Raw genomic sequence first — 71,074 nt, 5'->3', positions numbered from 1 at the left:
GTCCCCAAGTACAACAGAACAATCACATCCCACACACCACATCTGCCATACATCATTGAGCAGTATGTACAGTCGTGGCCAAAGGTTTTGAGAATAACACAAATATACATTTTTACAAAGTCTGCTGCCTCAGTATGTATGATGGCAATTTGCATATACTCCAGAATGTTATGAAGAGTGATCAGATGAATTGCAATTGATTGCAAAGTCCCTATTTGCCATGCAAATGAACTGAATCCCTAAAAAACATTTCCACTGCATTTCAGCCCTGCCACAAAAGGACCAGCTGACATCATGTCAGTGATTCTCTCGTTAACACAGGTGTGAGTGTTGACGAGGACAAGGCTGGAGATCACTTTGTCATGCTGATTGAGTTTGAATAACAGACTGGAAGCTTCAACAGGAGGGTCATCAAGAACTTCAAGGAGAGCGGTTCAATTGTTGTGAAGAAGGCTTCAGGGCACCCAAGAAAGTCCAGAAAGCGCCAGGACCGTCTCCAAAAGTTGATTCAGCTGCAGGATCGGGGCCCACCAGAACAGAGCTTGCTCAGGAATGGCAGCAGGCAGGTGTGAGTGCATCTGCACACACAGTGAGGCAAATACTTTTGGAGGATGGCCTGGTCTCAAGAAGGGCAGCAAAGAAGCCACTTCTCTCCAGGAAAAACATCAGGGACAGACTGATATTCTACAAAAGGTACAGGGTTTGGACTGCTGCGGACTGGGGTAAAGTCATTTTCTCTGATGAATCCCCTTTCCGATTGTTTGGGGCATCCGGAAAAAAGCTTGTTCGGAGAAGACAAGGTGAGCGCTACCATCAGTCCTGTGTCATGCCAACATTAAAGCATCCTGAGACCATTCATGTGTGGGGTTGCTTCTCAGCCAAGGGAGTGGGCTCACTCACAATTTTGCTTAAGAACACAGCAATGAATAAAGAATGGTACCAACACATCCTCCGAGAGCAACCTCTCCCCCATCCAGGAACAGTTTGGTGACGAACAATGCCTTTTCCAGCATGATGGAGCACCTTGCCATAAGGCAAAAGTGATAACCAAGTGGGGAACAACATATTTTGGGATATTTATAGATATTATAGATATTTTGGGTCCATGGCCAGGAAACTCCCCAGACCTTAATCCCATTGAGAACGTGTGGTCAATCCTCAAGAGGCGGGTGTAAAAACAAAACCCCACATATTCTGACAAACTCCAAGCATCGATTATGCAAGAATGGGCTGCCATCAGTCAGGATGTGGCCCAGAAGTTAATTGACAGCATGCCAGGGCAGATTGCAGAGGTCTTGAAAAAGAAGGGTCAACACTGCAAATATTGACTATTTGCATCAACTTCATGTAATTGTCAATAAAAGCCTTTGACACTTATGAAATGCTTGTAATTATACTTCAGGATTCCATAGTAACATCTGACAAAAAATATCTAAAGACACTGAAGCAGCAAACGTTGTGAAAATTAATATTTGTGTCATTCTCAAATCTTTTGGCCACGACTGTATTGTTAACCTCTATTTTGGACCAGTATCGCTGGACACAATTCGTAACATATTGTATGTTTAGCAAATAGGCAACATTTAATACTAAATGTAATTCGGAACATAGCATACTAAATGGGTGATGGATATCCACAAATGAATACATACCATACGAAACATAACATATTATACTACTTGTAGTGCCTCGGCCTTATGTACAGAATAATACGAAATGCTTTGAGAGCAGGTTGCAGCCCTCCACATTCTCACCCCTACTCTTCCCCCATTTTATGCACGTGAAGGAGTGATAGCAACCGCACAGCGCGAATTCTCGGAGACTTTACTCGCGCATGGCATCTCAATCCGTATAAAAAGCGCAGACTAGACGAGTGATGCAACTCTTTCAGAAACAAGTCGGACTTGAACAAGCACATTCAAATGAAACGAAAAAACGGTGAATATTTACTAACAATGACTGTTTCCTAAAACACAAACTGTGTCTTCTTACAAAAACGGTGCGGTTGGAATTTGGATATGTTGAGTTTACTCTTAACTCGAAATCTTTGTACCATTACTTCACACTTTGGGTGATGTGAGACCCTGTTTTCATGCGGCGTGTTCTGCTGAATGATAGAGAAGAACCATGCATCAGAGTAACAGCAGTTTGCTCCACCTGGGTCTGAGTGGGCGTGTAGGGGGTCAGGAGGACGTGGAGAGCCCAGAGCAGGCTAACCTGTCCGGAGAATCGCTCCACAACCTCTCGCTGGACTGCTGGCTCCATCTCCTCTCCAGAGACTCTGCTCCGGAGCTGTATGGGGACAGCGCGAACATGACGGTGGGTGTGTGTTCTGAATACCTCCAAAAGTCCTAACCATTAGAGTGACAAACGCAAAACTAAGTTTAGATCAGGTGTAACTTCATCCTACTTCATAGTAGCCCTGCTAGCCCATAGAGGAGTGATGCTCAGGGATCTGCAACTCTGGACCTAGAGAGCTACTACTGGTTGTGCAGGCTTTTGTTCCAGACTAGCACTAACTAATCTTTTGCAAGAAGTCTGACCAAGACACATTATTTTACCTAATTGGCATGGGGAAATGGTGCCACTGGCCGCCCCACCGAACTGAGGAGTGTAGCTCAGCATGTTAGTTGTTTTCAGTGACTTATTTGTTGTTGTAATATCGCGAATGGACATGTCAGTTTCCCCATTAATGATGCACTCTGCATAAATTGCTCAATTTCCTGGTTGCTAAAATTCGAATAGTTCGCTTAAGTTTTGTTTGTGACAAATCAAGCAAGTATAGTGTAGAGAATCGTTGTACCAGCTAAACCTCTGAAATATATTTTTCATAACCACAAATATTGTATTTAGATTGAAGCTGGTGTACAAAACTGGAAATAAAAGATGCAAAAACGAAATTTAAGAACTGGAAGCATATAAATAGCACACCTACAACAGATCTACCGCTTCTTAGACTTGCTTTCTTTCAATGAGAATGACAGATTGAACTCACTTTCAATGAGAATGACAGACTGAACTCACTTTCAATGAGAATGACAGACTGAACTCACTTTCAATGAGAATGACAGACTGAACTCACTTTCAATGAGAATGACAGACTATAACTCACATATCTATTTTAATTTGGCGGGGTCACCCAAAAAGTTACATATTTTAAGTTTAAAGATCTCAGCTTTAAAGTCCTAAAGGTAGATTATCTTGATATAAAATATATTTTTGTTGTTGTGGGTTAGGATAAATCAATTTAAGATTAACTTTATTATTTTTCTTTTTGATTATTATTAATTCATGACCGTACCAAACCATTATGTATCAGGATTTGACTCTTGACTGTGTTTCCTTCTTCCAGATGCGAGTGGTCATTGCTCTGGTCTACCTGGTGGTGTGTGCTCTGGGGCTGGTGGGAAACCTCCTGGCGCTGTTCCTTCTCCACTCCCGGCACCAGTTGCACCACTCGTCTATTGACTTCTTTGTGAGGAGCCTGGCCGTAACAGACCTCCAGTTCGTCCTCACCCTGCCCTTCTGGGCTGTGGACACTGCCCTGGACTTCCGCTGGCCCTTCGGCAGGGTCATGTGTAAGATTGTCAGCTCTGTGACCACCATGAACATGTACGCTAGCGTCTTCTTCTTGACGGCCATGAGCGTGGCTCGCTACTGCTCCCTCGCCTCACTGAGGATAAGCAGCCCCAAAATGGCTGCGGCTCGTGCCAAGTGGGCCAGTTTTGCCATCTGGGTGGTGTCACTGGCGGTCACGATGCCCCACGCCATCTACTCCACCACAGTCCAGGTTTGTTTGACTGATTTTATTTGCCAATTTAAAAATGCATGTAAGGCTGTTTGTGTGTACATCGAAACAAAACGCATCAATTGATGTCAAACACTTAATTCCATTGTGGTGTTTTTGATGTTTCTAGGTGTCTGCGGATGATGAGCTGTGTCTCGTCCGGTTTTCTGGATCTGCCTCGGGTCACTGGGACTCTCAGGTTCTACTGGGCCTCTACCAGACACAGAAGGTACTGCTGGGATTTGTGGTTCCCTTGGTAGTGATCAGCGTGTGTTACCTCCTCCTGAGCCGGCGAGTCAGTGGCGTAGTTGGCAGCGTTGGGGTCATGGAGAGTTCAGAGAGGTCCCATCAACGGCGTCGCTCCAAAGTGACCCGCTCGGTGACCATCTTGGTGCTCTCCTTCTTCCTCTGCTGGCTGCCCAACCAGGCTCTGACACTGTGGGGAGTGCTGATAAAATTTGACCTGGTGCCCTTTAGTAAGGCCTTCTACAATGCCCAGGCCTATGCTTTCCCTCTGACTGTTTGCTTGGCTCACACCAACAGCTGCCTGAACCCCGTGCTGTACTGCCTGATGCGACAGGAGTACAGGGCCGGACTCAAGGAGCTGCTGCTCCGAGTCTCGCTGTCCATCAGGAACTTTCTCACCCTGGCTCTGAGGGGGAAGAGAGTGGAGGAGGCACCGCCTAGCATGGTGGTTACACACAGGGATGTCAACGTGTGACTGACTGGAGGGCCATAAGGATGTTAAGGATGCATTTCATTTACAAGTTTCTCATAGTGGAGGCTGCTGTACAGGTCAGGAACAGTCAAGTTGGAAAGTAGCCTACATGAGTAATTGATGAAATGTTTTCAGCTCGAGACCCAAATGAGAAATATACCGTCCTCCGGCGACTCAAATTAAGAAGAAACAGTGTGTGAATATAGATATATTCTCTTAACTAGCGACCCACATGCCCAGGGCCCACTTTGGGTCCTGACCGATAGTTTAAGAAACCCCAATCAATTAATATACTGACATATGCATTTTCTTGATTCATTGGACACACACATTAGTGAGGTATTGTTGGAATGGAGTGGAGATATCAGTGTGAGACTACTAAATGGGCAGTGCAGTTAAAATGTGATTTCCTTGTTTTTTGTGTAAGAGCTGTTTGAAAATAATCCTGAAATGTCATCCTGTTCAGGTGGGATGGGACTTTGGGCCCCACATCATGACTTCACAATAAGATCTGACTATAATAGACCAATAACTGTTCATCTGGGCAAGGGGGTGGGCTCAAGAACATCCTATCAGCTAATCAGGGCTGTGTATGTCAATATTTTCACATTTGTTTCCTAACGCCCACATGATCAGACTGAGCATTTTAAGGGCCAAAGAAGGCTCAGGTAAATGAATCTAAAAAATATTTATTTTGGAGTTATTTTCATTAAATGAACACATACAGTGATTTATTAGACATACAGTGATAACCAGTGGAAGCAAAATAACCCCATAACATCAAAGATCCACCAGTATATTTTACAGTATTTACAGTGCCTTGCAAAAGTATTCACCCCCTTGGCGTTTATCCTATTTTGTTGCATTACAACCTGTAATTTAAATGTATTTTTATTTAGAGTTCATGTAATGGATATGCACAAAATAGTCCAAATTGGACTATTGGACTAATTAAAAAAATCAAAAAGGGAAAAGTGGTGCGTGCATATGTATTCACCCTCTTTGCTATGAACCCCCAAATAAGATCTGGTGCAACCAATTACCTTCAGAAGTCACATAATTAGTTAAATAAAGTCCACTTGTGTGAAATCTAAGTGTCACATGATCTGTCACATGCTCTCAGTATATCTGTTCTGAAAGGCCCCAGAGTCTGCAACACCACTAAGCAAGGGGCACCACCAAGCAGCCAGCTCTATGAAGACCAGGGAACTCTCCAAACAGCTCAGGGACAAAGTTGTGGAAAAGTACAGACCGGGGTTAGGTTATAAAGAAATATCAGAAACTTTGAACATCCCATGGAGCACCATTAAATCCATTATTAAAAAATGAAAAGAATATGGCACCACAACAAACCTGCCAAGAGAGGGCCAGTAACCAAAACTCACTTACCAGGCAAGGAGGGCAGTAATCAGAGAGGCAACAAAGAGACCAAAGATAACCCTGAAGGAGCTGCAAAGCTCCACAGAGGAGATTGGAGTATCTCCATAAGACTACTTTAAACTGTACACTCCAAAGAGCTGAGCTTTACGAAAGTGTGGGCAGAAAAAATAAGCAAACATGTTTGGTGTTCACCAAAAGGCATGTGGGAGACTCCCCAAACCCTGAAGGAGCTGCAAAGCTCCACAGCAGAGATTGGTGTATCTCCATAGGACCACTTTAAGCTGTACACTCCACAGAGCTGAGTTTTACGAAAGAGTGGCAAGAAAAAATAAGCAAACATGTTTGGTGTTCACCAAAAGGCATGTGGGAGACTCCCCAAACATAAAAAACCTGGAAGAAGGTACTCTGGTCAGATGAGACTAAAATTGAGCTTTTTGGCCATCAAGGAAAACGCTATGTCTGGCACAAACCCAACACCTCTCATCCCCCCGAGAACAACATCCCCATGCTGTGGGGGATGTTTTTCATCGGCAGGGACTGGGAAACTGGTCAGAATTGAAGGAATGATGGATGGCGCTAAATACAGGGAAATTCTTGAAGGAAACCTGTTTGTCTTCCAGAGATTTGAGACTGGGACGGAGGTTCACCTTCCAGCAGGACCATGACCCTAAGCATGCTGCTAAAGCAACACTTGAGTGGTTTAAGGGGAAACCTGTAAATGTCTTGGAATGGCCTAGTCAAAGCCCAGACCTCAATCAAATTGAGAATCTGTGGTATGACTTAAAGATTGCTGTACATCAGTGGAACCCATCCAACTTGAAGGAGCTGGAGCAGTTTTGCCTTGAAGAATGGGCAAAAATCCCAGTGGCTAGACCTGCCAAGCTTATAGAGACATACCCTAAGAGACTTGTAGCTGTAATTGCTGCAAAAGGTGACTCTACAAAGTATTGACTTTGGGGGGGTGAATAGTTATGCACGCTCAAGTTCAGTTTTTTTTGTCTAATCTCTTGTTTGTTTCACAAGAAAAAACATTTTGCATCTTCAAAGTGGTAGGCATGTTGTGTAAATCAAATGATACAAACCTCCCAAAAATGCATTTTAATTCCAGGTTGTAAGGCAACAAAATAGGAAAAATGCCAAAGGAGGTGAATACAAGCCATTGTATGGGGTTATTTTCTGCGTGTGGCCAAAGAGCTTTTCATGTCCTCTGACCAAAGCACTGATTCCAAGATGAGTCTGCTAAAGGGCTTGGCACTTGGATTGGAACCAGTGCTTTGGTCACATGTCATGAAAATAAAACTCTTTGCCCACGCACACCAGTGGCGGGTTTGTCATCGAAATGAGAACGCAGAAAGGAACCACATACCTACTGTAAAATATGGTGGTGGATCTTTGATGTTATGGGGCTATTTTGCTTCCACTGGTCCTGGGGCCTGTGTTAAGGTCAACGGCATCATGAACTTTACCCAGTACCAGGACATTTTAGCCAAAAACCTGATTGCCTCTGCCAGGAGGTTGAAACTTGGCTGCAAGTGTATCTTCCAGCAAGACAATAACCCCAAGCACACACGAAAACCCACAATCAAATGGTTAATTCAACGGGTATCTCCGTCTCCGGACTTGAAACCCATTGAAAACCTGGGGTTTGAATTTCAAAGGGAAGTCCATAAGTGCAGATTAAGGATATCAAGGATTTGGAAGGATTCTGTGTGGAGGAATAGTCTAAGATCCCTCCCAATGTATTCTAAAACATTTTAGAAAAAGTCTCAGTGCCATTATTCTCCCAATGTCAGGTATTGAAAACAAGGGTGCCAATAATTTTGACCCCTACCTTTTTGAGAAAAGAATGCATTATATTATTTTATACTAATACAATAGCTCAGAGAAAAATATTTAGTTTAACAAATAATTTCAACAAAAAAAAGACATATTTTATACAGTAATTTTTGCTCGTATTTATCAAGGGTGTCAATCATTTCAGACCCCACTGTATATTCAGGATCAAAGTTTGTCATCTGCGGTAACTGAGCTGGCATAGTCTGTGATATTTTGAAGTGGGTCAGGGGAAGGGGGCAGAGATGAAAAGGTATGTGATGAGTGAGTTACCCCCATGCAATGTAAAGCGCTTTCAGTTTTAGAAAAACACTATAAATAATCATATAACCACAGATGGTTCATCATCAATACATCCTCATTGTGCTTGTTTGATTCAATCAATTCTCATCACATCATTTTCAATGTACATTTTTATCTTTTAAAATGAACCTTATTTGGTTATTTTTCTGCTCCAGGAATAGCAGCAAATCACAAACATATTGATGAGATTGTTGTGGGTTGTCAGGTCATCTTAGCCAAAAATGCTAAAATACCTCCAGTAACTATGAATGTGAAACAATTATTTGAAAACTATTTTTAAAGTATAAAGTAAACTATACAGTTAAACAACTATTCACCTACTAAATTGCCATCAGGCTTGCAAAATAACCCATTGACATCTTAATGAAGGGGCATCAGTTGATGTTGGTCATCTGTTTTGCTGTACATACAATGGTTTGATGTATGTTAAGGACTGTGAATGTAAATAAAGAGTGGCAAACTGATTTTCACATGCTAGAATAGTCTTTCTATACACCATCTATCTATACACCATACACAATCTATACACCATACACAATCTATACACCATACACCATCTATCTATACACCATACACAATCTATACACCATACACCATCTATCTATACACCATACACAATCTATACACCATACACAATCTATACACCATGCACCATTTATCTATACACCATACACAATCTATACACCATGCACCATCTATCTATACACCATACACAATCTATACACCATACACCATTTATCTATACACCATAGACAATCTATACACCATACACCATCTATCTATACACCATACACAATCTATACACCATGCACCATCTATCTATACACCATCTATCTATACACTATACACAATCTATACACCATGCACCATCTATCTATACACCATCTATCTATACACCATACACAATCTATACACCATACACCATCTATCTATACACCATACACAATCTATACACCATACACAATCTATACACCATGCACCATTTATCTATACACCATACACAATCTATACACCATGCACCATCTATCTATACACCATACACAATCTATACACCATACACAATCTATACACCATACACCATTTATCTATACACCATAGACAATCTATACACCATACACCATCTATCTATACACCATACACAATCTATACACCATGCACCATCTATCTATACACCATCTATCTATACACTATACACAATCTATACACCATGCACCATCTATCTATACACCATACACAATCTATACACCATACACCATCTATCTATACACCATACACAATCCATACACCATGCATACATCATACATAATCTATACACCATCCAATGAAATTCTTACTTGCAGGTTCCTTCTGGACAATGCAACAGCAATAAGAAATAATAAAAGATAAGAATAGGAACACAAAGTAAATGGATCAGTAGAAAATAAACATTTTAGCGTAACCATAATACAGGAAGGCACAATTTATAGTCCAATATTTACACGTTTTGGGGATTGGGGGGGGCAAGTGTTTAAATTGTGCAGTATTTAGTAATCATAATAAGAGTCTGGTAGCATAAGTTGTGAAGTGTGTGTAGCATGAATGTGTGTGTGTGTGTGTATGTGTGTGTATATATCTGGGTAGGTGAGTCAGTGCACCTGGTCAGTCCAGTTCAAGTGTTAAGAAGTCTGATGCTTTGTAGATAGAAACAGTCTCTGAGCCTGTTGGTATCAGACCTCATGCTCCGATACCATCTGCCTGACGGTAACGGGGTGAACAGCTCGTGGCTGCGGTGTTTGGGGTCCTTGATGATGCTGCAGGCCTTCCTCAGGCAACGTTTCCAGTAGATATCATGGATGTATGGGAGCACGGTCCCAGTGATGTACTGAGCCGTCTTCACCAGTCGCTGGAGGGCTTTGCGGTCGTGGATGGAGCAATTCCTGTACCAGGCCGTGATGCAACTGGTCAGATCGCTCTCGATGGTGCAACGGGAGAATTTGGAGGGGACCCGGGGTGGCATGCTGAATTTCTTCAGCCATCTTAGGAAGAAAAGAAGCTGTTGCGTCCTCTTGACACGAGTGGTGGTGTTGTTGGTCCATGCCAAGTCCTCGTGGTGTGGACGAGGAGGAACTTAAAATGGCTGACTCCTTGGGGACCCTTTCTCCGAGTCAAGGCTCTGTACATGGAAATGACAAAGAGTAGGAAATTGAGACCCGGTCTTGACAGACGTTTGCCTCCATAGTTCCTCTATGACCTTTTATTTTTCAATAACAACATGGCCAGGGTCTGAATACCCAACACCACACACATCCAGGCTCTGTATCGGCAAGCTCATGGCTCTAGGGCTAATTAACAGTCAGATAACATCAGCCCAGCTCCAGCTAGATTACATTTCCACATAACCCCTGTGTCTGTCAGAGTCCACACCTGCTGCCAGAGACTAGGTCAAAAATATAAGATAGTGTCAATGTAATATTATAATATATTATATTATTATCTCGGGACCAGAACAAAAACAGATACTCTATTTACTGTTCAGGCTTTCACAAGACTTTAGTTGTAACAATCGAAAGAAAGTGGTGAAAAAGCTGTGATTTGATTCTAAACAGGTTATCTGCTTGCCAAGTCACATAACCCATATTTTCTATTCCATTATTACTATTATCCATGTATCATTTCTGCCTGTGTGTATCATTACTGCCTGTGTGTATCATTTCTGCCTGTGTGTATCATTACTGCCTGTGTGTATCATTACTACCTGTGTGTATCATTACTGCCTGTGTGTATCATTACTGCCTGCGTGTATCATTACTGCCTATGTGTATCATTACTGACTGTGTGTATCATTACTGCCTGTGTGTATCATTACTGCTTGTGTGTATCATTACTACCTGTGTGTATCATTGCTACCTGTGTGTATCATTACTACCTGTGTGTATCATTACTGCCTGTGTGTATCATTACTGCCTGTGTGGCCCTACTTTCTTACTTACCACTTTGCTACCTGCTGAGCATTCAGACACAACAAGACTGTATTATGTTGGATGGTAACAGGCTATCCTATTTCCCCCACCTTATCTCAGGTTGAGCACCTAGGCCAATAACAAGGTGGTGAAGCTGTATGACTAACCACTAGTGTGTGTGTGTGTGTGTGTTCACTTCCGTGTTCATGCTCTGTTCTTCAACTCTTCTTTTGATTATTCATTGTATTTAACAATGTAAAATATGTTAATATAAATATGTTCATATAATATGTTTATATATACAGGATTGTGAAGCACGCTCTATCCCTAAACTGTGTGTCTGTGTGTTTGTTCAGTGTACTTAACAATGGAAATGAGGGTTTCAGGACCCTAAGGAAAACATGTTTTAGAGAAAATAATAGGACATTAGCTGAATATCATCCATGGGCTGCATGTACATATACAGTGAGGAGAACAAGTATTTGATACACTGCCGATTTTGCAGGTTTTCCAACTTACAAAGCATGTAGAGGTCTGTAATTTTTATCATAGGTACACTTTAACTGTGAGAGACGGAATCTCAAACAAAAATCCAGAAAATCACATTGTATGATTTTTAAGTAATTCATTTGCAGTTTATTGCATGACATAAGTATTTGATCACCTACCAACCATTCAGAATTCCGGCTCTCACAGACCTGTTAGTTTTTCTTTAAGAACCCTCCTGTTCTCCACTCATTACCTGTATTAACTGCACCTGTTTGAACTCGTTACCTGTATAAAAGACACCTGTCCTCACACTCAATCAAACAGACTCCAACCTCTCCACAATAGCCAAGACCAGAGAGCTGTGTAAGGACATCAGGAATAAAATTGTAGAACTGCACAAGCTGGGACGGGCTACAGGACAATAGGCAAGCAGCTTGGTGAGTAGGCAACAACTGTTGGCGCAATTATTAGAAAATGGAAGAAGTTCAAGATGACGGTCAATCACCCTCGGTCTGGGGCTCCATGCAAGATCTCACCTCGTGGGGCATCAATGAACATGAGGAAGGTGAGGGATCAGCCCAGAACTACCTGGTCAATGACCTGAAGAGAGCTGGGACCACAGTCTCAAAGAAAACCATTGGTAAAACACATGGATTAAAATCCTGCAGCGCACACAAGGTCCCCCTGCTCAAGCCAGCGCATGTCCAGGCCCGTCTGAAGTTTGCCAATGACCATCTGGATGATCCAGAGGAGGAATGGGAGAAGGTCATGTGGTCTGATGAGACAAAAATAAAGCTTTTTGGTCTAAACTCCACTCGCCGTGTTTGGAGGAAGAAGAAGGAAGAGTACAACCCCAAGAACACCATCCCCACCGTGAAGCATGGAGGTGGGAACCTCATTCTTTGGGGATGCTTTTCTGCAAAGGGGACAGGATGACTGCACCGTATTGAGGGGAGGATGGATGGGGCCATGTATCGCGAGATCTTGGCCAACAACCTCCTTCCCTCAGTAAGAGCATTGAAGATGGGTCGTGGCTGGGTCTTCCAGCATGACAACAACCCGAGACACACAGCCAGGGCAACTAAGGAGTGGCTCCGTAAGAAGCATCTCAAGGTCCTGGAGTGGCCTAGCCAGTCTCCAGACCTGAACCCAATAGAAAATCTTTGGATGGAGCTGAAAGTCCGTATTGCCCAGCGACAGCCCCGAAACCTGAAGGATCTGGAGAAGGTCTGTATGGAGGAGTGGGCCAAAATCCCTGCTGCAGTGTGTGCAAATCTGGTCAAGAACTACAGGAAACGTATGATCTCTGTAATTGCAAACAAAGGTTTCTGTACCAAATATTAAGTTCTGCTTTTCTGATGTATCAAATACTTATGTCATGCAATAAATTGCAAATTAATTACTTAAAAATCATACAATGTGATTTTCTGGATTTTTGTTTTAGATTCCGTCTCTCACAGTTGAAGTGTACCTATGATAAAAATTACAGGCCTCTACATGCTTTGTAAGTAGGAAAACCTGCAACATCTGCAGTGTATCAAATACTTGTTCTCCCCACTGTTTAGTAGCCTAACAAAAAGTCATTAAAGAGGCTGTTGTTGGTGTAAAATGGTTGGCATTCAAAGGCCATTCAAAAGCCATTTGAATGCAATGAAAATTCTAAATGTATTATGTACAGTATATGTAAATGTACAAGTCAATTATTCATGTAATGTAAATGTTATGCAATATAAATATTTATGTAATGTGAATGTTATTTACAAGTAATGGAGAGCGGAGCTGTCCATTCAGCACCATGGACAGCTCCTTCTCCCTAATGCCTGCAGAGAGCACTCCACTGGTTATCACTGCCCTGAAGAACTACAGAGGGCAGACTTTTGTTCCAGCCCAGCACAAACACACCTGACATAACTTGGTATTTATAAATAAGCTGAGTCAACAAGATAAGTTGAATCAGGTTTGGGGCAATACTTCCAAGACAAAGGATAAACGGAAACCGTATGATATATCTATTATGTCCTCTGAAGATGCATGCACAGAGGACTCTTGTATTGTGATGATGTGCAGTCAAGTAAACACTACTCTAAACTCTAATTCCACAACACATCTCATCTTGAGGTTACCGTGACGCTAGCAGGGAGGGCCAGTATTGACTTGGGCCTCATTGTGTAGTGCTGCCACCTGTGACTAATGTTTATCAACTATGAATCATACATAATAACACACAATGGAAGCAGAGCGGTAGTGGGAGAGTCACACCTTCGCTGGTATTTCATGCATGAGAAAGCTCAATTCAAAAGCAGATAATTAAAACATGATTTGACTGGTAGTGTTTGTGTGATGATTACATGTCAGTGCTTTCACCACATCTCAGTCAGACTGTAAATTGATTTGTGTCTGAAATCCCCAAAATGTCTCCCTAAAAGCAACCTTGGATATCTAACAGACAGCCACTCTACGTCTCTGCACTGTTCTCTCCATTGTAAGTCTGGCAGATTTGAGTCTGGGCTTACGTTCATTAATGGGGTCGGATGTGAATGACATTTGTATGAGCACCAGCGGACGTATTAAAGGGGACAGGATATGGACCTGTGGTGGCTAAGGCTTATTCAGGATTTTCTAATTGTTCTCTTTGTTGTGAAAACCCCATTAGACACACATCCATAGACAGATAATGCATTTCCTTTAGAGGAAAACAATTATGTTGATGACACTGTATAAAGATTTTAAAAAACAATGCCATGCTCAGAGAGGTAATCTTACAGATCCGTGCACATGAATTATAAACAGGTGATTATTATCGTTTTAAGATAGCAACTATGGACGCTACATCAATTTTACTTGACTAATAAATGAATGATATACAGTACCAGTCAAAAGTTGACTCCTACTACTGCAAGGGTTTGTCTTTATTTTTACTATTTTCTACATTGTAGTATAATAGTGAATACATCAAAACTATGAAATAACACATATGGAATCATGTAGTAAACAAAAAAGGTTAAACAAATCAAAATACATTTTATATTTGAGATTCTTCAAAGTAGCCGTCCTTTGCCTTGATGACAGCTTTGCACACTCTTGGCATGTGTCCAAACGTTTGACTGACACGGTGGACCCATTGATTCTTGAAGAATATAATTTATAAATGCCTCATGATCTTAGTTCAACTCTCCTACCCCAATAGAACCCCAAATATCAGCTTGTTTTACTCCAATGTTTGTAAACAACATAAATGTAAACAAACATGGTATAGCATCAAAACATGGTTATAACTATACATTTGATATTATGGATGGTCTGTGTCTTGCATCCATAGCTCTGTCTATTATTTTCAGCCCCATCCCTTAGCTTTTTAGTGAACCAGGGGTGTGGAGATGCACAGAAAACAATCACTCAATCATAGTAGTGTCGTGTCTTTGGCTATGCCGGATTAAGTGATATGACATGCTATTCTATAAAATAATTTCTCCATAATTAATATTACCTGATTGAGCTAATCATGTAAATGTAATTAACTAGAGAGTCGGGGCACCACAAAATAATATTTATAGAGCTGTTATCTTCCGAATAAACTCTTAAAGACCTAGTAATATTTTACATCAATAGCAGTCAATATTAATCGTCATCTTAATTCAGTCTCATCTGAAAATTGTAAATTCTTGGTTATCTGCACGAACCCTGGCTAACAAGTTGAATACAAAATTGGGTTTAAACTGTAGAGTTTATGTCATCTTATCATTATTGAGAATGTCTCAGATGACAAAAGAACTGACATCATATTCATTAAGTACCACCGCATATGTTCAATTGGTCGGATTACCAGAATATAGTTAATTTCCCCCCACCTTCTGATGTTCCCAGAATCTGTATGTTAACCAAGGGTTTTGCAAATGTAACCTCAGTATGGTAGAGAGAGGAAAAAGGGGGGAAGAGGTATTTATGACTGTCATAAACTTACCCCCCAGGCCAACTTCATGACAGTAGTGATTGATATTCCATTGTTATTAAACATTGTTTTGGACGAGATGTTACCATTTCAATGCATGGACAAAAACAAAATTCATTGAAATTAATGTTTGTGTCTCATTAATAAATTGTCATGTAAGAACAACAGAAACAATGGCCCATGCAGTGACAATTGTACATCCATTTGAGTTTGAATGAAAACAGTATCCGGAAATCTTACGGCCAAAAGACATGGCAGCAGTTATTGTAGTAGAATGTCCTTTGACTAACGGTACTTTAACTTGAGTACCGCACATACTCTAATCACCTCAGCTCTCATAGAAGCCTTATGTTCCACATAGGAATGAAGAGGCCTGAGAAAGTTAGGACAAAAATGGTTTACAGGTGATCTTTACAATGTACCCTAGTGAACGGTAAGTGGGGTTGACCTGCTTTCACAAGCTACCAGTTCTGCTAACTATCATTGATTATCATCACTCAAAGACAGAAACTTCCAAAGTAGTCTAATAAAAAACTGTTCTGATTCAGATTACAATTACCTATAGTGAGATGTCAATCACTTCCAAGTTGAGTACTTAGAATATGGCAGGAGCAATGCACTACAAAGAAACAGGTGTAGGATCTTCATTTGATCACTATTTTTCAGGAAATGCAAACTTGTAGTGTATTTGAGGATTAAGAAGGCTTCTAAAGTTAGCAATTTACACTTTAAAATGTCAGACTTGATTTGCCCTAACTGAAAATGTCTCAACCCCTACAAAAAAATACCATTAATTATAATCCACATGATTCACATTTCCTGTTGCGGCATGATTATTTTCCTGCTGTGAAAAACTGTCTCAAATAAAGATCCTACAACTGTAGCTCAATTATAGGTCCTTTGTTCCCTTCCTTACGAAATTATACAGAAAAAAATACGTAATTGTAATTTAAGTACACCTGTAGAGGAAATCTATTTAACATGTAAGTCTCTCTACCTCTCTCCCACTCCCCTGTCCTCCATCTCTACCATTCTCTGTGCATGAATACACCTGCATGAGTACTAACCACAACAGAATAATCAACACACTGAGGCCCAGGCTTTAGTTTGCCAGCGAGTCTAGCACTCGTCTCTGCACAGCAGGATAGTTGGATCAGGGTGCCTTCAGCTGCTCACCCTTTCTCTCCTACAGTTACACAGAAACTGTTCCTTCACAGATGTCTCTTTAAACTGGTTAGAGTATCTCTGGGAAGCAGTCTGGGAAACCGATATATGCCATTAGTCATCTAAACAACAGCAAGAACTGCAAGAGGAGCTCTGGAAAGGACACAAGTGTGGAGAGGCATCTCATCTCTCCTCCACCCACTAAATGAGTTGAGGAGTCAGAGCACACGCTTCCCATCAATGTCCCTGCTTATACAATTGTCTTGAGAGATGGACAGAGAGCTGCTTATAATTAGTCTTTCATCCCTTAAAGTTTCAAGTTATTATCATGTGCACAAGTACAGTGAAAATTGGTGTGTGTGTGTGTGTGTGAACACAGTGAAATTATAGCATTTTTAATAGATGATTGCTTTGGAGCTCCCTGGGGGAGCCCCGACTCCCTACCCAATATGGTGTATCTAGTCCCCAACCCCTACCCCCTAGACCAGGCCTGGTCAATTCTTTTCCATGGAGGGCCACATTAGAATATATTTTTGCCATCATGGGCCAGAATCATATTACAGGATTATACATCATGTGTATGACTGTGTTGACATATATATCTACTGTAAATCATGTCCAGATATGCTACTTATTTTACTTTTTAACATGCACAGAAATAAACCACATCCATATTCTCCTTTTGGTAGGTAATTTCATTATTAAACATGCACGGAGGGAAAGGTACACTGTGCATTCAGCACCACGGACAGAACTCTGGTTAACGGGTAGTTATGCACAAAAACACAAGAAAGAGAGAGAGCTCAACATTACATTTAAACTACTCAATCAGTGTGAGGAGTGAAGTCTGATGGGCTTTGACTAGAGCAGTGAAGTCAGATATAGTTACTGGCATCGCTATGCACACGATTGCTGAGAGTCAGTAAGAGATGATCTGTGCCTTGACTTGTAATATTTCATCACTGAAAATGTCTGTTCACATACATAGGTTGACCCAAACAGTACAAACATCTTCTGAGCAGGACTCCTAATCTTTGGAAAGTTTTGATCATTGAGAGATGCACGGAACCTCTTCAGTGACATTGTTTTGAATCGTTCTCCAATCACTGCATCAGACTGAAGATCGATAAGTTGCAGGTCAGTGAGAGTGCTATCTACATTGAAGGTGAACGGAGAGGAAACCAACAGCATGTCATTTTCCAAAACTTTGAAATCCTCAAAACGACGAGAAAACCCACCATTCAAAGCAGCAGTGATGTATACTTCTCCCGCTGGTCATCTGATAGGGAACAGACTAGTAGTGTTGGAAGGTCATCTGATAGGGAACAGACTAGTAGTGTTGGAAGGTCATCTGATAGGGAACAGACTAGTAGTGTTGGAAGGTCATCTGATAGGGAACAGACTAGTAGTGTTGGAAGGTCATCTGATAGGGAACAGACTAGTAGTGTTGGAAGGTCATCTGATAGGGAACAGACTAGTAGTGTTGGAAGGTCATCTGATAGGGAACAGACTAGTAGTGTCGGAAGGTCATCTGATAGGGAACAGACTAGTAGTGTTGGAAGGTCATCTGATAGGGAACAGACTAGTAGTGTTGGAAGGTCATCTGATAGGGAACAGACTAGTAGTGTTGGAAGGTCATCTGATAGGGAACAGACTAGTAGTGTTGGAAGGTCATCTGATAGGGAACAGACTAGTAGTGTTGGAAGGTCATCTGATAGGGAACAGACTAGTAGTGTTGGAAGGTGGGTGAGATTTTTGGCTTCTACTTGGTGGGTCAGGAGGAATAATTTCCGTTGAAGGCTTTAACAAGGTTGTACATCTGATGTGCAAAAAGGCCCTTCCCTTGTAGTTTGGAATTCAGTTCATTCATGAGGGCCATGATGTCCACTGTGAAGGCAAAATCAGCCAACCATTCTTTATCTTGCGGTTCAGGGAAATCCACATATTTTCCTTTCATTTAAAAAAACTCAGCAATCTCTGACTTCAGGTCTCACACACTTTTAAGCACCTTCCCCAAACTCAGCCATCTGTGTGGTGGGGGAGATCTGCATGACCCAACTCCGTCTCTTCCAGCAGTGAGACAAACTGCCTGTGCTTTAAAGATTTTTGCTCTTATGACGTTTACCACTTTAGTAACTGTATCCACAACATGGCTCATTTTCAGAAACACATTTACAGAGCACCTCCTGATGAATAATGCAATGCTGCAGAGTCAATTAAACATTCTTCAATGAATTCGCCCTCAGCGAATGGCTTGCTATGTTTAGCAATTTTGTGGGACAGTACATAGCTAGCTCTCACAATTCCGTCGTTTGCTGAATGCAGTTTTGTGAAAAGTCATTGCTGCTTTTGCAACTGAGAAAGGTCGCTGGTTCAAATCTCCTAGATGACTAGGTGAAAAACCAGTCGTTGTGCCCTTGAGCAAGGCACTTGACCCTAATTGCTCCTGTAAGTGGCTCTGGATAAGAGTGTCTGCTAAAACACTAAAATGTAAATCTGAACATGCATTTACCACAAGCGTACTGGGCTTGTAGAACACTTGAACATGATGGACCAAGCACAGACACTACCACTTATGCCCCCAAAAAACTGGCAGAGATAAAGAAACTTGCAACAACCATGGGCACTGTCAGATTTAGTGTTCATTTAAAACATGTACAGGTTAAAACAAACATCATTCTTAAAAATAAATAAGAAGTTCAAGAGAAAGTAAACTAGGACTGTGGGCTTGACAGGGAGCAGAGAATATGCAATGATGACAGAACATTTTGATTTACTTACTGGCAAAGAAAGGAGTTACCTATTTGCAAGGCAAAGAAAAATTATAGAATGTCTGCAAAATGAGGCTGCATTAGAAATCCCAGTGTTATGACCGTCACCCAAATGAAGTGTCATTACTCTCAATAATATTATATTTGTCATTTAGTAGACACTTTTGTCTATAGAGACTTACAGTCATGCATGTAAATGTTTTCAGTATTGTTGATGTGTGGTGTTGGGTTGCCTTGCTCTGGCTCGTGAACTGGTCTTTCCTGGTCAGATTCCTATTATATTAAAGGTGCTTCTTTCCCTTTCCTAGATCTGTATTTCTGAGAAATGTCCACTAGAGAGCCATGGTTGTGCTGGTTCTAGTCTCTTCCTGGTACTTAATCGTCCATCCCTACTGTATGTTCTGTCAGAGGTAAACATTCTCACCTAAACAGAGGTCTTTGCATTGGTCCCAGGCAGCCGGCTACTGCAACCACTGTTCTGGATCAGTATGTATAACAACTGAGGGGTTGCGGGACACTAGTGAGATACTAATGGTTGTATCTTTGCTATAGGGGGCTGTCTGCACTGTTAGAGGTAGAGGGATGGGGAGCTGGCCCTCTCACTCTGGTCTCCTCCCCCTCTGGGTGGATCCTGGTTCTGTGTTGAGACTGGACCAGGGTTTATTACAGGCCTGGAGGTCATTCTCATCCTCCTTCTTCTTTGGTTCTGCCAGTCTTTTCCTCCCCTCCCTTTTAACCCTCTTTCTTCAATCCGGCCATGATTGGGAGTACCATAGGGCAGCGCACAATTGGCCATGTATCACCCGGGATAGGGTTTGGCCAGGGTAGGCCGTCATTGTAAATAAGAATTTGTTCTTAACTGACTTGCCAGGTTAAATAAAGGTTCAATTTAAAACATAAAATCGGCAGAGAGGTAGCCAGAGACAGCGGCAGGTCTGCCCGCCTTCACAGACAGAGAAACACAAAACGTCATTACCCATAATCATTACCTGCAACCAACCAGCCCATATGCATGATAGTATTTCTGTGTGTGTGTGTTACCTGCAGGTCACGAGTCCTCTTGAGCAGACCTCTCAGTATTTTACAGTTGGTTTCAGCCCCACCACACCAGTCACTTTTTTCCCCGCAGATACGGCCTGAACCCATCAGAACCTGTGATGCCTTTCACTTCAAGCTACTGATCAAGGACATTCAGTGAGGCAGTGCCACAGAATTCAATATTCGAACTCTGATGGGTGGAGTCACCTAACAGGTGACTTATTAAAACAGATCTCTGAACAAACATTTCAGAGAGTTTAAAGGGTGTGTGAGATGGTTGCTGTAAATGTTGGATGGTGCTCCGCTGATGTTGTTATGCCCACTAGATAAGTCATCCCTATTAACAGGTGGTTTCTGAAGGTTAGATAAGTCATCCCTATTAACAGATGGTTTCTGAAGGCTAGATAAGTCATCCCTATTAACAGATGGTTTCTGAAGGATAGATAAGTCATCCCTATTAACAGATGGTTTCTGAAGGCTAGATAAGTCATCCCTATTAACAGATGGTTTCTGAAGGATAGATAAGTCATCCCTATTAACAGATGGTTTCTGAAGGATAGATAAGTCATCCCTATTAACAGATGGTTTCTGAAGGATAGATAAGTCATCCCTATTAACAGATGGTTTCTGAAGGATAGATAAGTCATCCCTATTAACAGATGGTTTCTGAAGGATAGATAAGTCATCCCTATTAACAGATGGTTTCTGAAGGCTAGATAAGTCATCCCTATTAACAGGTGGTTTCTGAAGGTTAGATAAGTCATCCCTATTAACAGATGGTTTCTGAAGGCTAGATAAGTCATCCCTATTAACAGATGGTTTCTGAAGGCTAGATAAGTCATCCCTATTAACAGATGGTTTCTGAAGGCTAGATAAGTCATCCCTATTAACAGATGGTTTCTGAAGGCTAGATAAGTCATCCCTATTAACATATGGTTTCTGAAGGATAGATAAGTCATCCCTATTAACAGGTGGTTTCTGAAGGCTAGATAAGTCATCCCTATTAACAGATGGTTTCTGAAGGCTAGATAAGTCATCCCTATTAACAGGTGGTTTCTGAAGGCTAGATAAGTCATCCCTATTAACAGATGGTTTCTGAAGGCTAGATAAGTCATCCCTATTAACAGATGGTTTCTGAAGGCTAGATAAGTCATCCCTATTAACAGGTGGTTTCTGAAGGCTAGATAAGTCATCCCTATTAACAGATGGTTTCTGAAGGCTAGATAAGTCATCCCTATTAACAGGTGGTTTCTGAAGGCTAGATAAGTCATCCCTATTAACAGGTGGTTTCTGAAGGCTAGATAAGTCATCCCTATTAACAGATGGTTTCTGAAGGCTAGATAAGTCATCCCTATTAACAGATGGTTTCTGAAGGATAGATAAGTCATCCCTATTAACAGGTGGTTTCTGAAGGCTAGATAAGTCATCCCTATTAACAGATGGTTTCTGAAGGATAGATAAGTCATCCCTATTAACAGATGGTTTCTGAAGGCTAGATAAGTCATCCCTATTAACAGATGGTTTCTGAAGGCTAGATAAGTCATCCCTATTAACAGATGGTTTCTGAAGGATAGATAAGTCATCCCTATTAACAGATGGTTTCTGAAGGCTAGATAAGTCATCCCTATTAACAGGTGGTTTCTGAAGGCTAGATAAGTCATCCCTATTAACAGATGGTTTCTGAAGGCTAGATAAGTCATCCCTACTACTTTATTAGTATGCTGCTGGAATGGCGGCCCCTCTTTCAAGTCAGCCGTCGTTGCCCGAGTTGCCTCAGGTTGTTAACATATGGAAAGACAGAAGTTCTTTCTTTTTATCAGATTGACAGATGAGTTTGGCAAACCGTGTTGGGAGAATTAGCATAAATTAAAAGACAGAGGGCTATGAATGAATTTACCATGAGAGAGCACACAAAATATTAATTTTTGTTCAATTAACTGTGGACATATTTAAAAGAGCTCTTAAAAACACACCTTTTTAGCTTTGCTTTTCCTTCAGGTACTTTTCATTTTTTTATCCTCTTCTGTTGTGTAGTAAATATTTGCGTGAAGCACATTGTGTTGCATTCCATGTCTGAAATGTGCTGTTTAAATAAAGCTTGATTTGATTTGATGAAGATAGGCTGAAGTGTGTTTCGGTACACTTTCATTAACATTTCTGTGCTACTGGTTGAGTGCGTCATGTGTGATATCATTCACACAAAGTGGTTTGAACTGACGCACCCGTTACACTTCCCACACTCCATCACAAACATGTTCCCATGCAACTCAGACACAAGATCCCTGAGAGAGAGAGAGAGAGAGAGAGAGAGAGAGAGAGAGAGAGATTATTTCATGAGTATGGTACTGAAAGAAAATTCATATGAATGTAAATGAGGGTGTAGAAGGAGTGGAGTACTTTAGTTTAGCATTTCCTTCTCAACTCATTACCATATGGATTGGAATATGATATTCTTCTGCTCGTGTATTGAATGGTCCCCACTGCTCAGTAACATCTTCCAGGAACAACATTTGGAACGGATCCATACAACGTGGGAATTGACATGTCTTCTCTCTAGCTGACCGCAGTTCGGCGTCGTAACCGACTTCAGGAGGCAAATGTTCACCTTCAATGGCCACTGGCATTCTGGAGAAGTGGGCTCTTCACAGATTAATCCCGGTTTCAACTGTACCGGGCAAATGGCGTCGTGTGGGCCAGCGGTTTGCTGATGTCAACATTTTGACCAGAGTGCCCCATGGTGGCGATGGGGTTATGTTATGGCATAAGGCATAAGCTACGGACAACGAATACAATTGCATTTTATCAATGGCAACTTGAATGCACAGAGGTGCCGTGACAAGATCCTGAGGCCCATTGTCGTGCCATTAATCTGCCGCCATGACCTCATGTTTCAGCATGATAAAACACGGCTCCATGTCTCAAGGATCTGTACACTTCCTGGAAGTTGAAAATGCCCCAGTTCTTCTATGGCCTGCATACTCACCAGTCACCAATTATGCATTTTTGGGATTCTCTGGATCGATGTGTACGACAGCGTGTTCCAGTTCCCACCAATATCGAGCAACTTCGCACAGCCATTGAAGAGGAGTGGGACAACATTCCACAGGCCACAATCAACTCTAGGCGAAGGGGACGTGTCACTGTGCATGAGGCAAATGGTGGTCACACCAGATACTGACTGGTTTTCTGATCCACGCCCCTACATTTTACTTTTTTAAGGCATCTGTGACCAACAGATGTATTTCTGTATTCTCAGTCATGTGAAATCCAAAGATTAGTGCCTAATTTATTTCAATTTACCAATTTCTTAATATGAACTGTAACTAAGTAAAATCTTTGAAATTGTTGCATATTGTGCTTATATTTTTATTTTTATATAAGTACATTTTTTTGCTCTGAAACCTGAAGACTCCTGCTTGAGCATTAACTTTGTAAATACTTTTGACAATAGAGACCAAGGCCACTATTCATGAAGGCTGTGTTTACACAGGCAGCCAAATACTGAGATTTTACTCAAATATTGGTAAGATGTGAGGTGATTGGTCAAATGGCCAATTAGCGGCAAAAGATAAGAATTGGGATGCCTGTGTAAATGCAGTCTCTCAGTGTAGGAGAGATCAACTAGAATCAGGTCCCTCCTGTCATTAGAATCCTATTATCCATGATCTAAAAGGCAAAAAATGATCCTAGATCTGCACTTCTACTCTGAGTCGCTTGATAAATACAGGTCCTGTTCAGAGAATGATTGTAGTGTTACATTGGGCTAGTGTAAAAAAAGAAAGAAAAGGCCATGCCTGTGGGGGGGTTCTATGGTGCTTAGCGATGCTTAACTAGGTCCTTTCCTACATTTTGTAACTGTATTGTAGTACTACTGTTATCCTGCTTCTAATTCCTTTGTATATTTTGGATGGCCTACTGCTGGTGCATATTGTGTATACCATTAATGTGTGATTATTTCTGCTGAATATGTTAGTTTAGAAATGGCTAATGTATATCCTGTAGTGTATCCAACTGCACATTCATAGTTGGCGTTAGTGCTATGCCATGGAAAGTTTTTAGAACCTGATAGTAGTTTCAGAGACGGTCCTGAAGCTCAAGCAAGTCTGATTTATGACTCTTTGTCACCAGAGACAGATCAGATACATCTACAATAGGCTGGAGAGAGAGGGCTGTCAATCTTGACTCTCCCTCTTTCTCTATGGCGAGATGTGTGTATGTACTGTCATTCTACTAGGCTATGTACAGATCCTGTTGTATTGCTGCTTTACTATAGTTAATATGTATACATGTCTCCTTTCCCCAAAATAACCACAAGTCCATTCTGTGTAAGCTGAAGATTTCTGTGTTTGTTTGTGAATACCCTTGTGTGTGGTGGTGATGAAGACAAAAGTCCTGGACTGAGAAGCATCCATACTGTTGTAGCCGGAGAGCCGATAGCGAATCAGAACCAAGTATATCAGCAGTCGGTCAACGGGTGAGGGCTCAGAAGCCAACCACTCCAGCTACCTGCTTGTATTCATGGTCCTTCGAGATGGATTCAGACCTAGCTCCAGTGATGGTGTTCCAGTATCAAGAAGAGGAGGTGCTTCTGCGCCCCAGGATGCAGACTAGTTATCATGCATTTTATGGACATTTTTTTTCTTCCTTTAGAAAACCAGGAAAAGCCTAGAGATGCACCACAAACTCATTCTCAGAGGGCATTCTCAGAGGGCAATCTCTTGAGTCCATTCTAATGAGGATGAGAGTGTGGAGAACGCATAAAACATTACATTTGAGAAGCACTCATACTCTCCCTACTGTATTACCCCCCCCCCCCCCCCCCACTGTATTACCTCCCACTCCCCCTACTGTATTACCTCCCACCACTGTATTACCTCCCACTCCCCCTACTGTATTACCTCCCACCCCCTACTGTATTACCTCCCAACCCCTAGTATATTACCTCCCACTCCCCCTACTGTATTACCACCCACCACTGTATTACCCCCCACTCCCCCTACTGTATTACCTCCCACCCCCTACTGTATTACCTCCCACCCCCTACTGTATTACCTCCCAACCCCTAGTATATTACCTCCCACTCCCCCTACTGTATTACCTCCCCCCACTGTATTACTGCAAACTCCTCCCACTGTATTACCTCCCCCTACTGTATTACCACCCACTCCCCCTACTGTATTACCTCCCACTCCCCCTACTGTATTACCTCCCCCTACTGTATTACCTCCCACTTCCCCTAATGTATTACCTCCCACTCCCCCTACTGTATTACCTCCCCCTACTGTATTACCTCCCCCCACTGTATTACCTCCCACTCCCCCTACTGTATTACCTCCCACTCCCCTACTGTATTACCTCCCACTCCCCCTACTGTATTACCTCCCACTCCCCCTACTGTATTACCTCCCACTCCCCCTAATGTATTACCTCCCCCCACTGTATTACCTCCCCCTACTGTATTACCTCCCACTCCCCCCACTGTATTACCTCCCACTCCCCCTACTATATTACCTCCCCTACTGTATTACCTCCCACTCCCCCTAATGTATTACCTCCCCCTACTGTATTACCTCCCCCCACTGTATTACCTCCCACACCCCCTACTGTATTACCTCCCAACCCCTAGTATATTACCTCCCACCCCCCCTACTGTATTACCTCCCACCACTGTATTACCCCCCACTCCCCCTACTGTATTACCTCCCACCCCCTACTGTATTACCTCCCACCCCCTACTGTATTACCTCCCAACCCCTAGTATATTACCTCCCACTCCCCCTACTGTATTACCTCCCCCCACTGTATTACTGCAAACTCCTCCCACTGTATTACCTCCCCCTACTGTATTACCACCCACTCCCCCTACTGTATTACCTCCCACTCCCCCTACTGTATTACCTCCCCCTACTGTATTACCTCCCACTCCCCCTACTGTATTACCTCCCCCTACTGTATTACCTCCCCCCACTGTATTACCTCCCACACCCCCTACTGTATTACCTCCCACTCACCCTACTGTATTACCTTCCCCTACTGTATTACCTCCCACTCCCCCTACTGTATTACCTCCCACTCCCCTACTGTATTACCTCCCACTCCCCCTACTGTATTACCTCCCACTCCCCCTACTGTATTACCTCCCACTCCCCCTAATGTATTACCTCCCCCCACTGTATTACCTCCCCCTACTGTATTACCTCCCACTCCCCCCACTGTATTACCTCCCACTCCCCCTACTATATTACCTCCCCTACTGTATTACCTCCCACTCCCCCTAATGTATTACCTCCCCCTACTGTACTACCTCCCCCTACTGTATTACCTCCCACTTCCCCTACTGTATTACCTCCCAATCCCCCTACTGTATTACCTCCCACTCCCCCTACTGTATTACCTCCCCCTACTGTATTACCTCCCACTTCCCCTAATGTATTACCTCCCACTCCCCCTACTGTATTACCCCCCCCTACTGTATTACCTCCCACACCCCCTACTGTATTACCTCCCACTCCCCCTACTGTATTACCTCCCCCTACTGTATTACCTCCCCCCACTGTATTACCTCCCACACCCCCTACTGTATTACCTCCCACTCCCCCTAATGTATTACCTCCCAATCCCCTACTGTATTACCTCCCACTCCCCCTACTGTATTACCTCCCACTCCCCCTACTGTATTACCTCCCACTCCCCCTACTGTATTACCTCCCACTCCCCTACTGTATTACCTCCCACTCCCCCTACTGTATTACCTCCCCCCACTGTATCACCCCCCACTGTATTACCTCCCCCCACTGTATCATCCCCCACTCCCCCTACTGTATTACCTCCCACTCCCCGTACTCTATTACCTCCCCCTACTGTATTACCTCCCCCCACTGTATTACCTCCCCCTACTGTATTACCTCCCTCCACTGTATTACCTCCCACTCCCCGTACTCTATTACCTCCCCCTACTGTATTACCTCCCCCCACTGTATTACCTCCCCCTACTGTATTACCTCCCCCTCCCACTACTGTATTACCTCCCACTCCCCCTACTGTATTACCTCCCACTCCCACTACTGTATTACCTCCCCCTACTGTATTACCTCACACTCCCCCTACTGTATTACCTCCCACTCCCACTACTGTATCACCTCCCACTCTCCCTACTGTATTACCTCCCCCCACTGTATTACCCCCACTCCCCCTACTGTATTACCTCCCACTCCCCCTACTGTATTACCTCCCACTCCCACTCCCCCTACTGTATTACCTCCCACTCCCCCTACTGTATTACCTCCCCCTACTGTATTACCTCCCACTCCCCCTACTGTATTACCTCCCCCTACTCTATTACCTCCCACTTCCCCTAATGTATTACCTCCCACTCCCCCCCGTATTACCTCCCACTCCCACTACTGTATTACCTCCCCCTACTGTATTACCTCACACTCCCCCTACTGTATTACCTCCCACCCCCACTACTGTATCACCTCCCACTCTCCCTACTGTATTACCTCCCCCCACTGTATTACCCCCACTCCCCCTACTGTATTACCTCCCACTCCCCCTACTGTATTACCTCCCACTCCCACTCCCACTCCCCCTACTGTATTACCTCCCCCTCCCACTACTGTATTACCTCCCCCTCCCACTACTGTATTACCTCCCCCTCCCACTACTGTATTACCTCCCCCTCCCACTACTGTATTACCTCCCCCTACTGTATTACCTCCCCCTACTGTATTACTTCCCACTCCCCCTAATGTATTACCTCCCACTCCCCCTAATGTATTACCTCCCACTCCCCCTACTGTATTACCTCCCACTCCCCCTACTGTATTACCTCCCACTCCCCCTACTGTATTACCTCCCACTCCCCCTAATGTATTACCTCCCCCTAATGTATTACCTCCCCCTACTGTATTACCTCCCACTCCCCCTACTGTATTACCTCCCACTCCCCCTACTGTATTACCCCCCACTCCCCCTACTGTATTACCTCCCCCCACTGTATCACCCCCCACTCCCCCTACTGTATTACCTCCCCCCACTGTATTACCTCCCCCTACTGTACTACCTCCCTCCACTGTATTACCTCCCACTCCCCGTACTCTTACCTTCCCCCACTGTATTACCTCCCCCTACTGTATTACCTCCCACTCCCCCTACTGTATTACCTCTCCCCCCCTGTATTACCTCCCACTCCCCCTACTGTATTACCTCCCACTCCCACTACTGTATTACCTCCCACTCCCACTACTGTATTACCTCCCTCCCCTGTATTACCTCCCACTCCCCCTACTGTATTACCTCCCCCTACTGTATTACCTCCCACTCCCCCTACTGTATTACCTCCCCCTACTGTATTACCTCCCACTCCCCCTACTGTATTACCTCCCCCTACTGTATTACCTCCCACTCCCCCTACTGTATTACCTCCCCCTACTGTATTACCTCCCACACCCCCTACTGTATTACCTCCCACTCCCCCTAATGTATTACCTCCCACACCCCCTACTGTATTACCTCCCACTCCCCCTACTGTATTACCTCCCACTCCCCCTACTGTATTACCTCCCACTCCCCCTACTGTATTACCCCCCACTCCCCCTACTGTATTACCTCCCCCCACTCCCCCTACTGTATTACCTCCCCCCACTGTATCACCCCCCACTCCCCCTACTGTATTACCTCCCCCTACTGTATTACCTCCCCCTACTGTATTACCTCCCTCCACTGTATTACCTCCCCCTACTGTATTACCTCCCACTCCCCCTACTGTATTACCTCTCCCCCCCTGTATTACCTCCCACTCCCCCTACTGTATTACCTCCCACTCCCCCTACTGTATTACCTCACACTCCCCCTACTGTATTACCCCCCACTCCCCCTACTGTATTACCTCCCCCCACTGTATCACCCCCCACTCCCCCTACTGTATTACCTCCCCCTACTGTATTACCTCCCCCTACTGTATTACCTCCCTCCACTGTATTACCTCCCCCTACTGTATTACCTCCCACTCCCCCTACTGTATTACCTCTCCCCCCCTGTATTACCTCCCACTCCCCCTACTGTATTACCTCCCCCCACTGTATTACCTCCCACACCCCCTACTGTATTACCTCCCACTTCCCCTAATGTATTACCTCCCACTCCCCCTACTGTATTACCTCCCACTACTGTATTACCTCCCACTCCCCCTACTGTATTACCTCCCACTCCCCCTACTGTATTACCTCCCACTCCCCCTACTGTATTACCCCCCACTCACCCTACTGTATTACCTCCCCCCACTGTATTACCTCCCCCCACTGTATCACCCCCCACTCCCCCTACTGTATTACCTCCCCCCACTGTATTACCTCCCCCTACTGTATTACCTCCCTCCACTGTATTACCTCCCACTCCCCGTACTCTTACCTCCCCCTACTGCATTACCTCCCACTCCCCCTACTGTATTACCTCCCACTCACCCTACTGTATTACCTCCCTCTACTGTATTACCTCCCCCCACTGTTTTACCTCCCCCCACTGTTTTACCTCCCCCTACTGTTTTACCTCCCCCTACTGTATTACCTCCCCCTACTGTATTACCTCCCCCTACTGTATTACCTCCCCCCACTGTTTTCCCTTACGCTGCATCTCCCCATTCACTGAAACTTCTTCCAGCCAGGACAATGACAAAAGAGACGAAACAAGATATAGACACAAAGCAAACATTTGACTTAATAATTATCAGTGAATCGTAACGATCTTACTACCACACCATTTAACAGGCAAAAATGACCAAAAACGAATGTTATGCAAGGTAGATGTTAATTCTTTGTGGGTCGCTAGCTAACAGCTAGCTAACAGGTCGCTAGCTAACAGTTGTAGTTAGCCAGTTCGCCCTATTGACTTACTATGCACATTACAGTGGGTATTGTAGGGACACAGTCTGTCCAAGGTTATAGAAGGACAAGACACAAGACAGACTGTCAAGCCATCTCTTGACATCTTTGTAGTTAGGAGCGGCATCTGGGCTTCAAAAGGAAAGAGACTCATTTCTATGCAAAAGGCTGAGCGAGAATTACTGAGAATACTGCTGAAGTCCTAGCATTCTCCTCTCCCATTCTCTCAATTTACACAGCCCTGTCTCTCACAGTGACTCATCCTCTGCTCACCCAAGACCAAATCAAAGCTAATCACCCATTTGGAGAGACAGGCACTAGGGCAGAGGAGTACATCAGCCAGGTAGTACACACTTATCTTTTGGAGAAAAGGGCTGTGGAACATGAAAAGCAATGTAAGTCTGCAAATTGACTTTAGTGGGGGAACGTGTCCCTTTTTCACCTAGCTTTTTCAGTGATGGACCATTAATTAAATTCCAGGCCATATCTCACAGACAGACTTGCAGACCAGTATGACAAAGGCAGGCAAGCAGTTTGTTGAAATATGAATGTGACATCCTCTAGAGTTGAGAGCTGCCGCTGAGACTCATCTTGGCCCTCATGTTGAATGTGGGAAATGTGCTCTACAAATTAAATATTATGGTTTACAACACATTCCTCACACGAGACTGGGAGAACGAGTGAATACAAGCAGACTAAGAGCGCAGAAGAATGAGAGTGTAATGAACTGTAATATGAAAGAAAACGTTGGACCATTAGTGTGGAAGTCAACATCACAGAGCTCCAGCCTATAGTAGTCAATGCTCTGGTAACAGAGCTATACTGCCCTCTGCTGAAACAGCGGTACTGCAGTCGAATAAGAGGGTGTTGACACATTTCCTTACTTAAATCGTTTGAAAATGCATTCTTCCATCTTCCATTTAGAAAACATAAAGTAAAAATCACTGATCCAATTCCAAGTAGGATATTTGAACAGACTGGGGCCCTTTACTGGTATAATAATATACTTGTAAAGGCAAACTCCAAGGATAGGAGGGGGTGTTCTCTAGCCTGTTGAGGTGCACTCAGTGGTGGAGCGGTACAGGGTCACGATCTTACTAACCAACTAAACTCACTAGTGTGGGTGGACTGGAGCTCCGATGTCACATAAAATTAGATTTTTTATCAAAAACTACAGATTTCAGTACCCGTTGAAGAGTATGTAATTACACAGCACAATTGGGTGCTTACGTCAGAGCTCCAGTCCAACCCACTAGTTGCAGCTGGAGTTGAGTTTAATTAGCTATGGTCTTTCCTGAAGTCAAGTATGCCTGAAAAGGTTGATGCCCGCCCCAGAGTGGCCCACCAGGTACTGGGACTCTGATCAGCTGGGCCAGAGCCTCTACTTTCCCCTTCAACTCTCCTTTACTGTCAAAGGACTGGGAGAAGGAGCGAGAGTGGTGAAGAGAGGGAAGGGATGGGGGGGAAGGCAGAGAAGATGGGGGAGGAGAAGGCGGGAAAATGGGATGCAAGAAGGGAGAACAGGGCAGGTTAGACTCCTCTATTTAAGTGTGGTTCAGTGGTTGGAGAACGGCCGAACATGTCAACAGTAACAGTGGGCCCTAACAACAAAGTAATGCAATCTATGAAGACTATATTAAAGGGAAATTCCACTCAAAATTCAACATGGACTATGGTCTCCCTTTGCCTTGGCTGTTGTCAATCCATCCTGTTCCTACTTTACAGTAAACCTTTTCCTTACGTTGCATATTTATTTTGGATAAAGGCACAAGACCTTAATTGTGAATGTCTAAAATGCATTCAAATTAAACAGTAGGCCTATTCAAAAAGTAGTAGCTGAACTTCAATCTGTGGTTGATGCACAATAGAATAGTACACACTATTGTTACACTATAATTAGTCTCGGTTAACGCATAATTAAAAACTTGTGTAATTTGGTCAACAGGAGATTTGGACTGTTGTGATGCATGCTGTATATTCCACATGGGGGTAGAAGGGACAAAATAAAACTTGTTTCCAATAAAGAGCTTTATTTTTACAGTTTTAAATTGGCCAAAAACAACAAAAAATGAAAAAGTGATGGTCCATATAGCCACAGGTGCAGATCAGTAAAGGTACATGTCACTGTAAACTACAGAAGTATGTGGACACCTGCTCGTCGAACATCTCATTCCAAAATCATGGGCATTAATATGGAGTTGGTCCCCCCCTTTGATGCTAAAACAGCCTCCACTCTTCCAGGAAGGTGTTCCACTGGATGTTCGATCATTGCTGCGGGGTACTTGCTTCCATTCAGCCACAAGACCATGACTGAGGTCAGACACTGATTTTGGCCGATTAGGTCTGGCTCGCAGTCAATGTTCCAATTCATCCCAAACGTGTTTGATGGGGTTGAGGTCAGAGCTCTGTGCAGGCCAGTCAAGTTCTTCCACACCGATCTCGACAAACCATTTCTGTTTGGACCTTGCTTGGTGCACAGGGACATTGTCATGCTGAAACAGGAAAGGGCGTTCCCCAAACTGTTGCCACAAAGTTGGAAGCACAGAATCATCTAGAATGTCATTGTATGATGTAGCGTTAGATTTCCCATCACTGGAACTAAGGGTCCTAGCCCGAACCATGAAACTTAGCCCGAGACCACTATTCCTCATCCACCAAACTTTACAGTTGGCACTATGCATTGGGGCAGGTAGCGTTCTCCTGGCATCTGCAAACCAGAATCGTCCGTCGGAATGCCAGATGGTGAAGCGCGATTCATCACTCCAGAGAACACGTTTTCAATGCTCCAGAGTCCAATGGCGGCGAACTTCACACCACTCCAGCCGAAGCTTGGCTTTGCGCATAATCTTAGGCGTGTGTGTGGCTGCTCGGCCATGAAAACCCATTTTATGAAGCTCCCAACGAAGAGTTCTTGTGCTGACGTTGCTTGCAGAGGCAGTTTGGAACTCGGTAGTGAGTGTTGTAACCGAGGACAGGTGATTGTTATGCGCTTCAGCACTCGGCTGTCCCGTTCTGTGAGCTTGTGTGGACTACGACTTTGCGGCTGAGCCGTTGTTGCTCCTAGACAGTTCCAGTTCACAATAACAGCACTTACAGTTGACCAGGGAAGCTCTAGCAGGGAAGACATGTGACAAATTGACTTGTTGGAAAGGTGGCATCCTATGACGGTGCCACGTTGAACGTTACTGAGCTCTTCAGTAAGGCCATTCTACTGCCAGTGTTTGTCTATGGAAATTGCATGGCTATGTGCTCGATTTCATTCACTTGTCAGCAACGGGTGTGGCTGAAATAGCCATATCCACTCATTTGAAGGAGTGTCCACATACTTTTGTATATATAGTATATCTCTGAAGCCCACCAGGAAAGAGACCGCTCAATTTTTTCTCATTCTTAAATATCCTGAGAGTTAAAGTTAAATTAAGCCAAATTAGAATAAATGCAACATCCAATATTGCTGATTAACACACGCAAACACATCTCTACTTGGAGATTCATGATAGCACCCTCCACTTGCACACACAAAAGTAAAAACAAAAGTGGCAGCCATTTTCTTTCCCCAATTCCCGAGGCTTGCTGACTGATAGTGCCATAACATATTTTCAACAGAGATACACAATCTTCCTACAGAAAACCACAAAGATCGACTATGACCCAAGGACATTTTAAATCATTCTCTAACAAAGACTACTGGCATAATTCTCAATGAAAGGAGAATAAAAACAGGAAACAGCAAATCATTACGCTAAACCCATAAAGCACTTTTCCCCCTTCTCCATACAGTTGCTGGGCTACACCAAAGACTTGTCTCTGGCTCCATCATCCTTTGCAGAGGAGAACCTTGAGGAGAAAGGTATGGGTCTCAGAGAATTCTGTCCAGATGCAGGAGAACCAGTTGCCACGACAACGTTACATTGAGTGCTTTAGAATCACTCACTCCACTCTCAAACAGAAAAACACCTCAGACAGTTACGGCTAGGCCAGCAAAATGTTGTTGAAACGCTGCTAAAACATTCAAACTGGGTTTGGCCCGCAGCTCAAGTGCATCCTGGGGTCCACCAGAGAGTCATTGGTGTCTCCATGATCAGAAAAGTATTTTTTTTCTAAATTTAATCAAACCAGTATTCCGGCATGTATGATTGTGTACAAGATGTCTGACATGCAGAAACACCATGTTGACAGTCAGTTTTACCCCTCGCACAAAAATGTAAGGGAGGAGTGAAGCCAGACAGAACCTCATCTTGGAGATACATAAGTTCTGATGTAAGTTCAGTGGCGTGGCGCTCACACAGACACCATGACAGGTGAAGCCTTCAGTCACCTGTTCAGGCAAAACACTTTCTGACTATAGGTGTGAGTGAACTAGGAGGCGGCCAACTCATGTGCCTGATTTACCAAGTGGTTACACCTGCTTTTTCCAGATAGTCAAACAGGGTCATAAGGTAGCATGTCGAGTTTAGTTACATTTTAGTCTATACTTCGTGCAAATAACAGGTGCAGACTTTGCACAGACGACAGTGTGCTTGGATTCTGAGGATAGAAAAAGTGAGAGGTTTAAAATATGTGAAGTAGTCCTTCCTGAAAAGTCTCTCCTACGGGAGGAGAATTCAGGGAACGCACGCGTCAGCCATCCAGGTTCCCAGGTAGGACGTGTCACGACTCCTCCGTCCCAGAGTCGTCTTCATCATAGCAGCAGTCGTCCTCGTCTTCGTCCTCCAGATCCTCGTCGTCATAGTAATCGTCGTAGAAGAGGTCGGAGCCCTCGTCGGGGGGCGGGGCGCGTGTGCGGACACAGTATTCAGCCAGTGTTGTGGGGACCTTCACCCCGTCGCGCTCCGCTTCAGCCTTAGTGGCCAACACCTGCTTCCTGAGACACACACAGAGATAGAGGGGCTGAAGAAGTGTGTGTGCTGTACTCTCTGTCCTTGTGTATATGTTTACCGACCTGATTATCTCGCTGTACTCTCTGTCCTTGTGCATATGTTTACCGACCTGATTATCTCGCTGTACTCTCTGTCCTTGTGCATATGTTTACCGACCTGATTATCTTGGTGTACTCTCTGTCCTTGTGCATATGTTTACCGACCTGATTATCTCTGTGTACTCTCTGTCCTTGTGCATATGTTTCCCGACCTGATTATCTCGCTGTACTCTCTGTCCTTGTGCATATGTTTCCCGACCTGATTATCTCGCTGTACTCTCTGTCCTTGTGCATGTTTACCGACCTGACTATCTCGCTGTACTCTGTCCTTGTGCATATGTTTACCGACTTGATTATCTCGGCGTACTCTGTCCTTGTGCATATGTTTACCGACCTGACTATCTCGCTGTACTCTGTCCTTGTGCATATGTTTACCGACCTGATTATCTCGGCGTACTCTGTCCTTGTGCATATGTTTCCCGACCCAATTATCTCTGCGTACTCTGTCCTTCTGCATATGTTTACTGACCTGATTATCTCGCTGTACTCTCTGTCCTTGCTGTCCCTCCACTTGCGGTACATGACGGAGGCGTCCACGTTGGCCGGGGAGGAGGTGTTGGGCTCGTTCAGCAGAGAGATCACACTCAGAAGGATGGTCCTACAGAATACACAAACCGGGTTGGGTTTCAGAAAGTAGCACAAGGCTTTGTCTATCAGTTAGCTGGTTGGCTCATAGATCCTGCTTTGTGGGATGCAGGCTAGGATATTTCTGCAAAGTAAGACTTCTGAAATGTGTCAACCCGTCGATATAAACCTAAAACAGTGCTGATAAAAATAAGACCTACAAATTACCTCGACTAACCTGTACCCCCGCACATTGACTCAGTACCGGTACCCCCTGTATATAGCCGCATCATTGTCATTTTGTGTTACTAAATAAACTAAAGTCAAAAATAATTTGTAAAGTAAATATTTTCTTAAAACGGCATTGTTGGTTAATGGCTAGTAAGTAAGCCTTTCACGGGAAGGTCTACACCGGCGCATGTGTCAAATGAAATATGGATTTGATTTACTACTTCTAATTTAAGAACTCAAATAAATAATTGTTTGTCAACTTGACTTATAGTAAACTTGTAACTGGGTAAACCACAGTGTAACAGGAGTGCTTGTCCTCTGATAGGCTAGGTGGACATGTCACCACACTGCTTATAACAAATTGAATTTCTCTGATTTGCATAGGTTTTACAGGTTGACTTGGGGTTTGGCTAGTATGATTCCTATTCACTTCCAGGAAGTCATGGAGAGGTTCAACATGTCATGTTATCTGGGTATGCGTGACACAGCACAACAGGAGAGAGAGCGCGAAGGGGAGATGAGCGCGAGCAAAGGGGGGAGAGAGAGAGCAAGAAGGGGAGGAGAAAGAGAGAGCGAATAGGGGAGGAGAAAGAGAGAGAGAGAAGGGGAGGAGAGAGAGACGAGAGAGAGAGATTGTAGGAGAGAGACACGTCGAGACGAGAGAGAGAGACGAGAGAACATACTGAGAGAGCGTGTACCTGACGTTCTGGGTAGGGTTCCACCTCTCAGATGGCAGCTCCCCACTCTGAGGGTCATCAACTGGAGGGTGCAGAATGGATATACATACATCCCCATTCTAACACAAGGGAGAAGCTAAAATTAACATACACAAACACTGTACTTATGCCCACAAATGACAGGTGTGACTAGGATTAAGCCACCTATAGAGAGCAATACAAATTCCGATTAGGACCATGACATTTGTTTGAAAATGAATTACCTTAAGTTTGACTATTTTTCTAGAATTGGGTCAGTGATCCCTTACCTCATAGATGTTGGGGTGCCACATCTTGGTGAGGAAACGAAAGGCAGGTGGCGAGTAGGGGTAGTCAACGGGGAACTTGATACGAGCCTGTGGGACACACGAAGAGAAGTCATATATCAACATATGTCAGCAATATGTCCTAACATGCGTCTGTGGGACCTAACCCGATTCAATGGTAAACCTGATGTTGAGTAGAACATATCCGAGAACAACAACAGCCTGACCCAGAAATAGGTTTGACAGTGCCACTGTAGGCTGGAAGTACAGCAATAGAAAACATTACGTTTACGGGCCTACTACTAACGGAATCCAAACATGTAGTTGACCATAGCGCATGTTAGCTAACAAGCTAACAAAACAAGTGAATTTAGTTAGCTATACCTCGGCCTTACCTTGAAATAGCCCCCTTCATAGTGAGTGTTAGGGGGTCCAAAAATTGCCACTTCCCAATTGTAGAGATCTGCTTCATCGACCAATGTTATTTTGAAGCCCTCAACTGGCTCCTCTTGAAGGCTCTTCATTTCTAGCATTAATGCTTTTTGTGAGCTTGCTACGTGAACAGGACCATGTTGCGCCATGGCAAGATAGCCAACTAGTTAATATTGCTAACGTTTGGCGGGGAACGTCGTCGTTTACAACACAGCTAGCAACCTAGCGAGCCAGCTGATCCAGCAAAACTAAAAACGTTTTCTTTGTTTCGATTTCCTCGATGCGCACAATGGCTAGTTAGTTAACCTCTCTTTTGATTCAAGTAGTTTGTTTTGTTTTGAAATCGCGCAATATCTGTTATCTAGCTAGTTATCAGTATCAAATAACTCATTAAAAAAACCTCATACCTAAAACAATGTGTTGGTATTTTAGTAACTAACTAGGCTCACCGACCTAGCTAAACCGTGAAGCAAGCTAGTTAGCACAAGCTGCTAGTTATTGGTGCAGTGACAATGAATATATATTTTTTAAATGTTACTTTGAAACTGATAGTTATACAAAAAATCGTTATGGACCAGCTAAAGACGATACAAACATAAATTTAAAAAAATCCCCAACGATGTGTTCCTGCTGGCTATAAATGATGAGAGTTGAAAGCAGTCTCCTCTCCTCTCAAAACAGTCAATAAGATTGTAGTACCCTCTGGGAAATGTAGTTCCGATGTAACCATTAGCATAAAATTCTCATGTCAGCGGTGCAAAAAGTATCCATTGTAATCACCATGTTTATTGTAAAACTATTTCAATGAATTGAGAATAGCATGTTTTGTATTACTTGTTTTTGTTCGGGTGGGTTTTAAGAACTACACAAGACATTTCTGGAGTATAGCCAATAGTATGACACGTACAACATCACGGACCTTGTTTTGCCTTTTCGATGCCAATTTACGTGGAAACTAAAACATGCCTAGACGACATACCTATAGATGGGGTGTAGTGGTCAGATTTAATTAATCATGATAAAATATTTGGGAAAGGCACATTGACGTTCTATGCCACCATTCTCCAAATGATCAATTAGATTATAATATGACGTTTACAAACTGCGCCGGGGCTCAATGCAAGTCCCAGCGGTTGGCTTTAAATATGCCTGAGAATTAAAACAACAAATGCGAACAAAATCATTATAAACGTTAGTATGAGAGGGGATCCCTTCGTGTTTTTTAAGTTAATATTTATGTTTGTAATTGTCCTAACGATTCTTCACCTCAAATACATTACAGTTGTGTGCTGCGAACAAAAATCATTATACAGCTCCGATTTACGCGACGTAGAACGGACCACAACGTTTTGGAAACCCATTTGCCATGGGTCCGAAAAAGTATCATCGGTCCCGTTCTGGCTCTCGTAGTCGGAACCGAAACAGGTCCAAAATAAGTAGATCACGATCACCCGAAGAGAAAAGATGCCGGAGTCGGTCCGTGGGTCGGAACCAAAATCCCCGGAGACTTGCGCGTTCTGAGAGCGGAAGCTCGGACAGCAGTGGTGGATCTGCGGGGCGACAATGGCCGCCTAGCAGAGGCCATCCCGGGTCGAGAAGCGACTCAGACAGCGACAAGAGACGTAAACTGAAGGGCAAGTCAAAAGACCGATCCAGGTAAACATGACAGGTTAAGTTATATTAAGTAAAAATGCATGTATTCTACATGGCCAAAGGTATGTGGACTCCCCTTCAAATGAGTGGATTCGGCTATTTTATCCACACGCGTTGTTGACAGGCGTATAAAATCGAACACACAGCCATACAATCTCCATAGACAAACACTCAGTGACTTTCAACGTGGCACCGTGGTAGGATTCCACCTTTCCAACAAGTTAGTTCATCAAATGTGTGCCCTGCTAGAACTGCCCCGGTCAGCTGTTAGTGCTGTTATTGTGACGTGGAAAATTCTAGGCGCTACAATGGGTCATCTGCGAAGTGGTAGGTCACACAAACACACAGAATGGGACCGCTGAAGCGCATAGCCCATAAAAATCGTCTGTCCTCGGTTGCAACACTCACTACTGAGTTCCAAACTGCCTCTGGAAGCAACGTCAGCACAATAACTCTTCGTTGGGAGCTTCATGAAATGGGTTTCCATGGCCGAGCAGCCGCACACAAGCCTAAGACCATGCGCAATGACAAGCTTCGGCTGGAGTGGTGTGAAGCTCGCTGCCATTGGACTCTGGAGCAGTGGAAACGCGTTCTCCTGAGTAATGACTCATGCTTCACCATCTAGCAGTCTGACGAATGAATCTGGGTTTGGCAGATGCATAGTGCCAACTATAAAGTTTGGTGGAGGAGGAATAATGGTCTGGGGCTGTTTTTCATGGTTCGGGGTAGGCCCCTTATTTCTAGTGAAGGGAAATCTTAATGCTAATACAATACTGTGCTTCCAACTTTGCATGTTTTACTAGCGCATAACAGTGCAGCAAAATGTCAAACAAGTACAATATTAATCAAGAAATCACATGTCTGCAACTACATTTTTCTATCCATCAGCTCTGACTCAGATGATCCAAAGGAGAGGAAGGAAAGAGAGAAAAAGAAAGGCAGAAGAAAAGACAAAGGAGAGAAGAGGAGGGGCTGGAGCCAGTCCCAGTCCGATTTAGGGTCCAGTGCAGACCGGAAGAGAGTGAGGGATGGGGGGAGCATTGACCGGGAGAGGAGATGGCAGAGGAGTGCAGACAGAGGGAGCAGAAGCCCTAGCAGAGAGAGGGAACGACAGATCAGGGAGAGGATGAAAAGCAGAGAGAGGGACCCAAGCCGAGGTGAGGAGAGTAGTCAAGACAGAGAGAGAAGCAGCCGGAGGAGTGAAAACCGTGGGAGGAGAGAGGGAAGCAGAGGTAGGGACAAAGATAGGAAAAGACGTCGCTCTGGCTCCTCTGACTCGTCTAAGAGCTCTGGGTCGGAGGGCGGGGCCCGTGGAGGCAGCCCGGGGTCTGGAGAGGCTGGACCCTCGGTCCGAGATGAGAAGAAGAACCAGAGAGAGATGCTGAAGGCCCTGGAGACCCCAGAGGAGAAGAGGGCCAGACGACTGGCCAAGAAGGAGGCCAAGGAGAGGAAGAAGAGGGAGAAGATGGGCTGGAGTGAGGAGTACATGGGCTATACCAATGCAGACAACCCCTTTGGAGACAACAACCTGCTGGGCACCTTCAAATGGCAGAAGGTACGAGAGGGAGTGGAGAGTGGGCACTTGAGAAATGGATGTATGTGGGACTATCAGCACCCTCCTTTTAGAAGTACAGTGGTTACATCTGACCAGGCTCTGAATAATCTGTGTTTCTGTGGTGGTGGTGGTGTGGTCAGGCTCTAGACAGGAAGGGCATTGGCCATCTGGGTGAGAAGGACCTGAAAGACAGAAACAAACACATCCAGGAGGAGAATCGTAGAGAACTGCAGAAGGTATGCTTCTATGCAAAAACGAGCTGATGTGTGTTTTAATAGGTTCAGGAATGTATGTGCTTATGGAGAATGCAATGCAAGAGCAGGAACTGTGTATAAGTGTGTCTGTCTGTGTTCAGGTGAAGCAGCTGCGACTGGAGAGGGAGAGAGAGAAGGCCATGAGAGAGACGGAGCTAGAGATGCTGCAGAGAGAGAAAGAGGCAGAGCATTTCAAAACCTGGGCAGAACAAGAGGATAACTTCCACCTGCACCAGGCCAAGCTACGGTGAGTGGTGATACCTTCATTACTGTCCCACTGTAACCCTAACCCTCAACCTCACATGGTTCCATATACTCACTTGAAAACAGCCTGGTACATAAACAACATCTCACTGCTCTGGTGTTTGCTGATGTGGATTTGTGTGGAGACCTCTAACTAATAGATGTTTGTGTGTTTAGGTCTAAGATCCGTATCCGTGACGGCCGTGCTAAGCCCATAGACCTGTTGGCTAAGTACATCAGTGCTGAGGATGACGACCTGGCTGTGGAGATGCACGAACCTTACACCTTCCTCAATGGACTCACCGTCACTGACATGGACGACCTGCTTGAAGACATCAAGGTGTGTGTGTCAGGGTTTCCGTTAGACGGTAAATTCAGACATTTGGTAAAATAAGAAAAGCGGATAAATAAAATTGTTACTGGCCAAATTGTAAAAAAGCACACAAAAAACATCCATTGTGAAAAAATGCTTTTATTTATTCATTGATGGAAATACTGGTGGATATTCTCCAACTTCTAAGGCAAACAAATATACTTCATAATAAATCCTCAAGCTGCTGGGACATTAGTGTAGGGTGTGTGCCAACTATTCACATCAGTTAAAATGTTTCAATCACTAGGCAGCCAACTGTCTATAGTAGGAAACAGAGTAGTTATCAATAAGCCACGCATATCACACATGACGTGAGTTACGACCCCAAGATAGGTCAAATGATAATAAACAATTTATTATCATCCAGTAGAACTGTAAAGAGATATCATTTGATCTCTGGAATCAAGCACTTTCATAAATGCATGGCGTGGGCCTCGTTTCACTGGAGCGTTGTAAAATAAGATTTCTATCAATGAACCAGCCTTAATGAATTTATTTACTTATCCAACATCAGGTTGATAATTGTTTTATTTTGTGGCCTCTTTCCCCTGCTGTGGTGCTGAATGGCAGTGGGACTGGGGCAGACCGGCCCTGGTGTTTCTCCAACACCTCTCCCCAGTTGTTATTTATTAGGCCTCTTTCCCCTGCTGTGGTGCTGAATGGCAGTGGGACTGGTGCAGACCGGCCCTGGTGTTCCTCCAACACCTCTCCCCAGTTGTTATTTATTGGGCCTCTTTCCCCTGCTGTGGTGCTGAATGGCCCTGGTGTTCCTCCAACACCTCTCCCCAGTTGTTATTTATTAGGCCTCTTTCCCCTGCTGTGGTGCTGAATGGCAGTGGGACTGGGGCAGACCGGCCCTGGTGTTCCTCCAACACCTCTCCCCAGTTATTTATTAGGCCTCTTTCCCCTGCTGTGGTGCTGAATGGCAGTGGGACTGGGGCAGACCGGCCCTGGTGTTCCTCCAACACCTCTCCCCAGTTGTTATTTATTAGGCCTCTTTCCCCTGCTGTGATGCTGAATGGCAGTGGGACTGGGGCAGACTGGCCCTGGTGTTCCTCCAACACCTCTCCCCAGTTGTTATTTATTAGGCCTCTTTCCCCTGCTGTGGTGCTGAATGGCAGTGGGACTGGGGCAGACCGGCCCTGGTGTTCCTCCAACACCTCTCCCCAGTTGTTATTTATTAGGCCTCTTTCCCCTGCTGTGATGCTGAATGGCAGTGGGACTGGGGCAGACCGGCCCTGGTGTTCCTCCAACACCTCTCCCCAGTTGTTATTTATTAGGCCTCTTTCCCCTGCTGTGGTGCTGAATGGCAGTGGGACTGGTGCAGACCGGCCCTGGTGTTCCTCCAACACCTCTCCCCAGTTATTTATTAGGCCTCTTTCCCCTGCTGTGGTGCTGAATGGCAGTGGGACTGGGGCAGACTGGCCCTGGTGTTCCTCCAACACCTCTCCCCAGTTGTTATTTATTAGGCCTCTTTCCCCTGCTGTGGTGCTGAATGGCAGTGGGACTGGGGCAGACCGGCCCTGGTGTTCCTCCAACACCTCTCCCCAGTTATTTATTAGGCCTCTTTCCCCTGCTGTGGTGCTGAATGGCAGTGGGACTGGGGCAGACCGGCCCTGGTGTTCCTCCAACACCTCTCCCCAGTTGTTATTTATTAGGCCTCTTTCCCCTGCTGTGGTGCTGAATGGAGGTGGGACTGGGGCAGACCGGCCCTGGTGTTCCTCCAACACCTCTCCCCAGTTATTTATTAGGCCTCTTTCCCCTGCTGTGGTGCTGAATGGCAGTGGGACTGGGGCAGACCGGCCCTGGTGTTCCTCCAACACCTCTCCCCAGTTGTTATTTATTAGGCGTCTTTCCCCTGCTGTGGTGCTGAATGGCAGTGGGACTGGTGCAGACCGGCCCTGGTGTTCCTCCAACACCTCTCCCCAGTTATTTATTAGGCCTCTTTCCCCTGCTGTGGTGCTGAATGGCAGTGGGACTGGGGCAGACCGGCCCTGGTGTTCCTCCAACACCTCTCCCCAGTTATTTATTAGGCCTCTTTCCCCTGCTGTGGTGCTGAATGGCAGTGGGACTGGTGCAGACCGGCCCTGGTGTTCCTCCAACACCTCTCCCCAGTTGTTATTTATTAGGCCTCTTTCCCCTGCTGTGGTGCTGAATGGCAGTGGGACTGGGGCAGACTGGCCCTGGTGTTCCTCCAACACCTCTCCCCAGTTGTTATTTATTAGGCCTCTTTCCCCTGCTGTGGTGCTGAATGGCAGTGGGACTGGTGCAGACCGGCCCTGGTGTTCCTCCAACACCTCTCCCCAGTTATTTATTAGGCCTCTTTCCCCTGCTGTGATGCTGAATGGCAGTGGGACTGGGGCAGACTGGCCCTGGTGTTCCTCCAACACCTCTCCCCAGTTATTTATTAGGCCTCTTTCCCCTGCTGTGGTGCTGAATGGCAGTGGGACTGGGGCAGACCGGCCCTGGTGTTCCTCCAACACCTCTCCCCAGTTGTTATTTATTAGGCGTCTTTCCCCTGCTGTGGTGCTGAATGGCAGTGGGACTGGTGCAGACCGGCCCTGGTGTTCCTCCAACACCTCTCCCCAGTTATTTATTAGGCCTCTTTCCCCTGCTGTGGTGCTGAATGGCAGTGGGACTGGGGCAGACCGGCCCTGGTGTTCCTCCAACACCTCTCCCCAGTTGTTATTTATTAGGCCTCTTTCCCCTGCTGTGGTGCTGAATGGCAGTGGGACTGGGGCAGACCGGCCCTGGTGTTCCTCCAACACCTCTCCCCAGTTGTTATTTATTAGGCCTCTTTCCCCTGCTGTGGTGCTGAATGGCAGTGGGACTGGGGCAGACCGGCCCTGGTGTTCCTCCAACACCTCTCCCCAGTTATTTATTAGGCCTCTTTCCCCTGCTGTGGTGCTGAATGGCAGTGGGACTGGGGCAGACCGGCCCTGGTGTTCCTCCAACACCTCTCCCCAGTTATTTATTAGGCCTCTTTCCCCTGCTGTGGTGCTGAATGGCAGTGGGACTGGGGCAGACCGGCCCTGGTGTTCCTCCAACACCTCTCCCCAGTTGTTATTTATTAGGCCTCTTTCCCCTGCTGTGGTGCTGAATGGCAGTGGAACTGGGGCAGACCGGCCCTGGTGTTCCTCCAACACCTCTCCCCAGTTGTTATTTATTAGGCCTCTTTCCCCTGCTGTGGTGCTGAATGGCAGTGGGACTGGGGCAGACCGGCCCTGGTGTTCCTCCAACACCTCTCCCCAGTTGTTATTTATTAGGCCTCTTTCCCCTGCTGTGGTGCTGAATGGAGGTGGGACTGGGGCAGACCGGCCCTGGTGTTCCTCCAACACCTCTCCCCAGTTATTTATTAGGCCTCTTTCCCCTGCTGTGGTGCTGAATGGCAGTGGGACTGGGGCAGACCGGCCCTGGTGTTCCTCCAACACCTCTCCCCAGTTATTATTTATTAGGCCTCGTTCCCCTGCTGTGGTGCTGAATGGCAGTGGGACTGGGGCAGACTGGCCCTGGTGTTCCTCCAACACCTTTCCCCAGTTATTTATTAGGCCTCTTTCCCCTGCTGTGGTGCTGAATGGCAGTGGGACTGGGGCAGACCGGCCCTGGTGTTCCTCCAACACCTCTCCCCAGTTATTTATTAGACCTCTTTCCCCTGCTGTGGTGCTGAATGGCAGTGGGACTGGGGCAGACCGGCCCTGGTGTTCCTCCAACACCTCTCCCCAGTTGTTATTTATTAGGCCTCTTTCCCCTGCTGTGGTGCTGAATGGCAGTGGAACAGGGGCAGACCGGCCCTGGTGTTCCTCCAACACCTCTCCCCAGTTGTTATTTATTAGGCCTCTTTCCCCTGCTGTGGTGCTGAATGGCAGTGGGACTGGGGCAGACCGGCCCTGGTGTTCCTCCAACACCTCTCCCCAGTTGTTATTTATTAGGCCTCTTTCCCCTGCTGTGGTGCTGAATGGCAGTGGAACAGGGGCAGACCGGCCCTGGTGTTCCTCCAACACCTCTCCCCAGTTGTTATTTATTAGGCCTCTTTCCCCTGCTGTGGTGCTGAATGGCAGTGGAACTGGGGCAGACCGGCCCTGGTGTTCCTCCAACACCTCTCCCCAGTTGTTATTTATTAGGCCTCTTTCCCCTGCTGTGGTGCTGAATGGCAGTGGGACTGGGGCAGACCGGCCCTGGTGTTCCTCCAACACCTCTCCCCAGTTGTTATTTATTAGGCCTCTTTCCCCTGCTGTGGTGCTGAATGGAGGTGGGACTGGGGCAGACCGGCCCTGGTGTTCCTCCAACACCTCTCCCCAGTTATTTATTAGGCCTCTTTCCCCTGCTGTGGTGCTGAATGGCAGTGGGACTGGGGCAGACCGGCCCTGGTGTTCCTCCAACACCTCTCCCCAGTTATTATTTATTAGGCCTCTTTCCCCTGCTGTGGTGCTGAATGGCAGTGGGACTGGGGCAGACTGGCCCTGGTGTTCCTCCAACACCTTTCCCCAGTTATTTATTAGGCCTCTTTCCCCTGCTGTGGTGCTGAATGGCAGTGGGACTGGGGCAGACCGGCCCTGGTGTTCCTCCAACACCTCTCCCCAGTTATTTATTAGACCTCTTTCCCCTGCTGTGGTGCTGAATGGCAGTGGGACTGGGGCAGACCGGCCCTGGTGTTCCTCCAACACCTCTCCCCAGTTGTTATTTATTAGGCCTCTTTCCCCTGCTGTGGTGCTGAATGGCAGTGGAACAGGGGCAGACCGGCCCTGGTGTTCCTCCAACACCTCTCCCCAGTTGTTATTTATTAGGCCTCTTTCCCCTGCTGTGGTGCTGAATGGCAGTGGGACTGGGGCAGACCGGCCCTGGTGTTCCTCCAACACCTCTCCCCAGTTGTTATTTATTAGGCCTCTTTCCCCTGCTGTGGTGCTGAATGGCAGTGGGACTGGGGCAGACTGGCCCTGGTGTTCCTCCAACACCTCTCCCCAGTTGTTATTTATTAGGCCTCTTTCCCCTGCTGTGGTGCTGAATGGCAGTGGGACTGGGGCAGACCGGCCCTGGTGTTCCTCCAACACCTCTCCCCAGTTGTTATTTATTAGGCCTCTTTCCCCTGCTGTGGTGCTGAATGGCAGTGGGACAGGGGCAGACAGGCCCTGGTGTTCCTCCAACACCTCTCCCCAGTTGTTATTTATTAGGCCTCTTTCCCCTGCTGTGGTGCTGAATGGCAGTGGGACTGGTGCAGACCGGCCCTGGTGTTCCTCCAACACCTCTCCCCAGTTATTTATTAGGCCTCTTTCCCCTGCTGTGGTGCTGAATGGCAGTGGGACTGGGGCAGACTGGCCCTGGTGTTCCTCCAACACCTCTCCCCAGTTGTTATTTATTAGGCCTCTTTCCCCTGCTGTGGTGCTGAATGGCCCTGGTGTTCCTCCAACACCTCTCCCCAGTTATTTATTAGGCCTCTTTCCCCTGCTGTGATGCTGAATGGCAGTGGGACTGGGGCAGACTGGCCCTGGTGTTCCTCCAACACCTCTCCCCAGTTATTTATTAGGCCTCTTTCCCCTGCTGTGGTGTTGACTGGCCCTGGTGTTCCTCCAACACCTCTCCCCAGTTATTTATTAGGCCTCTTTCCCCTGCTGTGGTGCTGAATGGCAGTGGGACTGGGGCAAACCGGCCCTGGTGTTCCTCCAACACCTCTCCCCAGTTGTTATTTATTAGGCCTCTTTCCCCTGCTGTGGTGCTGAATGGCAGTGGGACTGGGGCAGACCGGCCCTGGTGTTCCTCCAACACCTCTCCCCAGTTGTTATTTATTAGGCCTCTTTCCCCTGCTGTGGTGCTGAATGGCAGTGGGACTGGGGCAGACCGGCCCTGGTGTTCCTCCAACACCTTTCCCCAGTTATTTATTAGGCCTCTTTCCCCTGCTGTGGTGCTGAATGGCAGTGGGACTGGGGCAGACCGGCCCTGGTGTTCCTCCAACACCTCTCCCCAGTTATTTATTAGACCTCTTTCCCCTGCTGTGGTGCTGAATGGCAGTGGGACTGGGGCAGACCGGCCCTGGTGTTCCTCCAACACCTCTCCCCAGTTGTTATTTATTAGGCCTCTTTCCCCTGCTGTGGTGCTGAATGGCAGTGGAACAGGGGCAGACCGGCCCTGGTGTTCCTCCAACACCTCTCCCCAGTTGTTATTTATTAGGCCTCTTTCCCCTGCTGTGGTGCTGAATGGCAGTGGGACTGGGGCAGACCGGCCCTGGTGTTCCTCCAACACCTCTCCCCAGTTGTTATTTATTAGGCCTCTTTCCCCTGCTGTGGTGCTGAATGGCAGTGGGACTGGGGCAGACTGGCCCTGGTGTTCCTCCAACACCTCTCCCCAGTTGTTATTTATTAGGCCTCTTTCCCCTGCTGTGGTGCTGAATGGCAGTGGGACTGGGGCAGACCGGCCCTGGTGTTCCTCCAACACCTCTCCCCAGTTGTTATTTATTAGGCCTCTTTCCCCTGCTGTGGTGCTGAATGGCAGTGGGACAGGGGCAGACCGGCCCTGGTGTTCCTCCAACACCTCTCCCCAGTTGTTATTTATTAGGCCTCTTTCCCCTGCTGTGGTGCTGAATGGCAGTGGGACTGGTGCAGACCGGCCCTGGTGTTCCTCCAACACCTCTCCCCAGTTGTTATTTATTAGGCCTCTTTCCCCTGCTGTGGTGCTGAATGGCCCTGGTGTTCCTCCAACACCTCTCCCCAGTTATTTATTAGGCCTCTTTCCCCTGCTGTGATGCTGAATGGCAGTGGGACTGGGGCAGACTGGCCCTGGTGTTCCTCCAACACCTCTCCCCAGTTATTTATTAGGCCTCTTTCCCCTGCTGTGGTGTTGACTGGCCCTGGTGTTCCTCCAACACCTCTCCCCAGTTATTTATTAGGCCTCTTTCCCCTGCTGTGGTGCTGAATGGCAGTGGGACTGGGGCAGACCGGCCCTGGTGTTCCTCCAACACCTCTCCCCAGTTGTTATTTATTAGGCCTCTTTCCCCTGCTGTGGTGCTGAATGGCAGTGGGACTGGGGCAGACCGGCCCTGGTGTTCCTCCAACACCTCTCCCCAGTTATTTATTAGGCCTCTTTCCCCTGCTGTGGTGCTGAATGGCAGTGGGACTGGTGCAGCCCGGCCCTGGTGTTCCTCCAACACCTCTCCCCAGTTGTTATTTATTAGGCCTCTTTCCCCTGCTGTGGTGCTGAATGGCAGTGGGACTGGGGCAGACTGGCCCTGGTGTTCCTCCAACACCTCTCCCCAGTAATTATTTATTAGGCCTCTTTCCCCTGCTGTGGTGTTGACTGGCCCTGGTGTTCCTCCAACACCTCTCCCCAGTTATTTATTAGGCCTCTTTCCCCTGCTGTGGTGCTGAATGGCAGTGGGACTGGGGCAGACTGGCCCTGGTGTTCCTCCAACACCTCTCCCCAGTTATTTGTTAGGCCTCTTTCCCCTGCTGTGGTGCTGAATGGCAGTGGGACTGGGGCAGACCGGCCCTGGTGTTCCTCCAACACCTCTCCCCAGTTATTTGTTAGGCCTATTTCAAATTAAAAGTTCAATTAGAGAGGCCTAGATTGTATTTGAAAACAGCTGTTTTTTTTTCTTTATTAATAAAAATGTTCATACAAATAGCCTATAGGACAGGTCGTTCGCAAATGACATTATATTTAAGTTTTATTACTGTGTAGGTGACTTGTTCTAGGCTAAATGTCTTTTTCGTCTTTAAAAAAATCTATATTCATTTCTGATTTCTAGAAGGGGTAAAGATGCAACGGGAAATGTTTTGCTTGTCATTTTGGTATAAGAACATTGTTATATTTTTGTACAACTTTACAGGCTCATTTCTATTCTGTTAAGATGAATTGGGCTCTAATGCGTCACACAGACAACGCATTAGGATGTCTGGTAAATACCGGTACATGTTTTGCCTGTCAGGTTGTCCGGCACCACATTTTCCTAACTGAACCCTGGTGTGTGTGTTTGTGTGATGCTTTGTTCAATGTTCTTAGAACTGTTTCTATCAGTTGTGGTTTGTAGCGGAAGAGAGAGACTGTGTGACATGTCTGTGTGTGACGTGTGTGTGTGTGTGCTTTTTCCCTGTAGGTGTACATGGAGCTGGAGCAGGGCAAGAATGTGGACTACTGGAGGGACATGACCACCATCACAGAGGACGAGATCAGCAAGCTCCGGAAACTGGAGGCATCTGGAAAAGGCCCAGGTACAGCAGCACCACCACCTCCGATAGGCCAAACTACAGTCACATCTCAGTATCGCTCTCTCTCATTGGCCCATATTCTGTCTTGGCATTCCACCAACCACCTCTATCCTCTGTGCCTACACCTAGGAATTTCTCCCCTTGTCCCTCTCCTAGGATGTGTCCAAAATGGTCCCCTGGTCAAAAGTAGTGTACTCTATGGGGAATATGGGGCCATTTCTTGCGCAGCCCCACTCTGATGTTGTCTCCCTCGTCCCCAGGTGACCGTCGTGATGGCATTAACACGTCAGTGAGCACCGATGTTCAGATAGTGTTTAAGGGAAAGACGTACAGCCAGCTCCAGGCTCTGAACCTCAACATGGAGACTAAGATCCGAGCTGGGGGATCCAACCTGGACATAGGCTACTGGGAGAGTCTGATGCAGCAAGTCAGGGTCTACATGGGCCGAGCACGGTGAGGACCGGTGTGTGTGTGGGTATGCACGCTTACCCTACCGGTCTCTGGCATTTCTGTGTGTGTGTGTGTTAACCATCCCTATCTGTGTTATAGGTTGAGAGAGAGGCACCAGGATGTGTTGCGTCAGAAGCTGTTCAAGCTGAAACAGGAGCAGGGAGTGGAGAGTGTGCCTCTCTTCCCCATTATCAAAGAGGAGCCTGAGGAAGAGGATATGTGAGTACATGGGCGAACACACACACACACGCACACACACACAGAGGTTCCACCTTCAACCTCTTCCTTTACATGCTCATGTACACAAGGTTTGACCTTTGCCTCCTCTGTTTCTTCTCCACAGGACCGAGAAAGAAGACTTTCCCTCAAAGGAGCCTGTCGCCACCTCTTCCTCCCCTTCTGCCAATCAGAAGAGCGCTACAGAGAAGGATGACCAAGTGGCAGGCCCATCCACAGAGGGAGACGGTGAGAAGGAGGGAGAAGAGGGAGAGGAGAAGGGTGAGGTGGTAGAGGCCGTTCTGACCGAGGAGGATTTGATCCAGCAGAGCCAGGCAGAGTATGACTCTGGCCGCTACAGTCCCACCCTGCTGCTGCCCTCAGAGCTACCGCTGGACACACACACCATCACACCTGACGAAGACACACAAAAACTACACCTCTCACGCAGACAGCTCGCCGTCACAGGTAAGTGGCTTTGCATCAACACACCCATATACGCACACACAGAAACAATCGGACATCTCTACCTATCGTCATGTTCATCTCTCTCTCTCCTCTTGTTCTCCAGGTGATGCCAATGAGAATGCGGAGGATGAGTTTGTGCGTCGTGCCAAACAGGGCATGGGCGGGGACGAGGCTCAGTTTAGCGTGGAGCTTCCCCTAACGGGCAAGATGTACCTGTGGGCCGACAAATACCGTCCCCGGAAACCACGCTTCTTCAACAGGGTCCACACAGGCTTTGAGTGGAACAAATATAACCAGACGCATTACGACTTCGACAACCCTCCGCCTAAGATCGTCCAGGGCTACAAGTTCAACATCTTCTACCCGGATCTGATCAACAAACGTTCCACACCGCAGTACTTCCTAGAACCCAGTCCTGACAACAAGGACTTTGGGGTTCTGCGGTTCCACGCGGGCCCGCCGTACGAGGACATTGCCTTTAAGATTGTGAACCGCGAGTGGGAGTACTCTCACCGTCATGGGTTCCGCTGTCAGTTCGCCAATGGGATTTTCCAGCTGTGGTTCCACTTCAAGAGGTACCGCTACAGGAGATAGAACTGGCTAACTGTCCAACACCAACCCAGACTGGGAACCTCTGACTGCCCGGTTGTAACCATAGATATGCAATGTTAATGTACTTTGTATCTATTGTGTTTTTATTGGTTGTCTTAGTGTTAACCTTTCTCTTTGTTATCACTACGGCAACCCAGACCATTCCGTTGTCACAAAGAATGGTTTTCATTTTTGTTTGATCAGCTACTGCTTTTCAATGTACAGTTGAAGTTGGAAGTTTACATTCACCTTAGCCAAATACATTTAAACTCAGTTTTTCACAATTCCTGACATTTAATCATCCTAGTAAAAATTCCCTGTCTTCGGTCAGTCAGGATCACCACTTTATTTTAAGAATGTGAAATGTCAGAATAATAGTAGAGAATAATTTATTTCAGCTTTTCTTTCTTTCATCACATTCCCAGTGGGTCAGAAGGTTACACACACTCCAATTAGTATTTGGTAGCATTGACTTTAAATAGTTTAACTTGGGTCAAACGTTTCAGGTAGCCTTCCACAAGCTTCCTATAATAAGTTGGGTGAATTTTGGCCCATTCCTCCAGACAGAGCTGGTGTAACTGAGTCAGGTTTGTAGGCCTCCTTGCTCGCACACGCTTTTTCAGTTCTGCCCGCACATTTTCTATGGGATTGAGGTCAGGGCTTTGTGATGGCCACTACAATACCTTGACTTTGTTGTCCTTAAGCGATTTTGCAACCAAGCTTAACTTCCTGACTGATGTCTAGAGATGTTCAATATATCCACATCATTTTCCTTCTTTCCTCATGAAGCCATCTATTTTGGGAAGTGCACCAGTCCCTCCTGCAGCAAGCACACCCACAACATGATGCTGCCACCCCCGTGCTTCACTGTTGGGATGGTGTTCTTCGGCTTGCAAGCCTCCCCCTTTTCCCTCCAAACATAACGATGGTCATTATGGCCAAACAGTTCTATTTTTGTTTCATCAGACCAGAGGACATTCCTCCAAAAAGTACGATCTTTGTCCCCATGTGCAGTTGCAAACTGTAGTCTGGCTTTTTTATGGCGGTTTTGGAGCAGTGGCTTCTTCCTTGCTGAGCGGCCTTTCAGGTTGAGGATATATATACTTTTGTACCTGTTTCCTCCAGCATCTTCACAAGGTCCTTTGCTGTTGTTCTGGGATTGATTTGCACTTTTCGCACAAAGTATGTTCATCTCTAGGAGACAGAACGCATCTCCTTCCTGAGCTGTGTGACGGCTGCGTGGTCCCATAGTGTTTATACTTAAGTACTATTGTTTGTACAGATGAACGTGGTACCTTCAGGCGTTTGGAAATTGCTCCCAAGGATGAATCAGACTTGTGGAGGTCTATAATTATTATAATTATTTTTTTGTGATTTCTTTTGATTTTCCCATGATGTCAAGCAAAGAGGCACTGAGTTTGATGGTAGGCCTTGAAATACATCCACAGGTACACCTCCAATTGACTCAAATTATGTCAATTAGCCTATCAGAAGCTTCTAAGGCCATGACATCGTTTTCTGGAATTTTCCTACCTGTTTAAAGGCATTCAACTTAGTGTATGTAAACTTCTGACCCACTGGAATTGTGATACAGTGAATTATAAGTGAAATAATGTCTGTAAACAATTGTTGGAAAAATTACTTGTCATGCACAAAGTAATGTCCTAACTGCCTTGCCAAAACTGTAGTTTGTTAACAAGACATTTGTTGAGGTTTAATGACTCCAACCTAAGTGTATATATAAACTTCTGACTTCAACTGTACCTGTCTCTGAAATGACATTAAAGATTATTTTCCTAGCTGGCTTCCATTTGATGCAATCAGAGCTGTGAGGTAAAACTGTCTAATAAATCACTCAAAGAAACATCTTAACTTACATTTTCCTCAGTGGCATTAAGTATGCCTCAGTCAGGATGTCAACAAATCACTGAGTAAAGTATCTCCTTTACCATTGGCTACGGGCAGGATTCCATCTGTAATCTCATTCACCATAAACTCTGCATATGTTTTCTCAATCGAAGATTTGGCCACTATAGCGCTGAACTTCAGCGATACAGATTGAATCCATCCCTAACTGTAACGTTGACCTATCCACAGCTGTTCCATTTAAGACTAATTAACCCCCAATGTTAGCAAGTCCACTCCTGCCCCTGGTGGAAACCTGTCAAGCCTATTGGCTATTCTATATACACACATTGGTGACACCAAAAACAATGAAAGTAGAAAGAGTTTTAATAAAGACAACACTGACACGATACAGTTAACAGGATCCTGAGAAGGCACGTACTTCGACAGGTTAGAAATGGCACGAGAGAGAGGGACCACATAACAAAACATTCTGGAGTAAAGTGGAAGAGAAAAATAAGAGTAAAACATTGTCATATCAATCCTATTCATTTAATTAGGAGAATTCCTACCTATCCTTGTAGTTCTCTCTCAGTGCTTGTTAGAGGTGGGTCCTGGATACCCGGCAGAGATGGTTGTTCATTTGAGTGGGTCACACAAGTTTCTAACGCTTTAGGTGCTCGTAAATCTAAAACAAGTTTGATAACCAGTCCCCACCACCACAGTTCAACTTGACCAATCCAGCACTAGAGCAGGAAAAGCTGGGTCTGATTGGCTGGTAACAGAATCATAGGGTGTGTTCCTCTGCTCAGGCGTTGCTGACGCCTGCCAGATCTTACAACGCTCGGATAGGTATTTAACATATCAGCTAACCATATATGTTATAGCAATCTGTCAGTCGATGACACAGTCAATGATGTCACGTCAGCAGAACGCAACCATAGTTTCACAAACAATACAGTTCTCTTCCAACCGCTTTGTACAAAACATTACAGGTGTGTTGGTCCGATCTAGTCACAGTTTATCTGCTGCATACTGTTCAGTCCCGTTGAATACTGACTGCATACAGTCAAAAAATAAAGCAAACTGAAATACCATTGGCGGTAAGATCATATCTCTGATTCATCATCAATGAACTGCAATGAGGGGAAAGTAACTCTGGCTTCCCCCTCCCCCTCCTCATCCCCTCCTAATGCCACCTCCCCAGTAGAGTGGTTGTTATTACTGGTGCAGTTTCCTTCTCCAGACACCAGGGCCTTGCTCTCCGCCTCCCCAGGCTCTGAGACCTCTAGGTGGGCCACGGCAATGTGAGCAGCCCCCTCCTCTGGGGCACCTTGGTTCTGCCCTCTCCCTGCTCCTATCACTCTCCCACAGGGCCCAGGCAGGGGCAGGTGTCCCTTGTACAGGTTCCACCCCAGCAGGACAGCCAGCAGAATCGCTAGGAAGGCCACTGACACCTGCAGCACTGCCAGGGAAGGGCCCTCGGTCCTGGCTTCAGGTCTGAGTGAGAGCCCTTCTAGACCTACTCTAAGCTGGTACTCAGCCACGGTGGTGGTGTACTTCCCGCTGTGGGAACGCTCCAAGGACAGACAGCGGTAGCGGCCAGTGTCAGAGGCAGAGGCGTTGAGGATAAGGAGGCTGTCTCGGAGGATCTGGTTGCGAGGCGAGGAGGGCAGGGGCAGGGAGTCTTTCACCCAGTGGGTCTCTGCCAGGTTGGAAGTGGGGGGGCACTGGAGCTTCACATTGCCACCCAGCCACATGGTCTGATTAACAGTCTTCACAGGGTCTGGAAGAGAATGTATTGGTTAGACAATACACAGACAGACACACACAGAAAAGATAGAATAGACACACATGCACTCACCTGAGGTGGGGCAGAGAGAAAAGTCTCCAACCCATAAACTTTGGATCAGTTCACTGAGACAGAAACGGGAAGGTGTTCAGGGACAGAGTTAACCAACAGTACATCAGATCTCTGTACAATTGGTTTATGCAGCACCATACCTGTCTGTGTTAGCTGTAGACAGGGAGATACACTGGGCTGTAGTTCTGTCCCAGACACAGTAAGGGTCTCTGGCCAGGACACAGTCCACACAGGTGCGAGAACGACCACAGCTACTAAACGGCATCTGAACAGCACCGTACTCAGAGCCTGCGTACAGCTGACCCTACACACACACACACACACACACACGTTACACACACCCTTTACACTGCCATACATACTGTACAGCAGATTTCAGCTGCCGACAGACAAGAAATAGAGCTTTACGTTACCGTTGTGTTGGAGAAACGGAGGACTTTGATTGGCTCACGGGGCTGGAAGAGCTGCACTTCCTCGATGATGAACATCTCCTTATCGTAGTTAAGCGCTTTCAACACGCTGCCAACCTCTGAGACACGAAACACACATCAGTGCTGATACTGTATGTGGGCAACTAAGCCATACACAGCGTTCAGAGTTATTAAACACACACCTGTGCCTATGAACATGACATGGTATTTCTTCCCGTCCAGGGCCTGTGTTCTGTGTACTATGATGCGTGTGAAGGCAGTGCCTCTCCTGACCAGCAAGGGGCGCTCTCCCATGGGCAGAACAGCCTGGTCCATGAGGGGCCGGTCTCTAATGAACTGCAGGGTCCGGTCTGGCAGGTCCAGAGTTTGACTGATTCCCTGGTTACGAGCCTCGTCATCTATACACTGGAAAGGGGAGTGGGAGAGGAGGGAGGGTTTATTCAAGCCTGGAAGAACGTACAACTTTAATCAGGAAACTTTCAAGGTTAGGTTGGTCTGTTGAAAATCTATAGATAATCTGAAGGGATAGACTGTGAATAAAAATCATAATGAAAGAAATGTTACAGGAAGAGAGAGAGAGAGAGAAGACAAAAGGAAAAGAAGAGTCAGTCTGACTCACAGCTCCAGGTCTGGGGGAGGGCACGGCACCACTGTACATCACCCACTTCACAAAGGATGTTTCCACGGTTACCGGGGTCTTGTACTTCCCCTCGGAGAACACCCTGCCGATGTCCAACACCCTGTATGCACACACTGCAGAGAGGTCCACCCTGTCCCTGGAATACAACCACACAGAGCATTAGAGACACACACTGCAGAGAGGTCCACCCTGTCCCTGGAATACAACCACACAGAGCATTAGAGACACACACTGCAGAGAGGTCCACCCTGTCCCTGGAATACAACCACACAGAGCATTAGAGACACACACTGCAGAGAGGTCCACCCTGTCCCTGGAATACAACCACACAGAGCATTAGAGACACTGCAGAGAGGTCCACCCTGTCCCTGGAATACAACCACACAGAGCATTAGAGACACACACTGCAGAGAGGTCCACCCTGTCCCTGGAATACAACCACACAGAGCATTAGAGACACTGCAGATAAGTCCACCCTGTCCCTGGAATACAACCACACAGAGCATTAGAGACACACACTGCAGAGGTCCACCCTTTCCCTGGAATACAACCACACAGAGCATTAGAGACATACACTGCAGAGAGGTCCACACACACAAACTAAAACAGTCAGGTCCATCCGTGGTGGTGCTCAACATAAGCAAAACACACACACTCATACACACACTTCAGAGTTCAACTTACGACTGTGATGTGAATACAGCATAGAACACACAGCTTCTCCAGTCTCCCTCCTCACACCAGCGGTAGGTGTCCTGTATGATGTAGGGTAGCTGGGATTCCAGAACAGGACAGTCCACACGGGCCTTTAGAAACGACGTCCACTTCTTCTGCAGGGTCCTCTGGCCCCCAAGGTCCCCCTGAGACACAGAGACAGAGATTTACATGAAGCTGCCATTAGACAATAAGGGTATATCTTCATAGAATACAAGCACCCAAAGACCCTTTAAGGAGAGAAGTAATTCTCAATGCCACCGTGGGACACACACCTTGCAGACACGTGCTACGCGGGACACCACCAGTTTGCTGTAGAAGTCGTACTCCACAGCGGTCTCAGTGAAGAACAGGTAGACCTTGTCATCGTCACCCGTTAAGCTGTTCCTACTCTCTGGCATCTGGGCCATGGAGATGAAGTTGGGCTCTGACAAAGACAAATGTAGTAGACATCAACCTAAAGACTTCAACCTGTTCTAGGATCTGTTTGTGCTGTCTTGCCAACTCATTATGTTTCCATTATAAGAGTTGGCAAAACGGCACAGACAGATCGGGGACCAGGCTATAAAGACTTAACCTCTTGTTGAAAAACAAAAAAAGGGAGTTGAAAGAAGACTGTCTTACCGTGTAGCCAGGAGCTCTTGAACTCAGTGCGTATGGAGGAGGGAGAGCTGCGCATCACCACAGGCTCAGAACCCAGGAAGTTCATTGATGTGGCTGAATAGAGGGTTTTGTCTAGAAGAGATATAGCTTTTGTCAAAAACATACTTTTTGTAGCAGGTTGGGAGAACTTATGCAGCAGGTAAGAAGAATTCACATAGCAGGTTTGAGGAGAAGGTTAAGTTTAGGAAAAGGGTTTGGGTTAGCTAACAAAGTGAGAACACTTTTAAAGTCAAATTGACAAAAGCCGTATCCCATCTAGACATGACCTGAGCACCTGAGCACCTGAGAGCATTGTGGGTCTAGAGGGTTCAACTCAAACAAGCCATCAGATCAGGAATATCAGACCTGCATCACTTAACCTAGCCTTTTCTGACTTTAAGGAGATTGATATTCCCGGATTCCTGACAGAATTCCAGAGTAGTTACTCACCGATCATGATGGAAGAGAATCTCTGGAATGGATCGAAGGGACACTTCCCTTTGCCATCCTCTGCCTTGTTTTCCAGAGTCAACTCTCCGTCTTTGTACGACTGAAACGACAGAGATGAGCGGTACACTTGCGAATGATATCTACTATTACAGGTTATGACCGGAGTTGATCATAAGGAGTGTTGTGTTTCCATTGACTCACCATGTAGTCACACTCTGGGTTGAAGGCCTTGGTCCCACACACATACATCCTACCATCCTCCATTGTATGCAGGACCCTGATGTAATTCTGACACTCTATCTGCAACACAGTATCTACTTATTTAGCTATCTGCATAGAATGCACATATGTATATACAAATGAAACGGGAAAGCACCATGAAATGTGCAGAGAAAGCATCAGTTCACTGACTGGTCTGGACCGACCTGATTTTTCCCCTTGGAGCTGCACTCCTTCTGCTGCTTCTCTGTCACTTTCCAACTTACCTGAAAAAGACATGGAAGATAAAGTGGGAAGATTAACACTTTACGAGAGGTATTGACATGTTGAATGCACTGAGCTGTCTGTTTGAACTACTGGTGCATAGCTCGGCCACCCATGCATACCCCACAAGAAGTCTCTTCACAGTCCCCAAGTCCAGAACAGACTATGAGAGGCGCACAGTACTACATAGAGCCATGACTACATGGAACTCTATTCCACATCAAGTAACTGACGCAAGCAGTACAATTAGATTTAAAAAACAACAGATAAAAATACACCTTATAGAACAGCTGTGACTGTGAAGCCACACAAACATAGGCACAGACACATTTATACACACACACACATAGATTTTGTACTGTAGATATATGGTAGTGGCGGAGTAGGGGCCTGAGGGCACACAGTGTGTTGTGAAATCTGTGACTGTATTGTAATGTTTTTAAAAGTGTTTAAACTGTCAGAATATGTTATTGTTAGACACCGGGGCTCCTATGGAAAGGAGAAGGGCCACAATCTGGTACAAGTCAAAAGGACAGCTGTGAGTTGGGGAGGAGTGAGGAATTTGGGTCGAGGTCAGATCAGATGAAGTGAGGAAGAACAGATATCACTAAAGTTCTGTCTAGCAACAGAGATGCATTGGCTGTTCAGATGTTTATCAGGAGACTCAGCATAGGAGGAATGGATAAATACCAATGCTCGTGTGAATGTCTTGGTCTTATGCAGCTGTGTGACCCATTGGGTGAATAAACTTGGTTTGAGATTTTCTAATCGTCCAAGAGTTTTTACTCTTCATTTAGAACCCAACACCAGGAAGAGTCGCTGCTGCAAAGGCATGTTGAACATGAGACATGAGTCTTCCAGGACATCGTTTCATAGCTGTCAGTGTAAGAGCCAAAGCAATCTGTTAAACTGTAATACTTCAGTGTTCTTACGGAGGACTTCTTGTTGGAGATGTTGTTGATGTCCAGGGCGTAGATGTTCTCCCTGGCTCCCAGCAGCAACAGACCCAGGTCCTCTCTCAGCAGCATGGTGGAGTAGTTCCACACACCCTCTTCACCGAACATACGACCATTCTCTCCTAGTACAGCAGAATGAGTGACATTGAATGATACAGGAAGTCGTACGGAGTGACACCAATAGTTACTCACAAAGACACCTGCAGTTACACCGGATGATAGTTATGTAAACTAGTTTTTGACACATATGACAGTTACATAAACCTTCCCCTAATCCAAATGACACCTGGTTGTAGCTGTAGCAGTAATATAATATGTAGATATATTCACAAACAGTATAGACAGAAGCAGTGAATAAATATTGATGGACGCACTTAAATGCAAGAGCAGTACTTACTATGATAGGGTACAGTTTTACGTGGAACGCAGTCCAGTGGCGAATGGGCGTCCAGCGTCAGAGCGAGAGGGAGGAGCCAAAAGAAACTTACGACCACTAGAGGATACATGGCTTATTCCTTGTCAAAATGTAATTTAGTTCCTTAAATGGCTCTTAAAAGGAAATCCAGTCCAGTCTGTGTTAAATCCAGTCCAGTTTGTGTTAAATCCAGTCCGGTAGAGAGAAGGCAGGAGGCACTCATAGACCCAGGCTACGTGTTAGGCCTACTTTGTGTTCAGAGGATAGATGGCTGTGTGATTGAGCCAGTCTCCAGCACAGGCTTCTGATCTCTCTACAGGCCTCTGTCAGCAGGGAGTCCATGGTAAGATGGATGGCACGGACCTGAGAGAGAGAGAGAGAGAGAGAGAGAGAGAGAGAGAGAGAGAGAGAAAGAGGGAGGAGAGAGAAAGAGAGCGAGAGAGAGTGAGGAGGGGGGTCTATGGTAAGATGGATGGCACGGACCTGAGAGAGAGAGAGAGAGGGGCGGGGGTCTATGGTAAGATGGATAGCATGGGGAAAAGGCGCAGGCACTGGCCCGCTGACTGCTTTGGCCCATCTGAGAGAGAGAGAGAGAGCAAGAGAGAAAGCGAGAGAAACACTGGAGAGAGGGGACATATTTTGAGGGAGAGAAAGAAAGAGAAGAGCTAGAGAAAGGTATGGTTAAAGAGCGTGATGTGAGCTACGGTCTGCGCAGCAGTAACTCTGTCACAGCCATAGTGATGGTAATGTGAGGGCATGAAAGGCTTTCAGTGGGGTGCAGGAGTGTCGACTTCAGCTCGTCTGGACCTAACAAAACCACACAAAAAGAGATCCTCACAGAATACCAAATCCTGTGTGGACAGGGGAAATAGCGGTACAAATTGTGAAAAACACATATTGTTCAGTTCACACAAACAGTCTTGTTTTACTAACACAATTGATTCCATTCAAAATCCTATTTTCTCTAACCTCTAAACCTAACCCCAACATAATCTTTAACCCTCAACTCTAATTCTAACCCTAAATCCCTTAGAAATAGCCTTTTTCCTTGTAGGGGGTGGAAAAATGTCCACCGTTGGTCAAATGTTGGTTTGTGTGCTACTGTTGTGGGGACTTCTGGTCCCCACACGTGTAGTTAAACATGTCCACACACACAAATACAACTAACCCAGGTCTACCATCACAAGAACATTGGCAGTTGTACAATCTTGTTCTGTAAATGTTGCAATGTTGCAAGTCAATCCTTTTGAGGATCGGATTTCCCCACTACGGTGGGTGTGTCCAGGAGTGTCATTAGTCAGAGTGCTGGTTGTGTAGCAGATTAGTCACAGCATGTCACATAATGCATGTCACAGATGTTTCACATATCTACCCCTGAGGCAAGAGGCTCCATTGGTTAACACATCTGCACATGCTGCGGCTACACCAATGGCATTCATATTTAGACACATCTCTAATAAGAGACATGTCTGTTTGCATGTCTGTGAGTGGTGCAACTGCAGAAAAAACCTTCCTGTGTAGTTTAATGCATTTCTTTGTCCAAATAGTTTATACCCTGACATATTGACAAACTTCAGCAGTGAAGGGTGTAACGTTGTGGACTGTGTCACATCCGGCCGTGATTGGGAGTCCCATAGGGCCGAGCACAAATGGCCCGAGCGTCGTCCGGGTTTGGCCGTGATTGTAAATAATAATTTGTTCTTACTGGCTTGCCTAGTTAAATAAAAGTTGCATTTAAAACACATTTAAAAAACGAATTATTATAAAATGTCATACCTAATACATCAACTGTTGGCAAACAAGTTAAAGTAATAAACTATTGCGTAACTCAAAACAGGAAACAGCTACTCTACTTCTGTCCCCTATCAGTCACCTGTCTGGTGCATATGGGCAGAAATAAATGCACGCAGTAGTTTAGCATTTGTTCACACGTATCAAGGCTCAAATTCGTTATGCCCACTATACATTTATGACAAATGTAACAAAAATATACCTTAAAAAATATATTAATCAGAGACTAAACCTACCTTTAAAGGTGATAGGTGTTCTTTCTCGAGTGTGTACAAGAGACTGCCCAGGTCTGGTTGCTCTTTGGTTCAAACACAGTACAAACCCACAGCCAAGCGCTTTCCACAAAGAGGCAGTGGCTAAACGGCTGTCCTTGTTCCCCCTTCTGTCTCTGTCGGATCCGTTGAAAGGGACTGTTGTTGTCGGATATATTGTTGGGAAAAGTTAAGGCGCTCAGATCCCGCGGTGAAGGACCTGAATAGATACGGCTGCTGCTATGGCTTCGTCAGCATGCCAGATTATTCTCCCTGATTGAGCAACCTGGTCTCTGAACATTTCGTATTATTCTGTACATATATTCCGAGCAATTCCTTTTAGTATAATATGTTACATTTCATATGGTATGTATTAATTTGTGGATGTCCATCACCCATTTTGTATATTATGCTATGAATTACAATTTCGTTTATATGTTACTATTTGCAATGTGTACAATATGTAGCAAATTTGTAAAACATGCTTTAAAACTGGTGGGAGGAGCTATAGGAGGATGGGGTCATTGTAATGGCTGGAATAGAAGACATTGAATGGAGTCAAAGGTGGATTCCATATGTATGATGTTTGAGATACCGTTCCATTTATTCCATTTGAAACATTACAATGAGCTCGTCCTCCTATAGCTCCTCTCACCAGCCTCCACTGTGCAAAACATGTGATATGTTGGCTAGGGGTTAGGGTTAAGGTTGGGGTAAAGTTCAGGAGTTAGGTTAAGGGTTAAAGTTAGGGGTTAGCTAACATGTTAAGTAGTTGCAAAGTATCAAGAAAGTAGTAAGTAGTTAAAGTAGCTAATTAGCTAAAATGCTAAGTTTGTCCATGATGAGATTTGAACTCTCAACCTTTGGGTTATAGGCCCACCCACCAACCAACCTACTTATGTTTTTGCCTTAACTTCGGGATCGGTGTCCCTTCCACAGGACGGCTGAGCTAACATAGGCTAATGCGATTAGCATAAGGCTGTAAGTAACAAGAAAATGTCCCAGGACATAGACATATCTGATATTGGCAGAAAGCTTAAATTCTTGTTAATCTAACTGCACTTTCTAATTTACAGTAGCTATTACAGTGAAATAATACCATGCTATTGTTTGAGGAGAGTGCACAATTTTGAACATAGTTTTTAATAAACAAATTAGGCATTTTTGGGCTGTCTTGATACAACATTTTGAACAGAAATGCAATGGCTCATTGGATTAGTCTAAAACTTTGCACATATACTGATGCCACCTAGTGGCCAAAATGTATATTGCACATGGGCTGGAATAATACATTATGGCCTTTCTCTTGCATTTCAAAGATGATGGTACAAAAAAAATACAAAAGAACGGTTGTTTTTTTCTTTGTATTATCTTTTACCAGATCTATTGTGTTATATTCTCCTACATTCCTTTCACGTACAAACTTCAAAGTGTTTCCTTTCAAATGGCACCAAGAATATGTATAGCCTTGCTTCAGGGCCTGAGCTACAGGCAGTTAGATTTGAGTATGTCATTTCAGGTGAAAAAAAAAGAGGCAGATCCTTAAGAGGTTTTAAGTAACCATCTGTCTTTTGGAACCATACCAAACGTAACATATCATACTCATTTTAGCGCCTCGGATTTACATTTACTATGTTATGTCTAGTCTATGAGACCAGGCTGTGAGCGAGGTAGAAAAGATGAGCGCGCTCTCTCGTGAAAAACAGGCGAGTCCCGACAGGTCTGACATAAAAATGACTGAAATATCACGCTCCCCTTGAACAACACAATACTACAAATGCTAATAAAGACAGTTCCTACAACAATACTTATATTTTTCGTGTAGTTTAGTGTAGTGCTCAAGTCAAATGTGGACAGTACAGCAGTTGGGTAAAGTACCTAAGTAACAATACTTTAAAGTACTACTTAAGTAGTTTTTTTTGTGGTAGCTGCACTTTACTTTACTATTTATATTTTAACAACTTTTACTTCACTACATTCCTAAAGAAAATCATGTACTTTTTACTCCATATATTTTTCCTGACACCCAAAAGTACTCCTTGCATGTTGAGTGCTTAGCAGGAGCGGGACATCGTCCAATTCAAGCACTTATCAAGTGAACACATGGTCATCCCTACTGCCTCTGATCTGGCAGACTCACTAAACACACATGTAAATTATGTCTGAGTGTTGGAGTGTACCCCTGGCTATTTGTACATTTAAAAAACAAGAAAATGGTGCCATCCGCTTTGCTTAATATAAGGAATTTGAAATTATTTATACTTTTACATTTGGTACTTAAGTATATTTTACCAATTCCATTTACGTTTGATACTTAAGAATATTTAGAACCAAATACTTTTAGACTTTCACTTTTACTTGAGTAACTTTCTAGTAAGGTATCTGTACTTTTACTCAAGTATGGCAATTGGACACTTTTTCCAGCACTGTAAAAGTGGGGACAGCGGGTTTTAGGGACCTATCTCGTTGGAAAAAAAATATGAAATAATTTAATGCTCCATCATTGATCCAAAACATTTAGCCTAACTACATCTTGAAGCAACTAACAATCATATCTGTCCTGCTAACTGTTTGCTTATCTCATGCTTGAGTGCATAACTTGTTTTCCCATAAAGTTCTTGTGGCCCTTACAAAAACCAGGGCAGCTTAAGATGCAGTCCAGAGTCCAGACGGAGTCATTCCCTCTGCAGAAGAATGTTCCATTAATTATTAACACAGTGAATGACCATCCTACTCTAATATCACGGAATCCATCACCGCAAACATGATCTTAATACAGTACCTATAATGGATTTCCTCCCATTGCAGTGGTGAAACACTATGCACAGTGGTCTGTATTGTACACACATGCTCACTGCATGGGTGAACTGTGCATTGATTATGTGGTATAACCTGCCATGCTTTCATTACTCAGCCTTTCTCTCTTCCATTTCCTCATTGTCCTTTCTTTAAGGTAACACTTTCCCTCAACTTAAACTTGCACTTAGTCAGTGTAGTTGTCTCCAACCAGACAGTTATGAGTTGGAATAAAATGTAAATGCACAAACCCTGCACACTAATACTCCTAACAAAATAAACAGACAATTAGCTAAATGTTAAGAGAGGGTCGAAAACAGCAGGTCTGGGACAAGGTAGCACATCCGGTGAACTGGTCAGGGTTTCATCGCCGCAGGCAGAACAGTTTAAACTGGAGCAGGAGCATAACAACGTAGCACGGCTGGTGAACAGGTGAGGATTCCATAGCCACAGGCAAAACAGCAGAAACTGCATCAGCAGCACGACCAGGTGGACTGGGGACGGGGACAGCAAGGAGTCATCAGGCCGGGTAGTCCTGAGGCATGGTCGTCCTGAGGCATGGTCGTAGGGCTCAGGTGACTGCAATTTTGTATCTCTGCCTTATGGCAAAATGAGTAGAATTGCATTCCATTTGTTATAAAATGTCAAAATGTTCTCCCCTCCCCATGGCAAAATGAGTAGAATTGCATTCCATTTGTTATAAAATGTCAAAATGTTCCCTCCGCCCCATGGTAAAATGTGTAGAATTGCATTCCATTTGTTATAAAATGTCAAAATGTTCTCCCCTCCCCATGGTAAAATGTGTAGAATTGCAGGAAATGAACTTGAAAACTAAAATGTTCTCTCCGCCTTCAAAAGAGGGGCCACTAAATGTTTTGCCGGGAGATGGGGGGACCCCCCAACAAAATCTCACTTAGGGCCCCAAAAGGGCTAGAGCCGGCCCTGCCAGAGACAGAATGCAAAGCAGGGACAGCTGTTTAGGTGGTGGACAGAGAGAGAAACAGAGGCAGAGCACACACATCCCGTGCAATTGGAATTGCTGTAGCATAGCCAAATAGCCTACCAGCATTTTACCAAAGGTTGCGCCGTGTCCATCACAATGTAGAAAAACGCATCTCTTGTCCAAACCGTTCAATAGTTAGACTATCCATATTACCGGAGCTTCATCTCATTCTTTCTATTTCTATGGCAGATTCGTGGCTGCAATTTATGCAACATGCCAAAGTTGAGATAACAATAGATGGCAAAGTCAAAGATACTGGTTTCCCCTATCCATCTGTGGTGAAGTTTCCCCCAAATGCTTATGACAAATCCAGCTCCAGAACCAGCCATAGCTTAGTCAGCCGACTAATCTTTTGAATACGGTGTAGCAACAACAGATAACATTAGCTAGATAAGGTTAGTATGCTAGCTAGCAGCAGTCAGTGCCCTACTTGTTATTTCTCCAATCCATGTGGAAATCACCACAACATTCCCAGTCCCACCCCCAATTTGTGAATATGTATTAGCATCCCGCATCATACTTCGGAGGTGGAACCTAACGTCAAAAAAAGGGTGGCATTGCCCTCTTGTGAGGACGTTTAAATAAAAATTCCCCAAATTCTACACATTTTGCAATGACTTATGCCATGTTAATACATCCTAGTAAATGTAAATCCGGGACACTCCAATTAGTAAGATATGTTACGTTTCCTATGGGATGTATTCGTTTGTGGATGACCATCATTCATTCATCATTCAATTGAAATTCGTACAATATGTTACAAATTTGTAAAATGTATGATATGTTTCAAATTCCAATTAGCTAGGTGGCTAACGTTAGCTAGGCTAGAGTTAGGAGAGCTGCAACAAACACTTAAACTGGGCAGTTTTATCTCAATCTCTTCATTCAAAGACTCAATCATGGACACTCTTACTGACAGTTGTGGCTACTTGCGTGATGTATTGTTGTCTCTGCCTTCTTGTCCTTTGTGCTGTTGTCTGTGCCCAATAATGTTTGTACCATGTTTTGTGCTGGTACCATGTTGTGTTGCTACCATGTTGTTGTCATGTGTTGCTACCATTCTGTGTTGTCATGTGTTGCTGCCTTGCTATGTCGAGATGTATCACCACCTGGTATGGCAACTGCACTGCCCACAACTCGGGGCTTTCCAGAGGGTGGTGCGGTCTGCACAACGCATCACCGAGGGCAAACTACCTGCCCTCCAGGACACCTACAGCACCCGATGTCACAGGAAGGCCAAAAAGATCATCAAGGACAACAACCACCCGAGCCACTGCCTGTTCACCCCTCTATCATCCAGAAGGTGAGGTCAGTACAGGTGCATCAAAGCTGGAACTGAGAGACTGAAAACCAGTTTCTGTCTCAAGGCCTCAGACTGTTAAATAGCCATTACGAACACAGAGAGGCTCCAGCCTACAAATACAGACTTTAAATCTTTGGCCACTTTAATAAATGGAACACTAGTCACTTTAATAATGTTTACAATGTTTAATGTTTAATAATGTTTACTCATCTCATATGTATATACTGTATTCTATCTACTGTATCATAGTCTATGCTGCTCTGACATTGCTCATCCATATATTCGTAATTCCATTCCTTTACTTAGATTTGTGAGCATTAGGTAGTTGTTGTGAAATTGTAAGATATGACTTGTTAGATATTGCTGCACTGTCGGAACTAGAAGCACAAGCATTTCGCTACACCTGCAATAACATCTGATAAACATGTGTATGTGACAAATACAATTTGATGTTGTTGTCTTAGATCTCTCTGTATGTAGTGTAGTGTTGTCTCTCTGTATGTAGTGTTGTGGTGTCTCTCTGTATGTAGTGTTGTGGTGTCTCTCTGTATGTAGTGTTGTGGTGTCTCTCTGTATGTAGTGTTGTGATGTCTCTCTGTATGTAGTCTTGTCTCTCTGTATGTAGTGTTGTGGTGTTTCTTTATGTCGTGTTGTGGTGTCTCTCTGTATGTAGTGTTGTGATGTCTCTCTGTATGTAGTCTTGTCTCTCTGTATGTAGTGTTGTGGTGTTTCTTTATGTCGTGTTGTGGTGTCTCTCTGTATGTAGTGTTGTGGTGTCTCTCTGTATGTAGTGTTGTGGTGTCTCTCTGTATGTAGTGTTGTGGTGTCTCTCTGTATGTAGTGTTGTGGTGTCTCTCTGTATGTAGTCTTGTCTCTCTGTATGTAGTGTTGTGGTGTCTCTCTGTATGTAGTGTTGTGGTGTCTCTCTGTATGTAGTGTTGTGGTGTCTCTCTGTATGTAGTGTTGTGGTGTCTCTCTGTATGTAGTGTTGTGGTGTCTCTCTGTATGTAGTGTTGTGGTGTCTCTCTGTATGTAGTGTTGTGGTGTCTCTCTGTATGTAGTGTTGTGGTGTCTCTCTGTATGTAGTGTTGTGATGTCTCTCTGTATGTAGTGTTGTGGTGTCTCTCTGTATGTAGTGTTGTGGTGTCTCTCTGTATGTAGTGTTGTGGTGTCTCTCTGTATGTAGTCTTGTCTCTCTGTATGTAGTGTTGTGGTGTTTCTTTATGTTGTGTTGTGGTGTCTCTCTGTATGTAGTGTTGTGGTGTCTCTCTGAATGTAGTGTTGTGGTGTCTCTCTGTATGTAGTGTTGTGATGTCTCTCTGTATGTAGTCTTGTCTCTCTGTATGTAGTGTTGTGGTGTTTCTTTATGTCGTGTTGTGGTGTCTCTCTGTATGTAGTGTTGTGATGTCTCTCTGTATGTAGTCTTGTCTCTCTGTATGTAGTGTTGTGGTGTTTCTTTATGTCGTGTTGTGGTGTCTCTCTGTATGTAGTGTTGTGGTGTCTCTCTGTATGTAGTGTTGTGGTGTCTCTCTGTATGTAGTGTTGTGGTGTCTCTATGTATGTAGTGTTGTGGTGTCTCTCTGTATGTAGTCTTGTCTCTCTGTATGTAGTGTTGTGGTGTCTCTCTGTATGTAGTGTTGTGATGTCTCTGTATGTAGTGTTGTGGTGTCTCTCTGTATGTAGTGTTGTGGTGTCTCTCTGTTTGTAGTGTTGTGGTGTCTCTCTGTATGTAGTGTTGTGGTGTCTCTCTGTATGTAGTGTTGTGGTGTCTCTCTGTATGTAGTGTTGTGGTGTCTCTCTGTATGTAGTGTTGTGATGTCTCTCTGTATGTAGTGTTGTGGTGTCTCTCTGTATGTAGTGTTGTGGTGTCTCTCTGTATGTAGTGTTGTGGTGTCTCTCTGTATGTAGTGTTGTGGTGTCTCTATGTATGTAGTGTTGTGGTGTCTCTCTGTATGTAGTGTTGTGGTGTCTCTCTGTATGTAGTCTTGTCTCTCTGTATGTAGTGTTGTGGTGTCTCTCTGTATGTAGTGTTGTGATGTCTCTCTGTATGTAGTGTTGTGGTGTCTCTCTGTATGTAGTGTTGTGGTGTCTCTCTGTATGTAGTGTTGTGGTGTCTCTCTGTATGTAGTGTTGTGGTGTCTCTCTGTATGTAGTGTTGTGGTGTCTCTCTGTATGTAGTGTTGTGGTGTCTCTCTGTATGTAGTGTTGTGATGTCTCTCTGTATGTAGTGTTGTGGTGTCTCTCTGTATGTAGTGTTGTGGTGTCTCTCTGTATGTAGTGTTGTGGTGTCTCTCTGTATGTAGTCTTGTCTCTCTGTATGTAGTGTTGTGGTGTTTCTTTATGTTGTGTTGTGGTGTCTCTCTGTATGTAGTGTTGTGGTGTCTCTCTGTATGTAGTGTTGTGGTGTCTCTCTGTATGTAGTGTTGTGATGTCTCTCTGTATGTAGTCTTGTCTCTCTGTATGTAGTGTTGTGGTGTTTCTTTATGTCGTGTTGTGGTGTCTCTCTGTATGTAGTGTTGTGGTGTCTCTCTGTATGTAGTGTTGTGGTGTCTCTCTGTATGTAGTGTTGTGGTGTCTCTATGTATGTAGTGTTGTGGTGTCTCTCTGTATGTAGTCTTGTCTCTCTGTATGTAGTGTTGTGGTGTCTCTCTGTATGTAGTGTTGTGATGTCTCTCTGTATGTAGTGTTGTGGTGTCTCTCTGTATGTAGTGTTGTGGTGTCTCTCTGTATGTAGTGTTGTGGTGTCTCTCTGTATGTAGTGTTGTGGTGTCTCTCTGTATGTAGTGTTGTGGTGTCTCTCTGTATGTAGTGTTGTGGTGTCTCTCTGTATGTAGTGTTGTGATGTCTCTCTGTATGTAGTGTTGTGGTGTCTCTCTGTATGTAGTGTTGTGGTGTTTCTTTATGTCGTGTTGTGGTGTCTCTCTGTATGTAGTGTTGTGGTGTCTCTATGTATGTAGTGTTGTGGTGTCTCTCTGTATGTAGTCTTGTCTCTCTGTATGTAGTGTTGTGGTGTCTCTCTGTATGTAGTGTTGTGATGTCTCTCTGTATGTAGTGTTGTGGTGTCTCTCTGTATGTAGTGTTGTGGTGTCTCTCTGTATGTAGTGTTGTGGTGTCTCTCTGTATGTAGTGTTGTGATGTCTCTCTGTATGTAGTGTTGTGGTGTCTCTCTGTATGTAGTGTTGTGGTGTCTCTCTGTATGTAGTGTTGTGATGTCTCTCTGTATGTAGTGTTGTGGTGTCTCTCTGTATGTAGTGTTGTGATGTCTCTCTGTATGTAGTGTTGTGGTGTCTCTCTGTATGTAGTGTTGTGGTGTCTCTCTGTATGTAGTGTTGTGGTGTCTCTGTATGTAGTGTTGTGATGTCTCTCTGTATGTAGTGTTGTGGTGTCTCTCTGTATGTAGTGTTGTGGTGTCTCTGTATGTAGTGTTGTGGTGTCTCTCTGTATGTAGTGTTGTGGTGTCTCTCTGTATGTAGTGTTGTGGTGTCTCTCTGTATGTAGTGTTGTGGTGTCTCTGTATGTAGTGTTGTCTCTCTGTATGTAGTGTTGTGGTGTCTCTCTGTATGTAGTGTTGTGGTGTCTCTGTATGTAGTGTTGTGGTGTCTCTCTGTATGTAGTGTTGTGGTGTCTCTCTGTATGTAGTGTTGTCTCTCTGTATGTAGTGTTGTGGTGTCTCTCTGTATGTAGTGTTGTGGTGTCTCTGTATGTAGTGTTGTGGTGTCTCTGTATGTAGTGTTGTGGTGTCTCTCTGTATGTAGTGTTGTGGTGTCTCTCTGTATGTAGTGTTGTGGTGTCTCTCTGTATGTAGTGTTATGGTGTCTCTGTATGTAGTGTTGTGGTGTCTCTGTATGTAGTGTTGTGGTGTCTCTCTGTATGTAGTGTTGTGGTGTCTCTCTGTATGTAGTGTTGTGGTGTCTCTCTGTATGTAGTGTTGTGGTGTCTCTCTGTATGTAGTGTTGTGGTGTCTCTCTGTATGTAGTGTTGTGGTGTCTCTCTGTATGTAGTGTTGTGGTCTCTCTGTATGTAGTGTTGTGGTGTCTCTCTGTATGTAGTGTT

At 45.1% G+C, this 71,074-nt stretch overlaps 4 protein-coding genes across 5 annotated transcripts; 2 read left to right on the top strand and 2 right to left on the bottom strand.

The window, feature by feature from the left end:
- The first annotated feature begins 1,903 nt into the window (after positions 1 to 1,903).
- LOC110530994 (relaxin-3 receptor 1-like) lies at positions 1,904 to 4,943 on the top strand. The gene is made up of 3 exons (XM_021614275.3): positions 1,904 to 2,319; positions 3,353 to 3,790; positions 3,918 to 4,943. Exons 1-3 carry the CDS (start codon positions 2,128 to 2,130, stop codon positions 4,506 to 4,508), a joined length of 1,221 nt encoding a protein of 406 aa, XP_021469950.2. The 5' UTR covers positions 1,904 to 2,127; the 3' UTR covers positions 4,509 to 4,943.
- A 27,322-nt stretch (positions 4,944 to 32,265) lies between these two features.
- On the bottom strand, positions 32,266 to 38,957 carry LOC110530687 (ubiquitin-conjugating enzyme E2 R1). Its single transcript, XM_021613928.3, has 5 exons — positions 37,403 to 38,957; positions 37,011 to 37,097; positions 36,724 to 36,821; positions 35,700 to 35,828; positions 32,266 to 35,116 (listed from the first exon to the last, which is right to left on the bottom strand). Exons 1-5 carry the CDS (start codon positions 37,586 to 37,588, stop codon positions 34,903 to 34,905), a joined length of 714 nt encoding a protein of 237 aa, XP_021469603.2. The 5' UTR covers positions 37,589 to 38,957; the 3' UTR covers positions 32,266 to 34,902.
- LOC110530685 (splicing factor Cactin) lies at positions 38,593 to 53,301 on the top strand. Its single transcript, XM_021613924.3, has 10 exons — positions 38,593 to 39,095; positions 39,981 to 40,647; positions 40,788 to 40,883; positions 41,003 to 41,148; positions 41,322 to 41,484; positions 49,601 to 49,715; positions 49,973 to 50,165; positions 50,262 to 50,381; positions 50,506 to 50,846; positions 50,950 to 53,301. Exons 1-10 carry the CDS (start codon positions 38,806 to 38,808, stop codon positions 51,438 to 51,440), a joined length of 2,622 nt encoding a protein of 873 aa, XP_021469599.3. The 5' UTR covers positions 38,593 to 38,805; the 3' UTR covers positions 51,441 to 53,301.
- A 350-nt stretch (positions 53,302 to 53,651) lies between these two features.
- LOC110530684 (semaphorin-4E) lies at positions 53,652 to 62,354 on the bottom strand. 2 transcript variants are annotated; one of them, XM_090182724.1, is made up of 16 exons: positions 61,905 to 62,235; positions 59,860 to 60,240; positions 59,439 to 59,584; positions 58,449 to 58,508; positions 58,225 to 58,323; positions 58,024 to 58,123; positions 57,556 to 57,666; positions 57,207 to 57,358; positions 56,902 to 57,077; positions 56,197 to 56,353; positions 55,760 to 55,982; positions 55,560 to 55,675; positions 55,287 to 55,450; positions 55,147 to 55,199; positions 54,391 to 55,068; positions 54,201 to 54,324 (listed from the first exon to the last, which is right to left on the bottom strand). In XM_090182724.1, exons 2-15 carry the CDS (start codon positions 59,966 to 59,968, stop codon positions 54,392 to 54,394), a joined length of 2,343 nt encoding a protein of 780 aa, XP_090038850.1. In that variant the 5' UTR covers positions 59,969 to 60,240; positions 61,905 to 62,235; the 3' UTR covers positions 54,201 to 54,324; position 54,391. The 2 variants fall into 2 exon arrangements, with proteins under 2 accessions (XP_090038849.1, XP_090038850.1); XM_090182723.1 differs by having other exon boundaries at positions 53,652 to 55,068; positions 61,905 to 62,354.
- Positions 62,355 to 71,074: the final 8,720 nt, after the last annotated feature.

The sequence above is a fragment of the Oncorhynchus mykiss genome, chromosome 8 (genome assembly GCF_057628025.1).
Source record: "Oncorhynchus mykiss isolate SJ-2025 chromosome 8, ASM5762802v1, whole genome shotgun sequence".
NCBI lineage: Eukaryota > Metazoa > Chordata > Actinopteri > Salmoniformes > Salmonidae > Oncorhynchus > Oncorhynchus mykiss.
Note: the sequence above shows the minus strand (reverse complement) of the source record. Positions and strands in the feature narration are given on the sequence as shown.

Bases quoted from the DNA above. Each gene is read 5' to 3' on its own strand.
- LOC110530994 (XM_021614275.3), top strand. From the start codon at position 2,128: ATGCATCAGAGTAACAGCAGTTTGCTCCACCTGGGTCTGAGTGGGCGT. The intron at 2,320-3,352 runs GTGGGTGTGTGT...TCCTTCTTCCAG, and splicing joins GGGACAGCGCGAACATGACG to ATGCGAGTGGTCATTGCTCT. The intron at 3,791-3,917 runs GTTTGTTTGACT...TGATGTTTCTAG, and splicing joins TCTACTCCACCACAGTCCAG to GTGTCTGCGGATGATGAGCT.
- LOC110530687 (XM_021613928.3), bottom strand. From the start codon at position 37,588: ATGGCGCAACATGGTCCTGTTCACGTAGCAAGCTCACAAAAAGCATTA. The intron at 35,829-36,723 runs GTACACGCTCTC...TGTATTCTGTAG, and splicing joins AACCCTACCCAGAACGTCAG to GACCATCCTTCTGAGTGTGA. The intron at 35,117-35,699 runs GTCAGTAAACAT...TGTGTGTCTCAG, and splicing joins GAGTACAGCGAGATAATCAG to GAAGCAGGTGTTGGCCACTA.
- LOC110530685 (XM_021613924.3), top strand. From the start codon at position 38,806: ATGGGTCCGAAAAAGTATCATCGGTCCCGTTCTGGCTCTCGTAGTCGG. The intron at 41,149-41,321 runs GTGAGTGGTGAT...TTGTGTGTTTAG, and splicing joins CTGCACCAGGCCAAGCTACG to GTCTAAGATCCGTATCCGTG. The intron at 41,485-49,600 runs GTGTGTGTGTCA...TTTTCCCTGTAG, and splicing joins ACCTGCTTGAAGACATCAAG to GTGTACATGGAGCTGGAGCA.
- LOC110530684 (XM_090182723.1), bottom strand. From the start codon at position 59,968: ATGTATCCTCTAGTGGTCGTAAGTTTCTTTTGGCTCCTCCCTCTCGCT. The intron at 58,509-59,438 runs GTAAGAACACTG...TGTCTTTTTCAG, and splicing joins TCTCCAACAAGAAGTCCTCC to GTAAGTTGGAAAGTGACAGA. The intron at 58,124-58,224 runs GTGAGTCAATGG...CTGTCGTTTCAG, and splicing joins ACCCAGAGTGTGACTACATG to TCGTACAAAGACGGAGAGTT.